General features: G+C 40.4%; 1 protein-coding gene and 1 non-coding gene across 2 annotated transcripts; one reads left to right on the forward strand and one right to left on the reverse strand.

Moving 5' to 3' along the window:
- Positions 1–21,004: 21,004 nt before the first annotated feature.
- On the reverse strand, positions 21,005–40,508 carry LOC122422349 (alcohol dehydrogenase E chain). Its single transcript, XM_043438820.1, has 9 exons — positions 40,357–40,508; positions 36,711–36,812; positions 35,788–35,926; positions 34,043–34,130; positions 33,727–33,946; positions 31,143–31,403; positions 24,245–24,380; positions 23,484–23,622; positions 21,005–21,271 (listed from the first exon to the last, which is right to left on the reverse strand). Exons 1-9 carry the CDS (start codon positions 40,372–40,374, stop codon positions 21,247–21,249), a joined length of 1,128 nt encoding a protein of 375 aa, XP_043294755.1. The 5' UTR covers positions 40,375–40,508; the 3' UTR covers positions 21,005–21,246.
- Positions 37,204–37,275, forward strand: TRNAC-ACA. Its single transcript has one exon. It is a non-coding gene; the product is annotated as a tRNA-Cys (tRNA).
- Positions 40,509–72,089: the final 31,581 nt, after the last annotated feature.

Below are 72,089 nucleotides of genomic sequence, written 5' to 3' on the forward strand. Positions count from 1 at the left end.
CCTCAAGTAGGATACATTGTTGTTATATAATCCTGAGGAATATAGGGAGGAAAAAAGTTTGTCCGTTCTTCCTCCTTGAGAATTCCAGACCCGTCTCTTCATAGGGACCCCAAGACTTCTTATCAACCTGACTAGGAATTGACTCTCTCATTCCCCCCTTTTCTTTTAGGAGAATTGTGTTGCCAAGGGAAAGGGGTGTAATTTTCGTTTCTATAACTACTTCCTGCTGTTTAGGGGCGTGGTCCCTAAATTGTTAAGACAACATATTCTCCTAACCCTCATATTGAGGGTCTCTGATCCAGGGGCCCCAAGTAATAGTTGGAGGAGGCTGTGGCACTCATAGGAGCTTGGACAACCATTTGTAACTTAAAAGCCTTCATTCGACTAGAAACAAATCCAATTACACAGTTACAGATGCAGGGAGCAAACAGCAAAAATAGAACAATCAGAGTTATTGTAATTAAGATAGTTTCCCACCATGGGGAACTAGTTAACATCTCCCAAAGTGAGGCAATTGAGGCTTCAGGAGTATCCATAGCCAATCATCTTGGTCATGTGTTTAGTAAAATGAGTAACATTAGTGCTCATAGCAGGTATATAAGTATAGCATTGGGTATGAATAATGGCACAAGTTCCTCCTTGTGCAGCTATCAGAATATCTAAAGCTAATCTGTTTTGTAAAACCACCTTTCTAACTTGTGCTTGTTCAGCATTAAGACCTGAAATAGCTTTTTGAGAATCCTGTAATGCCTGTTGAGTAAAATTAGTCAAAGCATCCACTCTTAGTGTAACATCTGTAGTTCCCAAAGAGGGAACAAACACTGCAGCCAAATAATCATATCAGTGAAATACAGACCTTGCCCACTGAGTTTTAAGGTGGGGTAAATTAGCAGGCTTTTCTGGGAGCTCTGAAAATAAAAAGCCATGAGTAAAGGCTAGACCTAGGGTGCATCTCCCTATCCAACCAGGGGGAAGCCATGCCCATAGGTAAGAGCCACGTATCCAATAAGTCCCATTTGGAGCAAGCCAGTGAGATATTCAGTCCCAATCAGTTCCTGGACAGACAAAGGGAGGACCTGAACTGGGGTTGGAAAACACGGGAATGATTGCATTGCATTTTTCCTGAGGCAAAAATCCCAAGTGTTTCCAATCGCTATAATTAAGTTGTTGGCTAACTTCTCGGGATGGCTCTATTTGTTCCCAGCATATAGAGGCAGTAGATATTAGACGTCCTTTTTCAGGAGTTAACCATATAACCTCATCCCATATTTGATAAACGTCAGGTAAAAACCCATTAGATCCAGACCTATTTGCCTTATGTGTAGCAAAATAGTCATTGAACCGAGACACTGTAAAATCACAATTAAAAGTCATGTTATGTCCTTGATTAAAGTACAATGTGTTGCACCAGTCCATTTTAGGGTTGTTAGATGTCATCAGTTTAAGAAGAGGTATCACATGCGATTGTTGAAGGTATTTGCAGACTTGGAGAAAGTCTGTTCCTCAAAATGGAGATGTCCACCACCGGAAACCTTCCACTGATGAAGAGGGGAGTGCGCCGCAGACCTAGCAGTTAGACCGATTATGAAATGCAGCATAGGAGTGAGCCCAGGACTGGAAGGCATTGTCTTGAGGATCAAATGGCAGACTCAGGATTTTTGGAGTCAGCATAAGTAGGCTTACATAGATTATCAGGCCCATCTGAAAAGTACAGTCAGAGCATAGAAAGTAAAGACATAAAATGACATCACTTAGTTCTGGTCAGGGTGCCACCTCTTACCTCGAGTGTGATGTACCCATGAATCAATTCCTGGCACGTTGACAGCTGTGGGAGAAAAAAGAATAACCTGGTAAGGGCCTTCCCAGAGGGGCTCGAGGGATGGGCCACCAGACCCCAATGTTTTTATGAAGACCTCGGTTCCTGGCTCAAATAGAGGCTTGCTTGACTCAGAGGCTGGGTCAGGAGTTGTCTCCCAGAGTTCTGTTAATGCCTGTTTTTTTTTTTTTCCCCCATTTATTTTTATTAGTTGGAGGCTAATTACTTCACAACATTGCAGTGGGTTTTGTCATACATTGACATGAATCAGCCATGGATTTACATGTATTCCCCATCCCGATCCCCGCTCCCACCTCCCTCTCCACCCGATTCCTCTGGGTCTTCCCAGTGCACCAGGTCTGAGCACTTGTCTCATGCATCCTACCTGGGCTGGTGATCTGTTTCACTTTAGATAATATACATGCTGTTCTCTCGAAACATCCCACCCTCACCTTCTCCCACAGAGTCCAAAAGTCTGTTCTGTACATCTGTGTCTCTTTTTCTGTTTTGCATATAGGGTTATCATTACCATCTTTCTAAATTCCATATATATGTGTTAGTATGCTGTAATGTTCTTTATCTTTCTGGCTTACTTCACTCTGTATAATGGGCTCCAGTTTCATCCATCTCATTAGATCTTATTCAAATGAATTCTTTTTAATGGCTGAGTAATATTCCATGGTGTATAGGTACCACAGCTTCCTTATCCATTTGTCTGCTGATGGGCATCTAGGTTGCTTCCATGTCCTGGCTATTATAAACAGTGCTGCGATGAACATTGGGGTGCATGTGTCTCTTTCAGATCTGGTTTCCTGGTGTGTATGCCCAGGAGTGGGATTGCTGGGTCATGTGGCAGTTCTATTTCCAGTTTTTAAAGAAATCTCCACACTGTTCTCCATAGCGGCTGTACTAGTTTGCACTCCCACCAACAGTGTAAGAGGGTTCCCTTTTCTCCACAGCCTCTCCAGCATTTATTGCTTGTAGACTTTTGGATAGCAGCCATCCTGACTGGCGTGTAATGGTACCTCATTGAGGTTTTGATGTGCATTTCTCTGATAATGAGTGATGTTGAGCATCTTTTCATGTGTTTGTTAGCCACCTGTATGTCTTCTTTGGAGAAATGTCTGTTTAGTTCTTTGGCCCATTTTTTGATTGGGTCATTTATTTTTCTGGAATTGAGCTTCAGGAGTTGCTTGTATATTTTTGAGATTAATCCTTTGTCTGTTTCTTCATTTGCTATTATTTTCTCCCAATCTGAGGGCTGTCTTTTCACCTTACTTATAGTTTCCTTTGTTGTGCAAAAGCTTTTAAGTTTCATTAGGTCCTGTTTGTTTATTTTTGCTTTTATTTCCAATATTCTGGGAGGTGAGTCAGAGAGGATCCTGCTGTGATTCATGTCGGAGAGTGTTTTGCCTATGTTCTCCTCTAGGAGTTTTATAGTTTCTGGTCCTACATTTAGATCTTTAATCCATTTTGAGTTTATTTTTGTGTATGGTGTTAGAGTGTTCTAGTTTCATTCTTTTACAAGTGGTTGACCAGTTTTCCCAGCACCACTTCTTAAAGAGGTTGTCTTTTTTCCATTGTATATTCTTGCCTCCTTTGTCGAAGATAAGGTGTCCATAGGTATGTGGATTTATCTCTGGGCTTTCTATTCTTTTCCATTCATCTATATTTCTGTCTTTGTGCCAGTACCATACTGTCTTGATGACTGTGGCTTTGTAGTAGAGCCTGAAGTCAGGCAGGTTGATTCCTCCAGTTCCATTCTTCTTTCTCAAGGTTGCTTTGGCTATTCGAGGTTTTTTGTATTTCCATACAAATTGTGAAATTATTTGTTCTAGTTCTGTGAAGAATACCGTTGGTAGCTTGATAGGGATTGCATTGAATCTATAGGTTGCTTTGGGTAGGATCGCCATTTTGACAATATTGATTCTTCCAATCCATGAACACGGTATGTTTCTCCATCTGTTTGTGTCCTCTTTGATTTCTTTCATCAGTGTTTTGTAGTTTTCTATGTATAGGTCTTTTGTTTCTTTAGGTAGATATACTCCTAAGTATTTTATTCTTTTTGTTGCAATGGTGAATGGTATTGTTTCCTTAATTTCTCTTTCTGTTTTCTCATTGTTAGTGTATAGGAATGCAAGGGATTTCTGTGTGTTAATTTTATATCCTGCAACTTTACTATATTTGTTGATTAGCTCTAGTAATTTTCTGGTAGAGTCTTTAGGGTTTTCTATGTAGAGGATCATGTCATCTGCAAACAGCGAGAGTTTCACTTCTTCTTTTCCTATCTGGATTCCTTTTACTTCTTTTTCTGCTCTGATTGCTGTGGCCAAAACTTCCAAAACTATGTTGAATAGTAGTGGTGAGAGTGGGCACCCTTGTCTTGTTCCTGATTTCAGGGGAAATGCTTTCAATTTTTCACCATTGAGGGTAATGCTTGCTGTGGGTTTGTCATATATAGCTTTTATTATGTTGAGGTATGTTCCTTCTATTCCTGCTTTCTGGAGAGTTTTAATCATAAATGAGTGTTGAATTTTGTCAAAGGCTTTCTCTGCATCTATTGAGATAATCATATGGTTTTTATCTTTCAATTTGTTAATGTGGTGTATTACATTGATTGATTTGTGGATATTAAAGAATCCTTGCATTCCTGGGATAAAGCCCACTTGGTCGTGGTGTATGATTTTTTTAATATGTTGTTGGATTCTGTTTGCTAGAATTTTGTTAAGGATTTTTGCATCTATGTTCATCAGTGATATTGGCCTGTAGTTTTCTTTTTTTGTGGCATCTTTGTCTGGTTTTGGAATTAGGGTGATGGTGGCCTCATAGAATGAGTTTGGAAGTTTACCTTCTTCTGCAATTTTCTGGAAGAGTTTGAGTAAGATAGGTGTTAGCTCTCTCTAAATTTTTGGTAGAATTCAGCTGTGAAGCCATCTGGTCCTGGGCTTTTGTTTGCTGGAAGATTTTCTGATTACAGTTTCGATTTCCTTGCTTGTGATGGGTCTGTTAAGATCTTCTATTTCTTCCTGGTTCAGTTTTGGAAAGTTATACTTTTCTAAGAATTTGTCCATTTCATCCAAGTTGTCCATTTTATTGGCATAGAGCTGCTGGTAGTAGTCTCTTATGATCCTTTGTATTTCAGTGTTGTCTGTTGTGATCTCTCCATTTTCATTTCTAATTTTGTTAATTTGGTTCTTCTCCCTTTGTTTCTTAATGAGTCTTGCTAACGGTTTGTCAATTTTGTTTATTTTTTCAAAAAACCAGCTTTTAGCTTTGTTGATTTTTGCTATGGTCTCTTTTGTTTCTTTTGCATTTATTTCTGCCCTAATTTTTAAGATTTCGTTCCTTCTACTAATGCTGGGGTTCTTCATTTCTTCCTTCTCTAATTGCTTTAGGTGTAGAGTTAGGTTATTTATTTGACTTTTTTCTTGTTTCTTGAGGTAAGCCTGTAATACTATGAACCTTCCCCTTATTACTGCTTTTACAGTGTCCCATAGGTTTTGGGTTGTTGTGTTTTCATTTTCATTCATTTCTATGCATATTTTGATTTCTTTTTTGATTTCTTCTATGATTTGTTCGTTATTCAGAAGCATGTTATTTAGCCTCCATATGTTTGAATTTTTTTTTTCTGTTAAGCTTTTTTTTTCCAATTCTTTTTTTTTTTTTTAATTAGTTGGAAGCTAATTACTTCACAACATTTCAGAATTTTTAACAATTTTTTCCTGTGATTGAGACCTAATCTTACTGCACTGCAGTCAGAAAAGATGACTGGCATGATTTCAATTTTTTTTGAATTTTCCAAGACTAGATTTATGGCCCAGGATGTGATCTATTCTGGAGAAGCTTCCGTGTGCACTTGAGAAAAAGGTGAAGTTGATTGTTTTGGGGTGAAATGTCCTATAGATATCAATTAGTTCTAGCTGGTCCATTGTGTCATTTAAGGTTTGTGTTTCCTTGTTAATTTTCTGTTTAGTTGATCTATCCATAGTTGTGAGTGGGGTATTAAAGTCTCCCACTATTATTGTGTTACTATTAATTTCCTCTTTCATACTCATTAGCATTTGCCATACAATATTGTGGAGCTCCTATGTTGGGTGCATATATATTTATAATTGTTATATCTTCTTCTTGGATTGATCCTTTGATCATTATGTAGTGTCCTTCTTTGTCTCTTTTCACATCCTTTATTCGAAAGTCTATTTTATCTGATATGAGTATTGCGACTCCTGCTTTCTTTTGGTCTCCGTTTGCATGAAATTTTTTTTTCCAGCCCTTCACTTTTAATCTGTATGTGTCTCTTGTTTTGAGGTGGGTCTCTTGTAGACAGCATATATAGGGGTCTTGTTTTTGTATCCATTCAGCCAGTCTTTGTCTTTTGGTTGGGGCATTCAACCCATTTACATTTAAGGTAATTATTGATAGGTGTGGTCCTGTTGCCATTTACTTTGTTGTTTCGGGTTCGCGTTTATACAACCTTTCTGTGTTTCCTGTCTAGAGAAGATCCTTTAGCATTTGTTGAAGAGCTGGCTTGGTGGTGCTGAATTCTCTCAGCTTTTGCTTGTCTGTAAAGCTTTTGAATTCTCCTTCATATCTGAATGAGATCCTTGCTGGGTACAGTAATCTAGGTTGTAGGTTATTCTCTTTCATTACTTTCAGTATGTCCTGCCATTCCCTTCTGGCCTGGAGGGTTTCTATTGATAGATCAGCTGTTATCCTTATGGGAATCCCTTTGTGTGTTATTTGTTGTTTCTCCCTTGCTGCTTTTAATATTCATTCTTTGTGTTTGATCTTTGTTAATTTGACTAATATGTGTCTTGGGGTGTTTTGCCTTGGGTTTATCCTGTTTGGGACTCTCTAGGTTTCTTGGACTTGGGTGGCTATTTCCTTCCCCATTTTAGGGAAGTTTTCAGCTATTATCTCCTCGAGTATTTTCTCATGGCCTTTTTTTTGGTCTTCTTCTTCTGGGGCTCCTATGATTCTAATGTTGGGGCGTTTCACATTGTCCCAGAGGTCCCTGAGGTTGTCCTCATTTCTTTTGATTCTTTTTTCTTTGTTCCTCTCCGCTTCATTTATTTCCACCATCTTATCTTCTACCTCACTTATTCTATCTTCTGTCTCCGTTATTCTACTCTTGGTTCCCTCCAGAGTGTTTTTGATCTCATTTACTGCATTATTCATTTTTAATTGACTCTTTTTAATTTCTTCTAGGTCTTTATTAAACATTTCTTGCATCTTCTCAATCTTTGTCTCCAGGCTATTTATCCGTAACTCTATTTTGTTTTCAAGATTTTGGATCATTTTTATTATCATTATTCTAAATTTTTTTTTAGGTAGATTCCCTATCTCCTCCTCTTTTGTTAGACTTGGTGGGCATTTTTCATGTTCCTTTACCTTCTGGGTATTTCTCTGCCTATTCATCTTGTTTAGATTGCTGTGTCTGGAGTGGGCTTTCTGTGTTCTGGAGGTCTGTGGTTCCTTTTTATTGTGGAGGTTTTACCCAGTGGGTGGGGTTGGACGATTGGCTTGTCAAGGTTTCCTGGTTAGGGAAGCTTGCATTGGTGTTCTGGTGCGTGGAACTAGATTTCTTCTCTCTGGAGTGCAATGGAGTGCCCAGTAATGAGTTTTGAGATGGGTCTATGTGTTAGGTGTGACCTTGGGCAGCCTGTATGTTGACGTTCATGGCTATGTTCCTGCGTTGCTGGAGAATTTGCGTGGTATGTCTTGGTCTAAAACTTATTGGCTGTTTGGTGGTGGTTTCAGTGTAGGTATGGAGGCTTGGACGGTCTCTTATTACTTAACGTTCCATGTAGTCAGGAGTTTTCTGGTGTTCTCAGGTTTTGGGCTTAAGTCTCCCCTCTGGATTTCAGTTTTATTCTTCCAGTAGTCTCAAGACTTCTCCAACTATTGTTAATGCCTGTTGAAAAGCTGAGAGCTGAGTTACATAATTAGTTGATTCCAAGGCTTCAGGGTCTATAACAAGTCCATGCGTAAGAAAGGCCTTCCATAAATACATTCAAAGGGGGACAGTCCCTCCTTTTGGGGGGCAGTTTGAGCCCTCATTGAAGCTAAGAGTAGGACTTTAATCCAATTGTCCTGCGTCTCTTGAGTTAATTTGCACAGATGTCTTTTGATAATGTCTTTGGCTTTTCCAATCTTTCCTGAGGATTGGGGTCTCCAGGAACAGTGTAAGTGATATTCTATTCCTAGAGCTTTAGACACCTGCTGAGTTACAGCAGCTTTAAGGCAGAGCCATTGTCACTCTGAAGGCTTCGTGGCAGCCCAAACCTGGGGATAATTTCATGGATTAAAATCTTTATAACCTATTTAGCCTAGCCCGTACGACAGGGAAAAGCCTCAATCCATCCAGTAAAAGTATCCACCCAAACTTGTAAGCAAGAATACCCATTCACTTTTGGCATATGAGTAAAACAAATTTCCCAGTCCTCTCCAGGATACTTTCCACTTCATTGTAATCCAGATTTTTGCTAGCTTTTCAGTCTTTGGGTTATTTTTCTGACAAACCTCACACCTTTTGATAATGTTGTTTAAAGTTTTCATTACATTGTTACCTTCAAAGAAATGAGAGGCCATCTGGTAATTACTCTCTACACCCAAATGAAAACTCTGTGCAAACCCTTAAGAATTTTCCATTGAGCATTTTCAGGATTTATTAATCATCCATCCTCAGACTATAACCATCCTTTATCAGTAATCTTTGCTCCTCTTTTCTCATATCTTTCTAATTCTTCCTCAGTATATTGTGGTTTTTCCTGTTCCACAGGACCTGTCCAGATCAAGGTGTCTGTAGTGAGGGAGTTTCGTCAAGTGCCGCTTTTCTGGCTTGACAGTCAGCCAGTTGATTACTTTCGGCTATTTTACTCCCATCCCTGTTGGGTCCTTTACAATGCATAACCGCTACTTCTTTAGGACAACATATAGCAGTTAAAAGTCTCTCAATCTCTCTGAAATGTTTAATAGGTTCTCCTGTTGCTGTTTTAAACTTTCTTTCTATATTGCATCATGAGCATGTAAAGTCAAATAAGCATACTTAGAATCAGCGTAGATATTTACTCGCTGCCCTTTGCTTAACTCTAGAGCTCAGGTCAGAGCCACAAGCTCCGCTAACTGAGCACTGGTTCCCTGGGGGAGAGATTTTACTTAAAACCTGTCCAGCAGTCACCACCGTGTAACCTGCTTTCCGCTTTCCATCCCGAACAAAAGAACTGCCATCAGTAAATATTTCCATGTCAGGATTGTCTAATGGGGTATCCATTAGATCTTCCCGAGCTTCCTAGTTTAAAGTTAGGAATTGGGAACAATTGTGATCAGGTGTTTCATTTTCCTTCTCAGGAAGGAAAGTGGCAGGATTTAAATTTCCACAAACTTTGAGCTTAGTTACTGGTCCTTCTAACAACATGACTGATATTGAAGAAGCCTACTGTCTGTCATCCAAATATTAACCTTAGAATTTAAGATTCCACTCACATCATGAGAAGTCAGTACAGTAAAGTTTCGTCCATTAATTATTTTTAAAGCTTCAGGTGCTAATAAAGCCGCTGCCCCAATTACTTTTAGGCAGTGGGACCACCCACTGAAACTATATCCAATTCTCTGCTTAGATAAGCAATAGATTGCTGGTGAGGCCCTTGGGATTGTGTCAAAACTCCCAAGGCCACACCTTTTCTTTCAGTGACAAACAAATTAAATTCTGACCCTGTGGGCAAGCTCAGAGCGAGAGCTTACAGGACAGCAGTCTGAAGAACCTTAAAAGCCATTTGAGTATCTGGAGACCAAACCAGTTTGTTGGTTCAGGCCTGCTGAGTTTCAGCTATAAGTTTATATAAAGGCCAGGCAAGTTCCCCATAACCTGGAATCCAAATGTGACAGTAGCCTGTGATTCCCCAAAATCCTCTCAATTGTCTTAAAATCATAGGTAGGGGATGATTTAGTATAGGTTTAATTCTCTCTAGGGCCTATGGCCCTAGTCCCTTCTGATATGATTAGGCCCAGATATCTAACAGATTGTTGACAAAGCTGAGCCTTTTCTCTTGATGTCTTGTAACTGCAGCCTGCCAGAAGGTTTAAGAAGTCTTCTGAGGCTCGTGAACAAGCTTCCTCTGTCTCAGCACAGAGCAAAAATATCATCTACATATTGTAACACCACTGCTTCGGAGCTATTAAAGTTTTGTAGATCCCGTGACAAAATTGTCCAAGTAAGTGAGGAGTGTCATGAAATCCCTGGGACAAAACCGTCCAGGTTAACTGAGAAGCTGGCTGCATAGGGTCCTCAAAGGCAAATAGAAATTGACTTTCCTCCGCCAAAGGCACTGAATAGAAGGCATCTTTCAAATCAATTACTGAGAAATATTTGGCTCCTTCAGGAATTTCAGACAATAGAGTATAAGGATTAGGAACCACGGGGTGTAAAGGAACTACGGCCTCATTTATTAATCATAAATCTTGAACTAGTCTCCATTTACCATTTGATTTCTTTATACCCAGAATAGGAGTGTTGCATGGATGGTTACAGGGAATTAATAGTCCCTGCTCCTTTAAATTCTCAATGATGGGTTTTAACCCTTCCTTAACCTCAGGTTTCAGTGGATACTGCTTCTTATGTGGGAATAAGTGCGTGTCTTTGAGCTTGACAACTACAGGAATAGCATTTTGTGCTCGACCCACAGATTTTCCATCAGTCCATACTCTAGGATTTACATTTTGTTCAACTAAAGGGAGAGAAAGGGAGGGCTCCATATTCATGAAAACAGAGGCATGGACCTTGCTCAGTATATCCCTCCCAAAAGGGGTGAGGGAGACTTGGGCACAATCAGAAACTCGTGTGAAAATAGCACAGAGTCCCAGTCACAACTGACAGATACACTGAAGTAATACGTTTTGGCTCATCCAGACAGTCCCGTTATGGAAGCGGATTGGGAAGAAAGTGGACCAGGGGCCTCAGTAAGCACGGAGTAAGTTGCTCTAGTATCTAAAAGGAAATCAATGGATTGGCCTCCACAGTTATTAATACCTCAGTTTCCTCAGGTGTAATTAGGACAGGAGCTTGTGTGGGGACCCCCGGACACCTTCAGTCCTGATTGTCTTGAGAGCCCGACCCCTGAAACCTACGCCTCTGGGGGCAGTCTCTCTTCCAGTGTGGTCCTTTGCAGACTGGACATGGAGCTGAGGGCGGCTTTGATGCCTGAGGGCAATCCCGCTTGAGGTGCCCCTCCTTTCCAGAGTAATAGCAAGCCCACCCCTTTTCACCTGGGTCCCTCTGGGCATTTCTCTCAGGCTGTTTAAGAACGGTTCTCATAGCCATTGCGAGGGCTTCCACCTATTCCTTTGTCCTTTTCTGCCTTTCTTTCTTTTCCTCATATTCCCTTCCATAATAGACTGTCTGAACCAGTTGTAACAGATTATCTAAAGACTGATTTGGTCCATACACCCATTTTAATAGCTTACGGCAGATATCTGGAGCCGACTGAGTGAGAGATCTATCCTTTAAGATCACTTTTCCCTCTTCACTTTCGGGATCAATCTCAGTGAATCTGCAAAGGGCTTCTCTCAGTTTGTCTAAGAATTTATCAGGGGCTTCCTTCTCCTCCTGTTCTATGTCTGCGAATTTGCCATAGTTTAAAGGCTTAGCACGTGCCTGCCTGAGTCCTTCAAGAATACATCTGACAAATGACTCTGATCCCATCTTTCTTTCACTGTGTTGTAGTCCCAGTCTGGTTCTGTAGCTGGGACTGCCTGATTCCCAGTGGGGAGGGAGGTTATCTCATCCTCCCTCTTCCCTACTGATTCCATACCAAACCTTCATCTCCATAAGCCACCACTTTCCCCAAAACTTGAGTCTTTGAGTCGGGAGTCAGCGTTTGTCCCAAGATATACATCACATCCTTCCAAGTAAGATCATAAAGCAGAGTAACACCTTTAAAAGCTCTAATATATTTTTCTGGGTCCTCTAAATAGTCTCCCAGATCCTCCTTGATTTTTTTTGTATTTCTTGATAAGAAAAAGGCTTATTAACTCTCAGAGACTGATTATTTCTCATGGTGGGTGTTTCATGAAGAGGCAACAGCTTGTGTGGGTGTTCCTCAGTCTCTCTTCCTGTTCTACGCATATGATGCCAGGGATAGATTGGAGAAACCTGCTTTTCTTTATCTCTTTGTCTTCTGTCCTCCATGTCATCTAGCAAAGTAGGAGGACAGGAGGGAGCTGAAGGTGTCAAACCCAAATCTCTACTCTTAGGACATAAATCTGGCATATTTTGCAGAGAGAAAAAGGGCAACACATATGCTACTTCCACCCATTTCCATTGTTTTCTACAGAACCAGTCTAATTGTGAAACAGTATTATCCCCTCCAACCAGCCACCGTTTGCCATCCTCTAATGGATACCATGGCCATGCAGTATCACATAGAAAGACCAGGTGTGTCTTCTATAAGCCCTGGGGATCAAATATATCCCAGTTTTTCAGGATACAGTTCAAAGGAGTGAGGCTGGAATTGTTAGCTCCCATCTGTAAGAGAGAAAAAAAGCGACCAGCGCCATCTTTCTACTGGAGGTGTCCCTCCCTGCTCTAGATGGGGTTGTAGACAGACTTTACACCAAAGCTTGTCCTTCCCTGGTCAGACTTAGTCTGTCCCTTACCGATGCAGGCGACCTACTCGTCCCTCCCTGTCCTACCACCGAGATGGGCGGAGATGCACCAGGGGTAGGCCTGATGGCATCCCTGACTGACGTCCAGCTCCTCACCGTTACAACCTTGCTTGCCTCTGATGCCACCCGGGGTGCAATCAGAGTAGCCTTCCGGAATGCCTCCCAGGCTAAACCACTGGGGGAAACATTCGTCACCTGAGTGCTTGTGCGCAACCCTGAGTATATTCCTGACCACAATAAGACCGATACGAACTTGAAACTGAGATGTTCCTTCCAAGCATCACCACACCAGTATGAGCCTCCTCTTATCCACTAAGAGCCAGCGTTACCAAGGGGGGAAAAAAAATCCCTTGTAGTTCCAATCTGAGTAACCTTACCTCAGAGATGCTCTTGGAGCTAGAGCTTCATCTAACTTCCAAGCTTTCCATGACTAGCGAGGCTAGGTGCTTCCTGACTACCAATGCAGTAACAGATCACAAGTCCCTTGAAAGTCTATGATCCGACAGATTAGGTTCAGTTCAGTTCAGTCGCCCAGTCGTGTCCGACTCTTTGCGACCCCATGAATCGCAGCACGCCAAGCCTCCCTGTCCATCACCAACTCCCGGAGTTGACTCAAACTCATGCCCATCGTGTCAGTGATGCCATCCTGCCAACTCATGCTCTGTCATCCCCTTCTCCTCCTGCCCCCAATCCCTCCAAGCATCAGGGTCTTTTCCAATGAGTCAACTCTTCGCATGAGGTGGCCAAAGTATTGGAGTTTCAGCTTCAGCATCAGTCTGGCCAATGAACACCCTGGACTGATCTCCTTTAGGATGGACTGGTTGGATCTCCTTGCAGTCCAAGGGACTCTCAAGAGTCTTCTCCAACACCACAGTTCAAAAGCATCAATTCTTCGGCACTCAGCTTTCTTCACAGTCCAACTCTCACATCCATACATGACCACTGGAAAAACCATAGCCTCGACCAGACGGACCTTTGTTGGCAAAGTAATGTCTCTGCTTTTTAATATGCTATCTAGGTTGGTCATAGCTTTCCTACCAAGGAGTAAGCGGCTTTTAATTTCATGGCGCAGTCTCCATCTGCAGTGATTTTGAAGCCCCCCCCCCCCCCAAATAAATTCTGACACTGTTTCCACTGTCTCCCCATCTATTTCCCATGAGGTGATGGGACCAGATGCCATGGTCTTAGTTTTCTGAATGTTGAGCTTTAAGCCAACTTTTTCACTCTCCTCTTTCACTTTCATCAAGAGGCTTTTTAGTTCCTCTTCACTTTCTGCCATAAGGGTGGTGTCATCTGCATATCTGAGGTTATTGATATTTCTCCGGCAATCTTGATTCCAATCAGACCATTTCTCATGATGTACTCTGAATATAAGTTAAATAAGCAGGGTGACAATATACAGCCTTGATGTACTCCTTTTCCTATTTGGAACCAGTCTGTTGTTCCATGTCCAGTTCTAACTGTTGCTTCCTGACCTGCATACAGGTTTCTCAAGAGGCAGGTCAGGTGGTCTGGTATTCCCATCTCTTTCAGAATTTTCCACAGTTTATTGTGATCCACACAGTCGAAGACTTTGGCGTAGTCAATAAAGCAGAAATAGATGTTTTTCTGGAACTCTCTTGCTTTGTCGATGATCCAGCGGATATTGGCAATTTGATCTGTGGTTCCTCTGCCTTTTCTAAAACCAGCTTGAACATCTGGAAGTTTGTGGTTCACGTATTGCTGAAGCCTGGTTTGGAGAATTTTGAGCATTACTTTACTAGTGTGTGAGATCAGTGCAATTGTGAGGTAGTTTGAGCATTCTTTGGGATTGCCTTTGGGACTGGAATGAAAACGGAGCTTTTCCAGTCCTGTGGCCACTGCTGAGTTTTCCAAATTTGCTGGCATATTGAGTGCAGCACTTTCACAGCATCATCTTTCAGGATTTGAGATAGTTCAACCGGAATTCCATCACATCCACTAGCTTTGTTCATAGTGATGCTTCCGAAGGCCTGCCTGACTTCACATTCCAGGATGTCTGGCTCTAGGTGAGTAATCTCACCATTGTCATTATCTGGGTCATGAAAATCTGTTTTGTACAATTCTTCTGTGTATTCTTGCCACCTCTTCTTAATATCTTCTGCTTCTGTTCGGTCCATACCATTTCTGCCCTTTATTGAGCCCATTTTTGCATGAAATGTTCTCTTGGTATCTCTGATTTTCTTGAAGAGATCTCTAGTCTTTCCCATTCTGTTGTTTTCCTCTATTTCTTTGCATTGATCACTAAGGAAGGCTTTCTTATCTCTCCTTGCTATTCTTTGGAACTCTGCATTCAAATGGGAATATTTTTCCTTTCCTCCTTTGCTTTTAGCTTCTCTTCTTTTTACAGCTATTTGTAAAGCCTCCTCAGACAACCTCTTTGCCATTTTACATTTCTTTTCCATGGGGATGGTCTTGATCCCTGTCTCCTGTACAATGTCATGAACCTCCGTCCATAGTTCATCAGGTTCTCTGTCTATCAGATCTAGTCCCTTAAATCTATTTCTCACTTCCACTGTATATTCATAAGGGATTTGATCTAGGTCATACCTGAATGGTCTAGTAGTTATCCCTACCTTCTTCAGTTTAGGTCTGAATTTGGCAATAAGGAGTTCATGATCTGAGCCACAGTCAGCTCCTGGCCTTGTCTTTGCTAACTGTATAGAGCTTCTCCATCTTTGGATGCAAAGAATATAATCAATCTGATTTCGGTGTTGACCATCTGGTGATGTCCATGTGTAGAGCCTTCTCTTGTGTTGTTGGAAGAGGGTGTTTGCTATGACCAGTGCGTTCTTTTGGCAAAACTCTATTAGCCTTTGCCCTGCTTCATTCCATACTCCAAGGCCAAATTTGCCTGTTACTCCAGGTGTTTCTTGACTTCCTACTTTTGCATTCCAGTCCCCTATAACAAAAAGGACCTCTTTTTTGGGTGTTAGTTCTAGAAGGTCTTGTAGGTCTTCATAGAACCATTCAACTTCAGCTTCTTCAGCGTTACTGGTTGGGGCATAGGCTTGGATTACTGTGATATTGAATGGTTTGCCTTGGAAACGAACAGAGATCATTCTGTCGTTTTTGAGATTGTATCCAAGTACTGCATTTTGGACTCTTTTGTTTACCATGATGGCTACTCCATTTCTTCTAAGGGATTCCTGACCACAGTAGTAGATTTAATGGTCATCTGAGTTAAATTCACCCATTCCAGTCCATTTTAGTTCGCTGACTCCTAGAATGTCAACATTCACTCTTGCCATCTCCTGTATGACCACTTCCAATTTGCCTTGATTCATGGACCTAACATTCCAGGTTCCTATGCAGTATTGCTCTTTACAGCATCGGACCTTGCTTCTATTACCAGTCACATCCACAACTGGGTATTGTTTTCACTTTGGCTCTATCTCTTCATTCTTTCTGGAGTTATTTCTCCCCTGATCTCCAGTGGAATATTGGGCCCCTACCGACCTGGGGAGTTCCTCTTTCAGTATCCTATCATTTTGCCTTCTCATACTGTTCATGGGGTTCTCAAGGCAAGAATACTGAAGTGGTTTGCCATTCCCTTCTCCAGTGGACCGCATTCTGTCAGACCTCTCCACCATGACCTAACCGTCTTGGGTGGCCCCACACGGCATGGCTTAGTTTCATTGAGTTAGACAAGACTGTGGTCCTGTGATCAGATTGGCTAGTTTTCTGTGATTATGGTTTTAGTGTGTCTGCCCTCTGATGCCCTCTCACAACACCTACCGTCTTACTTGGGTTTCTCTTACCTTAGACATGGGGTATCTCTTCCCGGCTGCTCCAGCAAAGCGAAGCTGCTGCTCCTTACGTTGGACGAGGGGTATCTTCTCACAGCTGCCCCCCTGACCTTGAACGTGCAGTAGCTCCTCTTGGCCCTCCTGCGCCTGCGCAGCAGCCCCTCCTTGGAGGTGCGGTAGCTCCTCTCAGGCGGGGCCCCTGATCTCTGGGGGGTGGGGAAGCTCCTCTGGGCCGCTGCTCCTGCGCTGTTGCAGCCTGGCGCTCTTGGTCACTACCCCAAGACCTTGGATAGCTCCTCATGGCCAGGCTTCTCTACTGTCCGTCACAGCCGGAGCGCTTCTGTGCACAGATTAGGTTAGTACTTGTAATTTTCAAGGAGTTATGAAATGGTCAAAGAGACCGAAAAGCTTGACTGAGAAAGGAGAGTTCGGTCCACACACTTTGCCCATTTCTGCTCGGTCCAAAGGAGACACTGGGTGCCTCTTGGCATTGGCAGGTCGGTATAAACCTCCGACAGGTTTCTGCCATAAGCCATATGAGGTTACCGCGGGACCGCAGAGCCGGGATCCTCACTTGCTTCGCGCAGGGCATGTCATTCATTAACACAAGCACACTGCAGAGTTAGTAAAATACAGCAGGAAACATGTTCGCTAGCAGAACAAAGAACTAGAGCTTCAAGCATCCTTACCTTGTCCTGAAAAATCCCGGACAAGCCCCTAAGATGAAAGGTTGTTGCTGAATCACGCAAAGATGCCGGAGTTCTTGGCCTCTGGAGGAGAAGAATTCAAATCTGGGGCCAGGGACGAGGCTGGATCGCTCAGAGCTTTTGTGTAATAAAGTTTTATTAAAGTATAAAGGAGATAAAGCGGGTAGGAAGAGTACCCGCTTGCTAGTGTAAGCAATGGAATTATATACTCTCAAATTAGTTATTACAGTGAATCAAAAGAATGTCTGGAGGTTGTAAAGACCTCAGGAGACCTAGTCCCATAATTTACAATTTGAGATAACAGAATTAGCCAGAAGGTTTTTTTTAAGAGACTGTCCTCAAGCAAGATACATTGTTGTTATATAATCCTGAGGAATGTAGGGGGCGGGGAAAGTTTGTCCTTTCTTCCTCCTTGAGAATTCCAGACCCGTCTCTTCATGGGGACCCCTAGACTTCTTATCAACCTGACTAGGAATTGACTCAGGATGAGATGATTGGATGGTATCTCCAACTTGATGGACATGAGTTTGAGCAAGCTCCAGGAGACAGTGAAGGACAGGGAAGCCTGGGTGTGCTGCAGTCCATGAGGTCATAGAGAGTTGGACACAACTGAGCAACTGAACTGACTGAAATAGTCTCACTTGTATATGGAAATTTGAAAAACTAAACACAAAGATATAAAGAAAAGAATGTTTACCATGGGTGCAGTTTGGGGGTGGCTGAAATAAGTGTAAGGGTAAAAAGTACAAGCTTTCAGTTTAAAAATATCCCAAGGATGTAATATACAGCATAGAGAATATAGCTGATAATATTGTAGTGGATTTTTGAAAGTTGCTGGAGAATAAACCATAAAGAGACTCATCACAAGTAAAAAATCAATAACAAAACAAATATTTAGTTCTCAAGTTATTTCCCACTCTCTCACCCATTCTGAAATTTGGAATTAGCTAGGAAACCCTCATTATTTAAATTTAGAATGTACTAAATTTCTCTTCACTTCAAAGTTGTAGTTATAACCTTTTAAGGCAATTAGGCATCTCCCAAACACTGTAAATTATTGGTTTATTGGTGAATGGTAGTCTTTATTTACTTATTTATTTTGTTAAATACATTTCTTTCTTTTTTTTTCCCATTTATTTTTATTAGTTGGAGGCCAATTACTCTACAATATTGTAGTGGTTTTTGCCGTACATTGACATGAATCAGCCATGGATTTACATGTATTTCCCATCCCGATCCCCCCTCCCGCCTCCCTCCCCAGAATGGTAGTCTTTAAATATCATTTTTAGGTAAGAGTTGTCTGAAGATTTCTGACTTGTTGTTCATAATAAATCTACTAAGTTATTTGCTGACATGGCAAATACTTCAAAGAGAAAGACTGGACAAGGAAACCTGTCTAATTTCTTTGCTGTGGGTTATTTATTACCTTATGAGTTATTCAGCAACCTCTGGGTTCTTTTGATGACTGAGATAAGATTATACAGATGATCTTCTGGACCTTGGATCCAAAGTGGATGAAGTAAGCAGAACAAGGACACATGTATGACCATTAATTTCATCAAAATGGTGTTTGGCCTTGAGTGAGTATAGAGCTCTCATTCTAGTTTTATTCTTGCCAGACTGAGTTTGGTTTCTCTTCCTATGCAGTGTCGCATTTCCTGAACATTGCTGGGTATTTAACAGATAAATATAACTTTATTTACTTAAATAAAATGGTCAATTTAACATTTTGGGGGGACTACTTAGTAGAGGTTATTTGTTCAATAATCATTTGCTAATGGAATTAAGTAGTCAGGTGTCTAAGAATATAATTATTAAATACATACTTGCTCTTACTCTAACTTCTGAGTAATTTTTGAATGCTTCTGTCAAAATGACTTTCTAATTCTAGAGTAGCTTGTGTGATTTGTAAAGTAGCAAAGGATTACTTTAATTATATTATTATATTATATAATTTAATTATATTACTTCTTTTTATTCACTATTTTTGGAGGCACTAAGTCACTGTATCAATGCTATTAAACCATCAACATGAAATTACTTCTCTACAAATTTTGAAAATTTTCTTCATTTTGACTAAGCTTTTTGTGGTTGGCTGAAAGTGAGTGCGAGCTATATATATTCATAGTTAACACTTTTTAAAGGAAACCAGCAAATATGGAAATTCTTGATTCTAGAGTTAAAATTATCACTGAAGGCCAGCAGGACACAATGACCATGTGCATCATTACAGCATACCAGCCACTCTGTGGTTCCATTTTTCTACTTTGATTTCAACGTCTCCTTCCCTGCCAATGTCCATGTGAATAAAGAGGAAGTTTTGGGTGCAGAAGGCACCCTGAACCTCCCTCTCATACAACTCATGGAGCATTGTGCCCCTCTGTGAGAAGACTGATAGGCTCACCAAATCCCACTCTCCACCTGCTCTCTCCACAGCCTGGGAGGAAGGAACCGGATGCAGACCTCTGTGCAGCCAGTAAGATTTTATGCCCACTATGTGACATGGGCATGTAGAACCATCTCTTTGTCCTCAGTATCTCACATTATCAGCACCAATATAAAAGCACTGGAGCACCCATCAAAATGTGAACATAGTGTTCCATGATGTTAGGACATTCTGAAAGCTCCCCTAACCCTAAATATCTCCTTCAGTGTCTTTGAGAAGACAATTAAACTGTTCCTACATTTACACGGCAGTTCATAGTTGACAAAGCCTTTTCACTAGCATCATTCCATCTAATTTTCATGAAGCTGTAATTGGTTCATAATTTCTTAAAACAAAGGATAAAATGGGCTTAGGGAAGTTGAGTAATTTACTGAAGGTCACAAACAAGGGGTAGATTACTTGCTCTAAGTCTAGAGTTCTTTCTACAATATCGAAGCAAGTCACATTTTTTCAAGATAGCTAAAATTCTTTACATGAACATGCTCTCATTACACATTTAGAGATGAAGCTCAAAATGTAAATCTTCCCTCGAGAAAGTATTAACAATTCGGTACCATAGGCTTTCACATGTTCAAAAAAATTAAATATTTCAGGTTGCAGACTTGAGTCATGGTAGTTAATAAAAAGTTCTTGTTTGAAAATACTTTTGCAAAAACGTACATCTATATGTGTATGTACATAGAAAATCTATTGCTTTGGATGTTTGTGCTATTTCTTAGTTACCCATTTTACATGCTGTGTCCGCAGCTGCTTTATTCCCATCCCTGGACTTCAAGCTGCCATATTACTTTTTGACTACCTTATGGCTCATTTTCAGTTAACTACAGTTACAATGATAATAATTAAGATCTTTTAACCAAAAAACTTGGAGAAGGCAATGGCACCCCACTCCAGTACTCTTGCCTGGAAAATCCCATGGACGGAGGAGCCTGGTAGGCTGCAGTCCATGGGGTCGCGAAGAGTGGGATGCGACTGAGCGACTTCACTTTCACTTTTCACTTTCATGCTTTGGAGAAGGAAATGGCAACCCACTCCAGTGTTCTTGCCTGGAGAATCCCAGGGACGGGGGGACCCTGGTGGGCTGCCGTCTATGGGGTTGCACAGAGTTGGCCATGACTGAAGTGACTTAGCAGCAACTTAGCAGCAACCAATAAACTACTTTCTTGAGTAAAAATTAGACTTTTTGAAAAATGATTCTAAGAATAGTTCAGTTTTCAGATTTAGTATTCAAAGCTCACATTTATCACATGTAGTATGAAACTGTAGTATAAAAACACTTCCCTTCACCTTAAACGTATGTGATATTTACCTAAGAAAATTCCTGCATTTAGAATTTCTGGACGTTCTCCACTTATAAATCAGAGTGTATTCTTTTGCAAACTATAGATTTTATTGTAGGGTTTTGCTACAGACAGTGGAAGTACAGGTAGAAGATTTTGAGTATAATACCCCATCACATGTATGTTGAGGGCAAGTATAATGAGTATAATGAGGTCCTTTTCAGTGACTAAAGCTAAATGACCAAGGGTGGCAAAGACACAAAAAATACAAGAAGTCAAAAGAAATACCATTCCTCAGTCTGAAAGATGACATGATTCAACATGAGTAGAATTATTAAGAAGGAGACTTTATTAGACTCAATTACACATGTGACGGTTTATCTGGCTCACTTACATTTAAAAAATTTGCTTGAAAAATGATTTCACATTAATTTTTATTTCTTTTGGAAAGCTCCCATGTGCAATTTATTGGTAGTACTTCTGAAGAACAGAATTATTGATGTTTGGCTGATGTTTCAGATGATAGAGGAGGCAGAAGACTGCTACAAGTGAAGGTGTGTGTATGGTCTCAAAATGTCAGGATGGTGCGGACACTGCAACATAAAATAAGAGATAGAAAGTGTTTTAGTGTTTAGATAATATACACTCTTCCATGTGAGAGTACAAAGAGCATTCAGTTTGTCTCTTTGAAAAGCTGTCTTTGTTTCCTGCTATTCCACTCCCATCCCTAATGCACTCAAGTCAAGTAAAAGGTCAGCTCATCTTTTGCTGTTGTCTTTCTCCAACCTGAACCTCAATTATAACGTTCTGGGTATGACTGTCATTTAGGCTTCATTATGTATTAGATTTTCAAAATATCTCTTTTGAGAGTCTACATTCCCTATATAATAACAAACACAAACAACAACTGATAATTACATGTAATAAGTTCATGCTATCTGTCACTCTGTAGATGCTCATCATGTATTTTATCATTTAAACCTCTACTTAAACAACACTATGTGGCAGGTTCTAATATTATTTCCATTTTAGAGATGATAGATACAGAGACATAGAGAAATTTGTACCTTACTTTAAAACATACATCTAGTGTGGGCTCCTGGGATTTAAATCCAAATACAAAGTTGCACAAATTACAAGATGATAGATAATGTGCCTAAAAGTGCTGATAATGTAATAAAGTTAAGGCCATGTTGAAATTTTAACAGAGCTTAGATAAAGAAATGCTTAAGAAGAATTAAAAGTAGAAAAAAAGTTGATTTGTGTTTGGAGAGACTTTATTCTTGGGAAGATCAGAAAGGTAACATTTTACTGGAACTAATGTCCTTTCTAAAAACCATCTTCTGATGGATAAATACTTTATAAAAAGGTGATCTTTGTATCTTAAAAAATTATTAATATATATGTATATACATACACACATATATATGAAAAATGTATATAGATAATTTAGAAACTAAAGGACAATATAAAGAAGAAAGTAAAAATAACCTGTAATCCCACAACTTAGAAATAATCAATGTCAATATTTTCTTGAATTTTGATTATCTTTTTTCTAAACATATGTAAGTTTTTATTGCCCTGACTGAAAACTTGGAACTGTATTGTATGTATAAGTTCTGTATTCTCTACTCTATAACCTAAAATTACATCAGGAGAATTTCCCAATTTAATGAAATCATTTCCTTTTAAATGGCTTAATTTATTTCTAGTAATGTTTGGAATTTATTTAATTGTTCCTTTAATGTTGAACTTTTAGGATGTTTCCAATTTTTGCTATTATAGATAATAAACATGCTTAAACATATGTACATTTGCATATCTCATAATTTCTGTAGAATAGATTCTCAGAAATGTAATTGTTGGGACATAGGATCTAAGTTTCTTTTTTTGAGGTTTCTTATACATATGACCAAACTGCTTTCTAGAAAGGCTGTGATCTGGTACTGTTTGGATGCTAGTTTCTTTCTGTCTTCAATAATTTTTATCAGACCAAGTGTCTAGTATATGTTATGTGTATGGCTGCTTAAGAAATAGTGTTTAAAACCAAAAAACCTCATGAGAAGAAGTGTGAAGTCACAGAGGAAGCAGAGACTATGGAACAAGAAGGTGGGAGTTAGGTAAAACTGCCTATTACTAGTTGTGTCTCATTTATAAATGCCAGTGATGAAATTCTTCTTTTTAGGTGTTTGTAAATGATTAATATTAGAGGTAGAAAATGGAACTGACTTGGTTTTGTAAGTTTTGAAGAAAATGTAGATTTAAACATTTAAAATAGCATTTTGTACCCTTCTTCTTTGCAATAATTTTTATTTGTGAAAAATCCTTTGTAAATGGAAAAAAAGAGTAAAAGTAATAGTCAGCATTTTTCGAAAAAAGTAATATGTATAGAAAATGATGCCTATATAGCTCCACTAGCTTCCATAATGAGTTTTTGGGATGTCTGGAATGTAATTTAAATTTGTAGTTATTAATAGTCATCCATTTTAAGTGGCCAGGCAGGGACTGGGATAACTCCATGTTATATGACTATGTGTCTCTGATTCTTTTTCCTTGCAAAGCAGAGAAATCTCTTGTGAAGATGGCAGAGGGTCTGATCATTCAGATTTGCTGTGACCAACATAATTTTGCTTCAGCAGAACAGGAGATGCAAAGCATTTTAGTTTCTTGCAGTATGATCTTATGTGTTCTACATGCAGAGACTGAACTGGGAATAGAAAACCAAGGCACTCCATCCTTGCCTTTCTGTCATCCTTCTACCTTTTTTCCTCTGTTAGTCAAACCCCACCAAAACTTAAAACCTACCTCTTTCCAGAGCGAAGCAGGTCAAATCCTTCATTTATTTTTTCAAATGGTAAAACATGGGTAATTAATTGATCCAGTGAAAACTTCTTAGCCATGAAATCAGTCACAAGTTTGGGGACAGATTCTTTACTTTTGAAGCCTGAAAAGAAAGTGACATCAACGTTGGATTCATCCAGATATAAGCAGAGGATTAGAGACAAGACTTTCTACATAAAATTTAAATGAAAGTTTATAAAATGCCCACAGACTACTGTTGCTGAGGTTAATAAGAGAGTGTGTTTCAATTTCCTTCAATTCAATTTCCTTTTGAAGTGATTTGACTTTTTAAAAAATCTCCCCACCCAACAAACCAGAACCTTTGGTTATTAGTTCTCTCATAGAGAAATTATAGTACAGATGGTTATTCTCAGAGTCAAGAAGAAAATTTAGCAGTTGTCTACATCTGGGCAGTGAGTGCAGACATAAATTGTTGCTATGTATTTCCTGGATCCTCCTAGGTATCTCAGTGTATTATGCAGTCACCAGTATCAAAAGATATGATGCTGCAAGATCCTAGTCAGTTTATGGGGACACCATGAAAGTCTATCTTGGGACTTTGGGGTACATTAGTTCCACATCTAGTTGATTTGGAGCCTATAGATACAAAGGAATCTTAGTGTATTTTTAAACTACATTGCATTTTAAAGCCTGGCTTTGTCACTTGCAAAAGGGAAGAATTCCTGCCGTTAGTAAGAATTTGGCCCTCAAGCCTAACCACGTACCTCCAAAAACAGCTCCTTTCCAGGTACGTCCAGTCAACAACAACATGGGGTTCATAGAGATATTTTGGGCATTAGGAGGTACTCCTACAATGACGCTTACGCCATATGCTTCTTGACAGCACAACAAGGCAGACATCTGGAATAAAATTAATATGTAGTATCATTAAAGTGGATTCTCTAGTAGTCCCCATTTGTGATACACAGTATCATGTGCTATTAATCTAGTTAAATTGTGAGTGTGTGGCTGGAAGCGATTGGCTTTTTCTTCACTTCCCATTATTTCCTAAAGTCACTACATGTGGCTTTAGAAAATGCCCAGAAAATATTTTTGAATGAAACAGTAGATGAAAATAATAAAGATGCAAATATCATAACATATATATAATCTGATTCTTCAAATAAAGGTAATGTTTATCATCATGTGACCCCAGAGCAATCTGAAATGGTTAACTCATTTTTCATTTAATTATCAAGTAGATATCTTGCACTCAGTACTTTGAACCAGGTATTTTAATGGTGAACCATATACATGATCAGTTACATCATCAATATTTCTCTCTTCTCTTTATGATCTCCCTTTTTAATGGATCTATATTTCCACTGCCCATTTCTAATTGGGAACTTTTTTCCTAATTTATGTACGTTTACCCTAAAGACCATCCCCAAGAAAAAGAAATGCAAAAAGTCAAAATGGCTGTCTGAGGAGGCCTTACAAATAGCTGTGAAAAGAAGAGAAGCAAAAAGCAAAGGAGAAAAGGAAAGATATAAGCATCTGATCAATGTAAAGAAATAGAGGAAAACAATAGAATGGGAAAGACTAGAGATCTCTTCAAGAAAATTAGATATACCAAAGGAATATTTCATGCAAAGATGGGCTCAATAAAGAACAGAAATGGTATGGGGCTAACAGAAGCAGAAGATTAAGAAGAGGTGGCAAGAATACACAGAAGAACTGTACAAGAAAAATCTTCATGACCCAGATAATCACAGTGGTGTGATCACTCACCTACAGCCAGACATCCTGGAATGTGAAGTCAAGTGGGCCTTCGGAAGCATCACTACAAACAAAACTAGTGGAGTTCCAGTTGAGCTATTTCAAATCTTAAAAGATGATGCTGTGAAAGTGCTGCATGCAATATGTCAGCAAATGTGAAAAACTCAGCAGTGGCCACAGGACTGGAAAAGGTCCGTTTTCATTCCAATCCCAAAGAAAGGCAATCCCAAAGAATGGGCTCAAACTACCGTACAATTACACTCATCTCACATGCTAGTAAAGTAATGCTCAAAATTCTCCAAGCCAGGCTTCAGCAATACGTGAACCATGAACTTCTAGATGTTTAAGCTGGTTTTAGAAAAGGCAGAGGAACCAGAGATCAAATTGCCAACATCCTCTGGATCATCAAAAAAGCAAGAGAGTTCCAGAAAAACATCTATTTCTGCTTTATTGACTAGGCCAAGGCCTTTGACTGTGTGGATCACAATAAACTGTGGAAAATTCTGAAAGAGATGCAAATACCAGACCACCTGACCTGTCTCTTGAGAAACCTATATGCAGGTCAGGAAGCAACAGTTAGAACTGGACATGGAACAACAGACTGGTTCCAGATAGGAAAAGAAGTATGTCAAGGCTGTATATTGTCACCCTGCTTATTTAACTTCTATGCAGAGTACATCATGAGAAATGCTGGTCTGGAAGAAGCACAAGCTGGAATCCAGATTGCCGGGAGAAATATCAATAACCTCAGATATACAGATGACACCACCCTTATGGCAGAGAGTGAAGAATTAAAGGGTCTCTATGAAAGTGAAAGAGGAGAGTGAAAAAGTTGGCTTAAACTCAACATTCAGAAAACTCAGATCATGGCATCTGGTCCCATCACTTCATGGCAAATAGATATGGAAACAGTGGCTGATTTTATTTTTCTGGGCTCTAAAATCACTGCAGATGGTGACTGTAGCCATGAAATTAAAAGACACTCCTTGGAATGAAAGCTGTGACCAACCTAGAGAGCATATTAAAAAGCAGAGACATTACTTTGCCAACAAAGGTCCGTCTAGTCAAGGCTATGGTTTTTCCAGTAGTCATGTATGGATGTGAGAGTTGGATTAAAGAAAGCTGAGTGCCGAAGAGTTGATGCTTTTGAACTGTGACATTGGAGAAGACTCCTGAGAGTCCCTTGGACTGCAAAGAGATCCAACCAGTCCATCCTAAAGGAGATTAGTCCTGGGTGTTCATTGGAAGGATGGATGTTGAAGCACAAACTCCAATACTTTGGCCACTGATGCGAAAATGTGGCTCATTTGAAAAGACCCTGGTCCTGGGAAAGATGGAGGACAGGAGGAGAAGGGCACAACAGAGGAAGAGATGGTTTGATGGCATCACCAACTCAATGGACATGAGTTTGGGTGAACTCCGGGAGTTGGTGATGGACAGGCAGGCCTGGTGTGCTGCAGTTCATGGGGTTGCAAAGAGTTGGACATGACTGAGCGATTGAACAGAACTGAACTGAACCCTCGTTTTGTTGAAGTATGATGGACAAAAATCATTTACTTTTAGGTTGTATGCCATGATTTTTTTAAGTGAACACATTTATCACCTCACACAGTTACTAGTGTTTTTTTGCAGTGAGACCATTTAAGATCTTCCATCTTAGCAAATTGGAGGTATATAGAACAGTATTATTAACTATAGTTAATAACACTATAGTAACCATGCTGTACATGGATGTCTCTAGAACTTCCTCATAACCGAGAGTTTGTACTCTCTGACATCTACCTATTATTCCTCCCCTACTTCCTCCAGCCCCTGGCAACCACTGTTCTACCCAGTGGTTCTAAGAATTTGATTTTTTTTAGACTCCACATATGGGAGAGATCATACAATAATTGTTTTTCTGTGTCTGGCATATCTCACTTTGCATAATGTCCTCCAGATTTTTCCAAGTTTTTGCAAATGTCAACACTTCTTTTCTATGGCTGAATAACATTCATTCATATATATTCATTCATATATATATAAATAACATTCATTCATATTCATATATATGAATAATATTCATTCATATATATGAACATTCATTCATATATATATTCATATTATATTCATTTAATATTCATTCATATATATATACATATATACAATCACATATGTATACTACATATATGCCAAAGAAAGGCAATGCCAAAGAATGCTCAAACTACCGTACAATTGCACTCATCTCACACGCTAGTAAAGTAATGCTCAAAATTCTCCAAGCCAGGCTTCAGCAATACATGAACCGCAAACTTCCAGATGTTCAAGCTGGTTTTAGAAAAGGCAGAGGAACCAGAGATCAAATTGCCAACGTTCTCTGGATCATTGAAAAAGCAAGAGAGTTCCAGAAAACATCTATTTCTGCTTTATTGACTATGCCATGGCCTTTGACTGTGTGGATCACAATAAACTGTGGAAAATTCTGAAGGAGATGGGAATACCAGACCACCTGACCTGCCTCTTGAGAAACCTGCATGCACGTTAGGAAGCAAGAGTTAGAACTGGACGTGGACAAACAGACTGGTTCCAAATAGGAAAAGGAGTGTGTCAAGGCTGTATATTGTCACCCTGCTTATTTAACTTCTATGCAGAGTACATCATGAGAAACGCTGGGCTGGAGGAAGCACAAGCTGGAATCAGGATTGCCGGGAGAAATATCAATAACCTCAGATATACAGATGACACCACCCTTATGGTGAAAGTGATGAGGAACTAAAAAGCCTCTTGATGAAAGTGAAAGAGGAGAGTGAAAAAGTTGGCTTAAAGCTCAACATTCAGAAAACTAAGATCATGGCATCTGGTCCCATCACCTCATGGGAAATAGATGGGGAGACAGTGGAAACAGTGTCAGACTTTATTTTGGAGGGGACTCCAAAATCACTGCAGATGGTGATTGCAGCCATGAAATTAAAAGCCGCTTACTCCTTGGTAGGAAAGCTATGACCAACCTAGATAGTATATTGAAAAGCAGAGACATTACTTTGCCAACAAAGGTCCGTCTGGTCAAGGCTATGGTTTTTCCAGTGGTCATGTATGGATGTGAGAGTTGGACTGTGAAGAAAGCTGAGCGCCGAAGAATTGATGCTTTTGAACTGTGGTGTTGGAGACGACTCTTGAGAGTCCCTTGGACTGCAAGGAGATCCACCCAATCCATCCTAAAGGAGATCAATCCTGGGTGTTCATTGGAAGGGCTGATGCTGAAGCTGAAACTCCAATACTTTGGCCACCTGATGCGAAGAGTTGACTCATTGGAAAAGACCCTGATGCTGGGAGGGATTAGGGCCAGGAGGAGAAGAGGATGACAGAGGATAAAGTGGTTGGATGGCATCACCGACTCGATGGACATGGGTTTGAGTAAACTCCAGGAGTTGGTGATGGACAGGGAGGCCTGGCATGCTGCGATTCATGGGGTCGCAAAGAGTTGGACACGACTGAGCGACTGAACTGAACTGAACTGATTTATATATATACATACCTCACAATTTCTTTATCTACTCATCCATAGGTACATTTAGGTTGTTTCTATATCTTGGCTATTATGAATAATGCTGCAATGAACATGGGGATGTACATGTCTAAGATAGTGATTTTAGTTTCTTTGGATATATTCCCAGAAGTGGGATTGCTGGATCATGTTATAAAAGATCTATCTTAAATCTTTTGAGGAGCATTTATACTGCTTTTCATAGTGGCTGTTTTACATTCCCACCAACAGTGCACAAAATTCCCTTTTTTCCACACTCTCTTCAACAGTTGCTATTGCTTTTTTTTGATAATATTCATTCAAACATGTACAAGGTAATAATCCCTTTGTGATTTTGATTTGCTTTCCCTTCTAGTTAATGATGTTCAGTTCAGTTCAGTTGCTCTGTCCTTTCTGACTCTTTGTGACCCCATGGACTGCAGCATGCCAGGCTTTCCTGTCCATCACCAACTCACAGAGCCTACTCAAACTCATGTCCATTGACTCAGTGATGCAATCCAACCATCTCATCCTCTGTCATCCCCTTCTCCTCCCGCCTTCAATATTTCCCATCATCAGGGTCTTCTCAAATGAGTCAGTTCTTCCCATCAGGTGGCAAAAGTATTGGGCGCAGCTTCAACATCAGTCCTTCCAATGAATACTCAAGACTGATTTCCTTTAGGATAGACTGGTTGGATCTCCTTGCAGTCCAAGAGACTCTCAAGAGTCTTCTCCAACATCACAGTTCAAGAGCACCAATTCTTCGGTGCTGACCTTTCTTTATAGTCCAACTCTCACATCCATACAGGACTACTGGAAAAAACATAGCTTTGATTAGATGGACCTTTGTTGGCAAAGTAATGTCTCTACTTTTTAATGTGCTGTCTAGGTTGGTCATAGCTTTTCTTCCAAGGAGCAAGCTGTTGGCTAAAACAGCCATATAGCTGTTGGTCAAAATGGGCATGTTTTAAATGTGCTTTGACCTTCTGTGAGCTTTTATTTATTTATTTATTTTTACTCTGAAACTAAAAAGAAAGCGTTTTCCCTCCAGTCAGGTTTTTAGACATGTGTGTAGTAAGAAAGTCGTTTAGGAAAACACCCTCCACCCCAGAAATATATAGTAATTGATCCTTTGATTTTGAAGTATGATACTTGGAAGATCAGAGAACCTCAGGACATGTGGCTATCAGATACTTAAAATAATCCAATTCCACAAGAGAAAATGGAGGAAAAACCATACTAAAAATGGCGTAAGGAGCAATTGACAGCCTTGGAAAGCGACAGCCTTGGAACATCAGTCATCTATGGAATAATTGTTCCTGGTCAAGGCTCTAAAGTGCTTTACTCCTAAGGTGCTGCTCCCCATTACGAACACTGCTGGGACTCACTGGAGAACCTAAAGAGGGAGGTTGTTTATGTTGGTCTCTGGGAGTTTTTTCATTAGGATTCTAGAGAATTCTGGTTAGGGGGAATGTAGCTAGAGATGTATTCTCTGTTGCAGTTGATGATACCTGTTATTATTTGAAAGTAGTATCATGTATGGGGTTTCCCTGATGGTCACACAGTAAAGAAAGCCTGAAATGCACAACACCTGGGTTTGATCCTTGGGTTGGGAAGATCTCCTGGAGAAGGGAAATATCATGTATATTTTAAAGATGATGTAAGTTTTGCACAATTGGAAATGGTACTTCCTTTTGACAACACCAGATAACATTTATTAAGAGCTTAGCACTGACAGGTGGCACTTGCCAAATATGTTACATGTGTCATCGCATGTAATCCACAAATAACACTAAAAGATACATGTCACTTAAAAATTTCTGGTGGGAAAACCTGTTGACCTTTTAAATTATTCAGTTCAGCACACAGATTTGGATGCTTTTTAGGCACCAGGCGCTGTGCTGTCTGTTGTGGTAAAACGGGGCATATTTTCTGTTAATAAAATGATAGGGAGCTTAAAGTTGCTCTTTTTTTTTTTTTTTTTGTCGAAGTATGGTCTTTGAAAAAAAAGAATTCATTAAAACACACAAATATTGTTAAATCAGTTTTTTGTTAAGAATGTGTTGAAAAATCAAACTTGCCAACTTGAGAACAGAATTTATATTCTTTATATTTACTTGAGTTTCAATTTTTAAAACTAAAAATTAGATTTATGATGGCTCAGTATAAACCCCCTTTCCTCTCTAAAAAGGACATGATACTTGTGACAGGTTTTTTTTTTTTTTGACTGATGGAATGAGATTCCTCATCATAATAAATTAAGCAACCCAGGTAACAAATAGGAGATGGAAAATTGCCATAGTTTTTTAAATATTCTTTATATATAATGTTTATATTCCGCCACATTAAAGAACACTCTAGAATGCAGAAGCTGATGTCTTGAGACATTTCAAAGTACATACCACGGTGTCAAGCTGACCGATGACTTCAAATGAAAAATCCACACCTCCACCACTCACTTCTTTCAGCACCTCCTCGATGGGTTTCTCGTAGTCCCGAGGGTTGATGCACTCAGTGGCACCTGCCTGTTTGGCCCTTGCAAATTTGTCTTTGTTGATGTCCACTGCAATGATCCTGGCTGCTCCGGCTGCTTTGCAGCCGATGATAACAGACAGGCCAACCCCTCCAAGGCCAAACACGGCACAGGTGGAGCCCTGGCTGACCTGTGTTTACAGAAAATGTGAAAGTGGATTAAGTAATGATTGTTAAGGGCTTCCCAGGTGCCCCAGAGGTAAAGAATCTGCCTGCCAATACAGGAGATGTGGGCGCGATCCCTGGGTCAGGAAGATCTCCTGGAGAAGGAAATGGCAGCCCACTCCAGTATTCTTGCCTGGGAAATCCCATGGACAGAGAAGCCTGGTGGGCTAGAGTCCATGGGCTAACAAAGAGTCGGACATGACTTAGCAACTGAACAACAACAAACAACAACAACAATTGTTAGAAAGAGCCTAAATTGTATAAAGTATCATGCTTTGTTTCTTGTCAGAAGTTACTCAAATTATGTCCAACCTTTTGTCAAAACCTCTTTTGACTTTAGCTGCCTCACACTTGAAATGAAGGGTTTGAAATAGATTAGTGTTTCTCTAATTTTCCTGGACATTAGACTCACCTAGGGAACTTTAAAAAAATCTCAATGCTCAGGTCACAGTCCATAAGCAATTAAATCAGACTCTGCTGGTAAGTGGAAAAAGATATGCAATCCACTCCAGTATTCTTGTCTGGGAATTCCCATGGACAGAGGAGCCTGGTAAGCTTCAATCCATAGGGTCACAGAGGGTAGGACACGACTTAGTGACTAAACAACGACAATAGCTCTGCAGCTAAGACCAAGTCTCCAAGTAACTCCAGTGGGAAACCCAAGCTGGGAGCCAGTGGACTGGATGACCATTGAGCTCTAGATGCTAGTGACTCCCCTCTTGAAGAAAATCTAGTGGGTCAAATCCATTGATAGCCAGCTTCAGTCCATCACACATACACAAACACAATTCTAGGGAAATTAAATAATGAATAGAAGAGAGGAGACTGAGAAAATAATACAATTGAACCCTCAATAATTAACACCTTGGTTCAATAACTTTCAGTAGTCATGATGTAAAAGGAGAGCAGAAATAAGCTGTGAAGCATAGAAGAGTTATCCCCAGCTTAAGCAAACTTAACAACAGGGCAAATTTAACAAGTAATTTCAAGATAATACAGCTTGAGATGAATGTGTTCTTAATGGGTCTTTATCCCTGCTTTAAAAAGTACAAAATGAAAAATAATGCAATGAAAAGCTGGTTTATATTTTAATAATGGATGAAATTTATTATCACAAGTACCCTTGGCTTCCGCTCTATGTGCAGGTTTAAATAGACGATCTGTTCAGATGATGCAGTTGCACAAGGGACTTAGTGCTAAGGTCACAGAAATTTGGAAAACACGTGCTCACAATAGTTTAACTTACCTAAGGGACTGTTAACTAAACCTAGTCTGTTATAGTCAGACTTCACTGTGGGTAAAATGTTCCTCCTGTCCCAAGTAAACATTCTGTGGGGGTACGACACCACTTTTTTACCTTAGAGGTAAAATATGAGAAAATTTGAAAAATTTGAGGCTTGTGATTGTGATTTAAATGTGTTGATAAATATCTACTATGGTTTATGATTCATCAGGAGTTTTGAGGAGGCTAGTCGCAGTTAATATGTCATATTAACTACCTGTAAGATTTGGGGCAAATGGCTTTATGTCTCTGGGTGTCAGTTCATAAAACAAAAGGATACTACTAGATTTCCAACCTTTTAGGAAGAGGAGACTTTAAAGAATTTCTCCTTAAAACCTACCACTTCTGAAGTTTGTGTGTGTGTATGTGTTCATGGCTGGGGAGGAGGTATAGCAGTGGAATAAATGCTTCATGCATCATCAAAACTTTATTGCTTTCATCATAGAGATACACAGAGTGGGTATGTTGGTGACCCTCAGTTTGGAGGTTTATCAGGATATCAGGTCAGGCTCTGGAATCTCCTATTGATCCTAATTCTGGGAGTAGAGGATCCACAAACTAAATGCTCCTCATAGTCAGCCCCTTCATTTCATTTACTTTTGCTTCCTTAAAACTTAGCAGAACATACTGTGCATGGCTCATGTAGGCACTAAATGAATGCTAAAATGAACTCCTAGGTCTAAAATTTAGTAATACCATAAAGAACACATACAGAAGAATAATTATGGAAAACACTTTTACTTTTTCTTAACTAGTTATCAACAGCTTTTCATTTGTGATAATGGATAAATTTTCTAGGACATGCCCTCAATTCCTTCTGAGGGTATTTTCTACTTTTAATCAACATCCTCAATTCTGTGGAGCATAGCAATGCTATTATGGTAGAAGAGGGGAAAGCTTCCAATATGTCTGTGAAGAATGATCTCAGATTCCTGTGAGAAGTTGCTTTGTTTTTAGCTCCTGACAGTCTGAGTGTGGCCGGTTTTGTCACTCATTGTTATTCCTACCTTGGCAACTTTGACCGCAGACCCATAACCAGTAGAAAATCCACAGCCAATGAGGCAGACTTTCTCCAGCGGTGAGTCTGCATGGATCTTGGCCACTGACATCTCATCCACCACTGTGTACTGGGTGAAGGTGCTGGTGCCGAGGAAGTGGTGGATGGGCTTCCCCCTGCAGGTGAACCTGCAGGTACCATCGTTAAGGGTCCCCTGAGGCCCGTTCAGGCTGGTCATTGCAACACACAAACACAAGAGGGTATAAGGCAGGAGCATAACTAACGTGCAGACTCCTTCACTGCTAAGGAGAGTAACAGATACTCACTCGTGTTTCAGGCAGAGATTGGCTTCCGGGTGTTTACAAACATCGCACTTTCCGCACTGGGGAACAAAGAGTGGGATGACTTTATCACCTGGGGATGAGGATAGAACAGATTCTTCTTAAATTTCTACACAGGAATTAAAGAACTTAAGTAAGAACTTAAAGCTTACCCATATGTATTAGAGGCACTTGACTTCGAGAAGTCTCCAAGAATGGGGTCCTGTCAGCATTATGTCTTGGTCATTGCTTGTCAGTATTGTTATCGGTTTGGGTTTATATATGCTGAAGATGCCCAAAGAAAATGTAAATGTGGAAAACATGATTTTTCAAAGTAGTTGCACTGTGTTGGTAGTTCTCTTTCATTGTGTGCCCTTTCTCGTAGGGATTATATATAGATGATCTCATTTAATACTTAGTAATTAAACCTTAAATATTCTTACTACTAATATAAGTATAAATATATATTCAAGTTGTGAGCAGTCTGCCATAGTTCCGCTTGATAATCTGGTAATAGTTTATAGTAATAGTACAGTAATAGTAATAATACAGTAAAAATAAGAACCTCAACACCCATTTCCTGGCTTTTCAAAGTGATTATGCTTATCTCTATTATGAAATGAATCCTTCTTTTAAAAAATTAATTCTTTTTTAAGGAAAACAAACAAAAATAGGACAAGTAAGAATTTAAGACATTCTTCTGAAAACCTCAACCCTCAATAATGAGTTAGACACTTTCTTTTAGGATAGGAACTGACTTTCAAATGTTTGTAGCTGATGATTTGTAGATAATTTATTTCTACTGGTGGAGGGAGCTGGGGTGAAAAGTAGGGGTGTCATTTGTTATTAATAGATTTCTAACTAAAGGAAATACTAAGAGCTGAAACTCAAACCAGACAACTTATTTTATTGTTTTTGGTTTACAGGTCAATTAAGTGTTTTGTAAGTAGGGAGGTCAAATCTACTAGCTAAAGTGATTTTTTAGAATTAAACATAATTTTTATTTTTAATCATCTATACTACTTATCTAAAAGATTCAGAAAAATAACATTTAAGAGATTATATGCAATGATGGCACAGAAATTTTCTGTTTATTCACTGTTTACCTCTAAAAATATTTGTCTGTATTAATATATAATAATAGGATACAGTAATTATTCAAGAAAAATGGTACTTGGTAACCAGTCACGTTTAATCATGGTTTAAGGAAAAATGGCCATATATTCAAAGGGGAAACCTGTGAATGAGCTCCACTTCCCACCTGAGAAGAGATTATGTTGATTCAGTCCAGAGCTCACTATCCCCACTGTGTGAAGTCAGCACTGAACAGGTTCAATACGCTGATTATGTTTATCTCCACTATGTCTAGACATGTTTTTTCTGTCTCATCAGTAGTTTTCTTTGGACCTGGTAGAAAACAGTGCTTGGCAACACTAACATGGGAATTAACTCATTATGAACTCTACCCTGGCAGACACTGGGTCTCTTTCAATTCCCATGTATTCCCAGGATCTAACATGGTGCCTGACATCTAGTAGGTCCTCAAGAAATACTTGCTAAAGGAGAGAATACAATAGTGCATGGATGCATACATGCCTGAGTCAGGCAGGAAGGGGGAAAAGAAAGAGACCTCTGTCCCTGCTCAGCCTTAAACATGTTCTTTCATCTCTCATCACTCCAGTGTCATTATCCAGGCTGCATCAACTTGGGGCCCTGAACCAAGGCACGTTTCCTAAGTGTGAATTCTGTACCTGGTTTTACTGAGGTCACCCCTTCTCCAACACTCTCCACAATGCCGGCTGCCTCATGGCCTAAGACCACAGGAAGACGTGTGACCAGAGATCCATTAACCACATGGTCATCTGAACGACAGATTCCTGTGGCCACCATCTATAGGGTAAAGGGGGAGTTGATTAGGTTCAGATAAGATTATGACCCTCAGATGGACTTAACATACTCATTTTCCTGAAATTGCACTGAAGAATTGTAAAGCGTTTTGCTAATAATTCCTAATCTTCCAAATATAGTTTCAATTTATACCCGAAGTTATGCAGCCTAATAATGCTCTACTTTCCTTTCATACATTAAACAACTTGGAGTAGTCTGTGAAATAATTGTTTCTGAGCTATTGAGGTCATATAATGCGCAGTCTTTTTGATAGAAATAGAAAATGCAGATAAGAAAATAAAGTTACTTAAGTGCCACCACATAATGCTAATTGATTTTAAATGATATATATTCCTTTGCACTTTTTTTGTTGTTGTTGTTGTTTAGTTGCTAAGTAATATCTGACTTTTGGAGATTCCATGGACTGTAGTCCACCAGGCTACTCTGTACATGGGATTACCCAGGCAAGAATACTGGAGTGGGTTGCCATTTTCTTCTCCAGGAGATATTCCCAATGCAAGGATCAAACCCACATTTCCTGTGTTGGCAGGCAGATTCTTTACTGCTGAGCCACCACATAAATTCTTCCTCATTTCATTAGGATTGTACTGCACATACACTTCGGTCTCTTTTTAAAAAATTTAACAATTTTGATTTACAGCTTCCCTTGACAACAAATGTAATTCCACTATCTGGATGACTATATTACAAGTGCTTTGGTTACTTTCATTGTTATATTCTGAAAAATCTAAATCTAAGATTAAATAGAAATGGAAAAAAATTTTACCTTAATACGAACTTCATGGGCCTTAGGGGGTGCAACCTCCACCTCCTCGATGGAAAATGGTTTATTGAGCTCCCACAGCACAGCTGCTTTGCATTTTATTACCTGAAAATTGAGCAGAAAGATGACACCATTTTTCCTCCAGCCTTGAACTCAGGGATTGTGACTTCGATCTTTTTACATGCACCATCTAGCCCCATGTCTGAAACAATATTGTTCCATGAACATGAACAACCTCTGATTTGCAGAAAGAATAATAGTGACTTTTTATAAAAATGTGTGAGGCAATAACACAAGGAAAGAGAAACAGAATTAACTATAGGGAGACATTGAGATAAAAATGGAATATATTCTTTTACGAAGAAAGATCATCATCGTTTTCTCCTCTAAAGGTTCTATTTCTTAATGTGGCTCTGAAATTGGTTGTTTATCCAAAGCTATTGTCTTGTCCATGAAGTTCTAAATCACTATCATATTACTACCAGATTCAGGGTCTTCCCTGGTAGCTCAGACGGTAAAGCATCTGCCTACAATGCAGGAGACCCGGGTTCAATCCCTGGGTTGGGAAGATCCTCTGGGGAAGGAAATGGCAACCCACTCTAGTATTCTTGCCTGGAAAATCCAATGGACTGAGGATCCTGGTAGGCTACAGTCCATGGGGTCGCAAAGAGTCAGACATGACTGAGTGAGTTCACTTCACTTCACTTCACCAGATTCAGTGTCTGTTTACGTGAAACTCATTTCCCTCTTGCTCAATTCTCCACTTAAGCCAAAATGATTTGACTTTAGAATTCCTAAGCCTCCCAGCCTAGAATTTCTTTCTCTATTTGCCTGCTCCTTTGATTTCTCTCTCTACTTCTTCTATGGACTACTTGTTTGCATCACTCATTTGAAAGTTAGATTTGGCAGCTCTGTTTTGTTATGTAATTTATGAATAGAGATTTTTTTCCAGATTGGATTTGAGCCTAAAATTGTAGAGGTTTAAACTACACACACACACACACACACATACACACACACACACACACACACACTTAAAAATGGGAGAACTGTGTTTGACTTTCTAGCTAGCAAAGCTTACTTACACATGTTCTTACAAATAAAAGTTGAGCATATATGTTTAGTGCTTGGTAATGTAGCATAAAGGTTGTCTTCACTTTTGCAGAACATGTGTAGTTTAGAGTTTTTTCTAAAGAGAATTAACAACATACTACAAACATGATAAAAATTCAATTGAAATTTATCTGATAATTTATTTTTACTATATATACACCAAATCCTCCCACTTTGCAAAGTGTTCATCGTGGCCAATGCCACAATAAATACAAGAGTACTTGGATATAATACACTAATGGTAGAGAGGTATTGAATAATGGGGTGCCAATGATGTAGCAGGCACAAGTGGCTGTGTTGGGTGAGATACAAGTTAAACTTTTAAACTTCACAGGGCAGTATTACTGAATCATTAGTCTTATTTTTCAGATGAAAAGCTTGAGGCTCAACTGACTCAATAATTGACGAGTACTTTTCCCAAAGTTACAAAGCTGAGTGTCCGAAGAATGAATACCATTTTATCTTTCACTACTTGATGATAGTAAAAGATTAACAAGAAATTAGAAGTTAGATAACAATAACAACAATAATAGCAGTGATTAATATTTAGTGAGTTATTTCTATGTACCAGGCATTATTTTAAATGCTTTCCAGTATTAGTTTATTAAATTCTCACAACCACCTTATGAAAGTAGGTATTATTACTATTGTCATTTAGCATTTGAAGAAAATATAATGCCAGAAGGTTAAACATAAGTGAAGTGTTATCATATAGCTAAAAGTTATGGATGTTGTACCTGAGGAGGGGGGATTGATTGCCTGTAATTTATAAGTTTAATTAATGCATTTGGCCTACCCTTTTGATCTCTGAACTCTGAGTTTTGAAAAATTAAAATTTTCTTTTTCTTAACTATTCTTCATTTGAAATGTAATATGCTACTGTAAATGCCAATCAGTAATGCATGAAAATAAAGTTAAAATAAGAAGACTGCCAATTGATCATCTGTATGATTTCCAACCAGTCTTATTGATATAGGCCTGTTATATATATATGACTGATATAGGCCACACTATATAGGCCTGCCATTATAGCAAGATATTATATTGCACAATTAACTCCTAACACAGCAAACCTACTAGAAACAATTGCACAGGCCTTTGCCTTTAAGCAGTTAAACAACATGAATTGATTGTATTGAACAACCACGTGTATTTCTCTGTGGCTGTAAGCACATTGAACAAATAAACATGAGTCTGTGGAAGGCTTAGAACCAAATATATCTGTTCTCAGTGTAAATAGTGGTTCAAACTGTATCAGTATTATTATTATCTTTTTTTTGGAAAATCACATTGGCGTTTGCATGAAGTTAACATTTCTACGGGAATTCCCTAAATTGTGCCATAATAGGGCCCTTTAAAATCAGAATTTGCATGTTGATTCTGGTTTGCTTTATCTTTAAAAGTGTTTTGCTTTTTGATTGGAGTATGATTGTTTTACCATGTTGTACTAGTTTCTGTTGTACAACAGTGTGAATCAGCTACACGTATACATATATCCTGTTGCTCTTGAATCTCCCTCTTACTACCCACAGCCCATCCCACCCCTTTAGGTCATCACAGAGCACTGAGCTAAGCTCCCTGTACTATACAGCAGCTTCCCACTAGCTGTGTGTTTTACACGTGTCAGTGCAACCCTCTCAATTCACCCCAGCCTCTCCTTCCCCTGCTGTGTCCAGAAATCCCTTCTCCACGTCTGCATCTCAGTTGGTTTGCTTAGTTTTGATGATTCTAATGCTTTGAAATCAATAAAATTTTGTCACATTTAACTTTTCTGTATTCATAAAAAGAATGATTATGATTAAAGAGAATAACATTTATATTATGAAGAATTATATTACTTAAGTTATAAAGAATAACACATTTATATTATGATATCTTAACATAGACATAACTTCTTGATAAAAGCATTTCATTTCTAACTTTAGACTTGAAAATTACTCATGATTGGATATAACTATTTCACATTTACTTAATATAGGAGATATAGACTTTGATAGGTATAGATGCTCTGCATTCTTGTTAAAGATATTTAGATATTGCCCTTCTCAATTGTAGTTTAATATACTTTTTATATTGAAGCACATATCCTAAGTTGTACTTCAGTATTTCTAACTTATATATTTATTTCTAACTTATATACGAATTTTGTTATTCATTAAATAGTGTATCTCTGTGTATTACATGGTTGCTTCCCAGGTGGTTCAGTGGCAAAGAATCTGCCCACCAAATGCAGGAGATGCAAGGGACATGGGTTCAATTTCTGGGTCGGGAAGATACCCTGGAGAAAGAAATGGCACACCACTCCGCTTGCCTGGGAATTTCCATGGACAGAGGAGCCTGGCAAGTTATAGTCCATGGGGTTGAAAGAGTCAGACACAACTGAGTCACTAACATACAGGTTGCTGGCGTCCTGAATAAAGGAAACTTTCCTTTCCAGCCAAAGCAAGTATTGGCTTTCAAGCATCAAGCAGTCAAACATGAGTATTACATTAATTAGAATAATTCTAAAAGTAAAAAATAATAATAAGTGCCTTACTTTTCCTGCTGTGCTCATGTTTCTTCTTTTTTCTGCTGGCAGGAGATGTGAATTACAGACTTACAGACTTTTCCCGGTTAGCTATGTCCAAGAGATAGATGGCACAGATTTTTATGTGCCTGGAAAGCACCCTGTTCCCCACATGTGATCTGAGATCTTTAAGCCCTGCCCATCAGCTTATTCTCAGACCTAGTCAAACCAGCAATAACAGGGCACTGAGCCAGCACTCATACATTAACTTTGTTTGCAATATACTCATTTCAAATAACATCTTGACTTCATTAGTTAAATATTTTCTTGTATGTATCTTTTCCCCCCCGGATTACATATTTCTCCTCTCTCAATCCCACGTAGGAAGTTCAGAGTTCTTTTTTCCCTTTTGTAAACTGAGCTCCGACTTCAAATCTACATAATGCAGTTAGCAAGGAGGAAGAGTAAGAAAGCAGCACAAAGGGCATAGGACAGAGAGAGCTACAAGCCCGGGGGATGTGTTTGCTCCAGCACGCTCCCACTCTTCACAACAGAGAAATCAGACACCGGTCAGTGACAGCAAAAGTGGCTTTTCTGCTCCATGCAGTATCAATCAGAACTGACTGAGACCCTCCCTGTTCCAGATATTCAAGTGGGTACTGTGGGGTGACAGTGATGGATAAGAAATGACCTCTACCCGTGCCAAGAGGCAATATGAGGCCATGGTTATAGCATGACCTTGGAGTTGAGCTGACCCTGTCCTTACTAGCTGTATGTTTTGGACTTGTTATTTAACTGTCCTTGGCCTTAGTTTTCTTATCTATAAAATGAAGATGAACAGTAGTGTCACCTGGAAAGGTTGTTTGATGAACAAATGAGTTAATCTTCTTAAAGCACTTAGTGATTGGTGGTGGTGGTTTAGTTGCTAAGTCATGTCCGACTCTTGCAGCCCCATGGACTGTAGCCTGCCAGGCTCCTCTGTCCATGGGATTTTCCAGGCAAGGATACTGGAGTGGATTGCCATTTTCCTTCTCCAGGGAATCTTCCCGACCCAGGAATCAAACCCAGGTCTCCTGCATTGCAGGCAGATTCTTTACTGACTTAGCTACAAGGGAAGCTCAAGGGACCCTGCCAAATAGGATGGCCTTTAATAAATATTAGCTACAGTGATCATCCATGAAAGTAAACTCATAATCTATGGGGGGAAAAGACACAGCAAACCAAGTCAGACGATCTGTGATATTCTATATCAGAGAGAGAGCATCCTGACTGAAGAACTCAGAGGAGGCTTTGTAGACCTTTCAGTTAGAAACTAAATAATGATCATTTTGGCAATTATTCAAGAAAACTGACTGTGAATTTCCGTTGGTATTCATTCAGTGCAGTGAGTATGAGAAAGAGAATATGAGTTTGATTTTTAATAAATCTCAAGTCATTTACCAACAGAGGATATAGTGCATTCAACTACTTAATTAGACTTAGTCTGTCAACATATGTTAACAAAATGGGTATATTTCTCTAGAATTGTCAAGGGAACAACACTATCGTCTGTTGCCAAATTTACATATGCAGTTATGGAAAGCCATACTACAGCTACACTGTCCACCCAGCAGAGAGGGTGGAAAGGTCTTCTGACTCACTGTGGTGTAATAATCATTGACTGGACACCACTTCTACAGAATGGCTACCACACTGCTCTCACTCACCTTGACTCGTAAAGGACAGCAGCGCAGAAAAAGGGAGTCTGACCACTTCTCAGAGATTCTGGGTGGTATCAAAGGGCTGATTCCAAAGCAATTCCAAGCAATTCCAAAGACTCATTGGATTGACTTGTTTATAGGATAACGGAAGGATAGGGTATTGGGACTAATGTAAATTCTTAATAAATTGTTGGTTTATTTATGAGATATAAATTTGCAGGAAGCTAAAGGCCACAATTAACAGAGCATCTACTATGTTTCTAGAACTCCACTGGGAGTGTTTCATGCATTCTCACCTACAATCCTCAGAGCAGTCCTACAAGGAAGATACTCTTTATTATTCCATTTTATAGATTACGTAAGAGAAGCTCAGAAATTATAGGTCCCTAAGTATCCTTTCTAGATCAGAAATATTGGCTTCAAGAACATCAAGATACTCAGGCTGATGTTAATAAGAATGAATGCATGCTAAGTGCCTTTAGTTGTGCCTGACTCTTTGTGACTCTATCTATGGACCATAGCCCACCAGGCTCCTCTGTCCATGGGATTCTCCAGGCAAGAATCCTGGAGTGGGTTGCCATGCCCTCCTCCAGGGGATCTTCCAAAACCAGGGATTAAACCCACATCTCTTACATCTCCTGCATTGGCAGGCAGGTTCTTTTCCACTAGCACTGCTTGGGAAGCCCATTAATAAGAGTGTTAGGGTATAAATATAATAGACAATCACATAAGCATCAAAGGACAAGAAGTGAATTGTATATGGAATATCAGGGCTAACTGATTATTTCACATCTTTGATTCTCCCTCTCTCTTTGAACACAGCCTGGCCCTGGCTTCTATCTTTTAATTAAAGTCTCTCTGTCAAGCAGTTGGGTCAGGTATTATTTTAGTCTGTCTCAGCTGCTATTAATGTAACAAAAATATCATAGACAGGGTAGTTGAAACAGCAAATGTTAATTTTTTATGGTTCTGGAGGCTGGAGAGTCCAAAGTCAAGGTGTTGGCAGATTTGGTGTCAGGTGAGAGACTACTTCCTGTTCATAGATGACCATCTTTTCACTGTGTCCTCACATGGTTTAAGGAGCAAGGGAAATCTCTAGGGCCTCTTTTATAAGAGCACTAATCTCACTCATGAGAGCTCTACCCTCCTGACCTTATCACCTCCCAAAGGCCCCGCCTCTAAATACCAGCTACTAGGGATTAGGTTCAAACTTACAGATTTTGGGGAATGCAAACATCAGTCTATATCAGGTGCCCAGTCATGAAATAATCAGTAAAAACAGAGGGTTGAGGTTTAGCAGGTGTAGAGTTACACCATCTCTAATGGTATCATAAAGTTGGAAAGTGGCAGTGGCAGAATCCTAGCCAGGTCTGTTCAATTCAGAAGCCTATATTTCCCCCACTACTTTATAAAAATAAAGCAGGGCAGAACAGGGTTTGAGTAAGATATTTGTCTGTCCACAAAGGTAGCCCGTACATTATATAAGGCCCGAGAAAGAATACTTTACCTAGAAGGAGATTAGAAATCCAATTCAAATTTCTTATTTTATAGGCCAAATGACTTGGCAAAGCAATGTGGTTAGTATTTACTTAAAAGATATTTGGAAAGGAAAAAGATAACAATACTTCTCATGGTTGCATAAATAATCTAACAGCTTCAACCACTGTGGGGTTTGGGCAGATAAAGAGAGAGATTAGTAAGAGCCAAACATTTATGTTGCCATGGCAATATGTTTAATCTGCTCAAATCCAATACCATAAATCAAGTATTTACTTAATATTTTACTTTGACACTAAAGCCAAAGTTAGTGAAGGAGTTAAAGTTATCTCTTTTTCCCCAAAATTAGAAAATATTTTGGTAACTTTGACACCTGACCATGACCTAAAAAAGATGTAAAGAATGTTGACATATTTGTTTGCCGATCTTGTGAAAGGTATTGGGAAATAATCTCAGAGAAGTGTTAAGGAAAAGTCATGCTGATTTCTTGACAGTTTTTCCTGAGTTTCAAAGTTGAATGATCTTAATATGTAGGTGTTTTAGTGAAATATTGTGGACCAGTGTGCTGAGGTGCTATGTAAATATAATTTTTGAGATGATACAGAAACAAATATATTAAGTAATGATTTTTGATCAGACTTAAATTGAAGAAAGTGGGGAAAACCACTAGATCATTCAGGTATGACCTAAATCAAATCCTTTATGACTATACAGTGGAAGTGAGAAATAGATTTAAGGGACTAGATTATGATAGACAGAGTGCCTGATGAACTATGGATGGAGGTTCGTGACATTGTACAGGAGACAGGGATCAAGACCATCCCCAAGAAAAAGAAACGAAAAAAAGCAAAATAGCTGTCTGAGGAGGTCTTACAAATAGCTGTGAAAAGAAGAGAAGCATAAAGCAAAGGAGAAAAGGAAAGATATTCCCATTTGAATGCAGAATAGCAAGGAGAGATAAGAAAGACTTCCTCAGAGATCAGTGCAAAGAAATAGAGGAAAACAATAGAATGGGAAAGACGAGAGATCTCTTTAAGAAAATTAGAGATACCAAGGGAACATTTCATGCAAAATGGGCTCAATAAAGGACAGAAATGGCATGGACCTAACAGAAGCAGAAGATGTTAAGAAGAGGTGGCAAGAATACACAGAAGAACTGTACTAAAAAGATCTTCATGACCCAGATAATTATGAAGGTGTGATCACTCCCACTCACCTAGAGCTGGACATCCTGGAATGTGAAGTCAGGTGGGCCTTAGGAAGCATCACTACGAACAAAGCTAGTGGATGTGATGGAATTCCACTTGAGCTATTTCAAATTCTAAAACATGATGCTGTGAAAGTGCGGCATGCAATATGTCAGCAAATTTGGGAAACTCAGCAGTGGCCACAGGACTGGAAAAGGTCAGTTTTCATTCCAATCCCAAAGAAAGGCAATGCCAAATAATGCTCAAACTACTGCACAATTGCACTCATCTCACACGCTAGTAAAATAATGCTCAAAATTCTCCAAGTCAGGCTTCAGCAATATGTGAACCGTGAACTTCCAGATGTTCAAGCTGGTTTTAGAAAAGGCAGAGGAACCAGAGGTCAAATTGCCAACATCCGCTGGATCATTGAAAAAGCAAGAGAGTTCCAGAAAACATCTATTTCTGCTTTATTGACTATGCCAAAGCCTTTGACTGTGTGGATCACAATAAACTGTGGAAAATTCTGAAAGAGATGGGTGTACCAGACCACCTGACCTGCCTCTTGAGAAACCTGTATACAGGTCAGGAAGCAACAATTAGAACTGGATATGGAACACCAGACTGGTTCCAAATAGGAAAAGGAGTGTGTCAAGGCTGTATATTGTCACCCTGCTTATTTAACTTCTTTGCAGAGTACATCATGAGAAATGCTGGGCTGGACAAAGCTCAAGCTGGAATCAAGATTGCTGGGGAGAAATATCAATAACCTCAGATATGCAGATGACACCACCCTTATGGCAGAAAGTGAAGAAGAACTAAAGAGCCTCTTGATGAAAGTAAAAGAGAAGAGTGAAAAAGTTGGCTTAAAACTCAAAATTCAGAAAACTAAGATCATGGCATCTGGTGCCATCACTTCATGGCAAATAGATGGGGAGACAGTGGAAACAGTGGCTGATTTTATTTTTGGGGACTCCAAAATCACTGCAGATGGTGGTTGCAGCCATGAAATTAAAAGACGCTTGCTCCTTGGAAGAAAAGTTGTGACCAACCTAGAGAGCATATTAAAAAGCAGAGGCATTACTTTGTCAACAAAGGTCCGTCTAGTCAAGGCTATGGTTTTTCCAGTGGTCATGTATGGATGTGAGAGTTGGACTATAAAGAAAGCCGAGTGCCGAAGAATTAATGCTTTTGAACTGTGGTGTTGGAGAAGACTCTTGAGAGTCCCTTGAACTGTGAGAATATCCAACCAGTCCATCCTAAAGGAGATCACTCCTGACTATTCATTGGAAGGACTGATGCAGAAGCTGAAACTCCAAAACTTTGTCCACCTGATGCGAAGAGCTGACTCATTGGAAAAGACCCTGATGCTGGGAATGATTGAGGGCAGGAGGAGAAGAGGATGACAGAGAATGAGATGGTTTGATGGCATTACTGACACAATGGACATGGGTTTAGGTGGACTTAGTTGGTCATGGGCAAGGAGGCCTGGCGTACTACGGTTCATGGGGTCGCAAAGAGTCGGACTCGACTGAGCGACTGAACTGAACTGAATGATTTTTGAAAAATTAAGTATAGCTGATTTACAATGTTGTGTTAATTTCAGGTATACAGCAAAATGGCTCAGTTAAGCATACGTATCTACCTATCTTTTCTTTTTCAGATTTTTTCCCTTGTAAGTTATGACAAAATATTGAGTAGAGCTCCCTGTGCTATATAGTAGGTCCTTGTTGGTTACCTACTTTATATATAGTAGTGTGTATCTATTAATCCCAAACTCCTAATTGATCCCTTTCCCTTTTGGTAACCATGTTTATTTTCCATGTCTGTGGGTCTATTTCTGTTTTGTAAGTTCATTTGTATCATGTTTTTAGATTCTGCATATAAGCGATATCATATAAAAATTTTAAAGTAATGCAAAATGGCATGAAATCCACACTTTCAATAATATGTAAGTATATACCAGGGAAAGATGCAATCTACATATTGTGAAAACACAATGAAAAACATCATTAAATAGTTGTTTAATAATAAAAAAGACTCTATGGTTATTTTCCACAGGATAGTATTATTTTCATTGATCATCACATCACATAACTAATAATAGCCAACTTTTATTGAGTGAATACTTTATTAGTGCTTTATTTACATTGTTTGGTTTAATTTTTATTAAGGCAGTATTATCATACATCACTCTTTGTAGATAGGTAACTGAAGATACTAGATTAAAAAACAGATTGAGCTAAGTTTCTAAGAAGTTTTCTCCAAAATTCTTTTTTTTTTTAAGTGCTTACTGAGTTTGTTATAGTATTTTTTCTGTTTTCTCTTTTGGTTTTTTGGCCAAGAGGCATGTGGGATCTTAGCTTCCCAACCAGGGATCAAACCCTCACCCCCAGCATTGGAAAGGGAACTCTTAACCCTCACCCCCAGCATTGGAATGACCTCCAGCAAGTCCCCAAATTTTTAATAAAGAATAATAATGATAATACTAGTAGTTAACAATTATGTATGTTTTATATATGCCAGGCACTGTTCTAAGTGCCTTATATTTACTAAAAATTCTCAAATCAATAGTATGCAGTACTGTATTCCTTTTTTACAGATGAGGAAATGGAGGCCCCAAACCAAGTTCTTCAGCCAGCATGGGGCAGAATCAGGATTTGAACAGTTCATCTCCAAAGTCCACACTCATCTGTTTACTGCTCTAGTCCCAGGACTTAGTGAAAGTAGCAAAGGATGAAAAGAGAAATTATAAAGGAAAAATTAAAGTACATGCGATAAAATCTGAAAAACTCCAGTGTTCCAGTGTGAATGAGTGGGAGAAAGTGACTTTATTGACTAACAGGGGAAGTTGATTTGAACATATTGAATTCTAGATAACCTTGAAATATTCTGAGAGGAATGTCCAGTTGGGAATGAAACAGGCAATATAAAATGACTCAATGTATAGTTTTAAAGAGTATGTAAAGAGAGGTAAGAGAACTTCTGGTTTTCAGTCTGTCATGCAAGAAGCTTGGAAGTCACCACACCATCCTCACAGCAAGTAAAATGTTGAACAAACTGAGAAATCAACTCTTCATAGATCCATAAGAGAAATGAGGTCTCAGAGCAGAATGGTTCCCCCCAAATTGGAGAAATCAACAGGTGAATACAAAGCATCACGACTTACTGGTGCAGCAACCTCTGCAGGAACCAGCATTGAGTAAGAAGACCTGAATTGTAACTGATGAATTGCTGAGGCTCAGTTAAAAACTGAGGGAGTTAAACAACTTCAGTGGGGATCCAGTCAGAAGGAGACCCCCACACTTTTGTGAGTTTTGTCTCCTGGATCTTGACCAGATTCTTCGTTATTGGAGATTTAAAAATCCCCTCCTGTTTCCTGCAAGGGGAGAAGAAGAGCCTTTTTGAAATAGGCCAGTATATTTTGTTCTTCTTAACAAGGCCTTTGATCTTTCCACTACACATGTATCAACATGAGACCTGGACCATACAGAAGGCAGAGTGCCGAAGAATTGATGCTTTTGAACTGGTGCTGAAAAAGACTGTTGAGAGTCTCTTGGACAGTAAGGAGATCAAACCCATCAGTCCTAAAGGAAATAAACCCTAAATACTCATTAGAAGGACTGATGCTGAAGCTGACTTTGGTCACCTGGTGCAAAGAGCCAACTCATTGGAAATGAGTTCAATACTTTGGCCACCTGATGTGAAGAACTGACTCATTGGAAAAGACCCTGATGCTGGAAAAGATTGAAGGCATGAGAAGGGCAACAGAGGATAAGATGATTGGATGGCATCACCGACTCAATGGACGTGAACTTGGGCAAACTCTGGGAAACAGTGAGGCACAGGGAAGCCTGTCATGCTGCAGTCCATGGGGTCACAAAGAGTCAACTTGGCAACTGAACAACAAGAGCAATGCCTTCCCTCAGGAGAAGCTAGTTCACCAAAGCCTAACCTTCTAGGGTTTTCTTGAGAGCCTAAATTACCTGGGCAAAGGGAAACACCCAACCCTAGCCAGCTCTAGCCATCTTGTCCCACCTAAGGGGGGTTGAGAGGCGGGCTGAGAAGCCCTGATGAAGTTCACGGTGCAGGGGCACAGGCTTACTGAAAGACTGTAGAACCATAGAATCCTCCCCTCTCACACCTCACCACTGCATTCCTATATTCAGCAGTTCCTTTTTACGCAATGTAACATGTCCAGATATCAAGAAAAAATTACAAAGTGTATAAAAGCAACAGAGTAAGCCTCAAAAGTAGACTCAGATATGGCAAAGACACTGGAATTACTGGACTGGGAATTTAAAACAGCTATGATTAAGATGCTAAGCTCTCTTATGGATAAAGCAGACAGCATGCAAGAGTGGATGGGCAGTGTATGCAGAGAGATGCCCTGTCCTTTCCTAGAGGGAAGATGAGATGAGGGGAGCTTGGCATTAAATAGGTATAAATGTTTTGTGCTGGGACCAGCCCAACAATGAACTGACCTGAAGGAGTGCTGCTGCAGAAGAATAAAGAAAAATAAGACTCAGAAATAAAGTGGGGATCAGGGGGGCTGATGCCATTCACAGGCAAAAGCCAGATCCTAATCCTAGCATGCCTTTTATTGTTAACATCTACTTCCTGTACATGCTCTAGAGATATCTGTTCTTTACCATCTCAGATCGGGGATAAAGATACCCAATGCACAGTCCTCAATGTCAAACCTTCAGGCCTTTCATAACTTTGTTTAGCCCTTCTGCTAGTGATGCCCTTTCTCAGCAACTGCCTCAAGGCTCTGGTTATGGGAACAGTCATTAATGTTTTCCATCAGTCACACCAGTATTTCAACAACTTGTTTTCAAGATGTCTTTCCAAGACATACTTTTTACTGCTCCCAGCCCTTCACCTGGGGGATGCTCTTGCTGCTGCTGCTAAGTCTCTTCAGTCGTGTCCGACTCTGTGCGACCCCTAGACGGCAGCCCACCAGGCTCCGCCGTCCCTGGGATTCTCCAGGTAAGATCACTGGAGTGGGTTGCCATTTCCTTCTCCAATGCATGAAAGGGAAAAGTGAAAGTGAAGTCGCTCAGTCCTGTCCAACTCTTCGCGACCCCATGGACTGTAGCCCACCAGGCTCCTCCGTCCATGGGATTTTCCAGGCAAGAGGACTGGAGTGGGTTGCCACTGCCTTCTCCGGGGATGATGAGAAAGTCATTCTTATTTTTCAAGGAAGCCATGTGAATTATAGTACAGGCCTGTGCATAGCATATTCCCTACAGTTTTGCTCTTAATATTGATCTGTTGTCATGGTTTACTCTTTCATAGTCTGCTCTGTGATGTTGGGACTGTGCCTTTGCAAATTCAGTTTCCCCAAGTCCCTTGATATGTAGCTTCCCTAAAGTTTCTGTCACAGAGATCTGAACACAGGAAAGGGGGGAGGAGACTTTCTTTCCAGTTCTTGTTACTGTCATGCGTGTCACACAGTTGGCTGCATTGGCCAGGTGCTTTTAGGCGGTCGGGTCTCCAGGCTTGCTTCATGCTTCAGAGGCAGCAACGGCAGTAGCCGTTGAGCAGCTCTCTTGGCAGAGTGAGTGTGAGCTTTGGCTTCTGAGCAACCACTATGCTGTACCCTATCCTCAGAGGCCTAAGTCACAACCCTGGGGGGCCCTTTTGCTCAGGTTTCTGTTCTGGCTACCCTACCACATTTTTTTCACTCTCCCAGCCCTTCTGTGGCTTAATGGTCTTGGTGACCTCCATATGCCCCTGCAGGCTTCCGACAACCCTATAACCCATTTTCTGTATTAAATCAATTTTATTTGAAATGTAGAGTTTTCTGCTTTCCTAACTGGACACATTGATACAGCTCTTGGCACCAGGAGTGGTTCCAGAAGCAGACCCTCAAATAAATGTTAATGCCAATTGAGTGGATATCTTTTTTATGGTCTTAATTTGTTGAAACAGAAAGCACTGGGGTGAGTGTGTTTATGGGATGTGAAAAGAAAGGCAAAGATCTAGAATCATCAACAGAGAAGCCCCTAGAGATGACTAACAAGGCCCAGTTGCTCTTTCCCATGACAGATTTATATGGGCCTGACCTGCAGTGTTCTGTGCACCCTCCATGTGCCTACAAGTAGAAGTTTTCCAGAACACTTCTGTCAGGGAAGTTTGTAATTTCTTTGGTTCTATCTCACCACAGCAAAAATTTGAAGCAATGGATGGACCAGTGTTACAGCTCAGTTTTATTTGGCAAGCAAAGGAAAACACATCCTTGAGGTGTAAGGGCGGGCCTCCACCCTCCACCCAAAGGACACAAAGAGAAGAGGGGCCTGGGGCTTAATTTTGGCTCCTCTTTTTATACGCTTTTTTTTCCTTCCCCGAGCCTGCCCTATGTAAATTGGGCTAGCCAGGAGGGCTGTTTGCTTCACCCGAGGTTCTCACTCTAGTCCTCGGACCTTCCTTTGTCCTATTATTGTGGGTTTTTCCCTTCTTTGTCTTTTAGCCACTACCATTCTGGACTTCCCTTTCCTATTCTAACTACCTAACATTCCCCACCTCAAGAGATGGGAGGCCCAATTCTTTGGGAATAGGGGCGTCGAGGTCTCTCTGGCTACTTCCTGCTGAACTGGGATGGCGAGGGGCATTGGGCCTCCCCCTCTTGCTAGTCGCAAGCCTCAGAGTCCTTATAGTAGTGTCCATCTAAGGGTGAGTGATATTTTCTGTGGTTGGTTGTCGTTTTGTATATCCTTGTTGAACTGGCACTGCATGTTGTAGCTTGTTGACAGGTGTATTGAGTGTCCTCTTCTGTTTTCTTCCACGCTTTACTCATGAGTAGTGAATCCAGGAGTTGTGTCCTGGTACTTTGACTGCTGTTGGGGTAGAAAGTATTACAGGGTAGGGGCCCTTCCATGTGGGCTGGAGTTGAGCCTTTGGGGACCCCATCTTTCCAGACTTTAGAGTCCCTGGAGAATATAGTGGTGACTCTTTAGAATCTTTTGGGTCCTGGTTGACATCCCATAAGCATCTATCTTGTTCAAATTGCCCAATGGCTATGGTGTAAGACCAGAGGGTCTGAGCCTCTGGATCTAGGAAGAGGTCATTGACATAAACAAAAGGTCTCCCATATAGCATCTCATAAGGACTAAGATGAACCTGTTCCTTGGGGGCAATATGGGTGCAGAGGAGAGCTATTGGTAAAGCCTCTTTCCATCCCAGGGAGGTCTCCTGGGTTATTTTTTTATCAGTGGTTTTAAGAATTGGTTGGCTCTCTCTACTTTTCCTGAAGACTGAGGTCTCCAGGCACAATGGAGGCAATAAGTAATGCCCAAGTCTTTAGAGACCCCTTGGGTGAACTTACAAGTAAATGATGTCCCATTGTCGCTTTGTAATGACCTGAGCAGACCAAATCTCAGAATGATTTCATGGAGCAGCTTTTTTTTTTTTTTTTTTTTTAAACTGCCTCCTCAGCCTTCTCAGTCCAGGTTGGAAAGCTTTCAATCCATCCTGTGAATGTATCTATCATGACTAATAGGTATTTATACCATTGAGAAACTGGCATCTGGGTGAAGTTCATCTACCAGCCTTCTCCTAGGTATGTCCCATGTCGTTGGATGGCCTGGGCCAGCTAGGGTCTTTGAGCTCCTTAGGGGTTGTTTAACTGGCAAGTGGGACAGGAGAAGACCACTTGCCTTATAGTCATTTGGAGGTCTGTTCCTCTGAGGAACCTTTTAAGTAATCTTTGGAGGACCTTCTTCCCTAAATGGTGGCATGTAAGGAGTTAACCAGCTTCCTTTGGATGTTCCCAGACAGAAAAAGGAGTCCCTCCTTTTGGAACCACCCATTTGATCTTCTTGAAAGCCCTCATTTTTAGCTTTAAGAGTCTCACCTTCAGTATATGAATGAGTTTCTGGCAAATTAGTCTGTGGAACTAAGATGGCAACCCCTATTAGGTCATGGTTCTGTGACGCTGCTCTCTTAACTGATCGGCTGCTTGGTTCCCTTGTGCCACTTCCGTGCTCCCTTTTTGGTGTCCTTCACAGTGGGAGATTGAAACCTCAGTGGGCAGATGGACTGCCTCCAAGAGCCTAAGAATTTGATTGATTTGGGACCCTTGAGTGGTCAAGTGGCCTCTTTCTTTCCAAATAGCAGCATGTGCGTGTAGCACCAGAAAGGCATACTTGGAGTCAGTGTGAATGGCTACTTTTTTCCTTTTCCCAGCTCTAAAGCTCGAGTCAGGGCTAATGAGCTCAGCTAACTGGGCTGAAGTACCTGGTGGCAAAGGTCTAGCCTCTAGGGTCTCAAAATTGGAGACTACTGCAACTCTTCTTTTTCCATCCAAGACAAAGCTGCTTCCATCAGTGTACCAGATTTCTTCAGGATTGGTCAGAGGATCTTTGGGCAAAGATCCTCAGGGTTTTGTCCCATGGCCCAAAGTTTCTAGGCAAGATTGAAAGGGGAGAGAACCCTTGGGGGTAGGCAGAGGGTGGCTGGTTTAAGAACCTCACAAGGGGATATAGTAAGGCCTGGATTTTCCATCAGTCCTACTTGATATCTGAGGATTCTTTGATCTGACATCCATAAATGGCCTTTCCCATTCAGGAGTTGTTTCACTTGATGACTGGTAAAAATACTTAGCTTGCCCCTGAGAGAGTTTTAAAGCATCTTCTATCAGGACTGCAATAGCTGTAAGATTTCAAAGGCAGGCTGAGATCTCTTTCCAATAAGGGAGTAGGACACTCAGAGACCATCAGAAACTGGTGGGAAAATACTTGTCCATCCCAGCAACATAGAAGTACTCAGGTGAACCTTCTTGTAATTGTTTTTCCTGTAGCACAATGGTACAGGTTTGGGAGAAGTTTCCAGAGTAGAAGGTCAGGACAGAGCAGGTAGCCCCCGTGTCAACCAAGAAATTCTCAGATCTACCTGCCACATCCACTTGCACCCTTGGCTCCAGCCCTGTGATGATTATCTGTGACAGGCAGGCTGGCTGAAGTCGGCTGCTTCAGTTCTCTTGAACCCATTGTGAGGGAAGGCTTGGTGCTTGACCTCAAGGCTCTTGGGTCCCCAGGGCAGAGTGCCACCAAATTTCCCAATTGATGGCATTTGTAGCAAGCCATTTTAGGAAACTTGTCACAGTTTGGACATTCTTTGGCCCAGTGTCCTACCTGTCTACATATTAGGCATTTGCCTTGTGCCTTGTCCTTCAAGGAGTTGGGGTTTGTGATAGGGCTTCCCTGGAGGGCAGATAGCATCTGGGCATACCTTGTCTCTTTTCTTTTCTCCCTTTCCTGGGCCTTGGCTTCCCTCTCCTGTTCTCTGTTATAAAAGGTATGGGAGGCTGTCTGGACCATCTCATCTAAAGAGGCAGCAGGGTCCCGCTGCTGTAGCTGTTGTAACTTTATCCTGATGTCTGATGTACATTGGGACAGAAATTTGTCCTTTAAAATCACCTGTCCCTCATAAGAGTTTAAGTCCAGATTGGTAAACCTTTGGAGGGCCTCTTTTAGCTTTTCCAGAAAGGCAATGGGGCTCTCACTGGACTCCAAAGCTATTGCTGAGACCAGGCACAGCCCCACAACTAACAGGCTTCCTTCTATTTCCATGGGTAGACTTCCTTAGGAGTGAGTCTTTCTGAAGCTTATCCTACCCAATACTGTTGCAACCTGAGAGCCAGGAGTCCCTGGGTCAGGATGCAGATCCCCAGGCAGGCTGAAGAATGACAGCCTCCTAGAGATCGAATCCCCGGGTAGGTCAAGGCAGGTAGGCCTCCCAAGAATTGGATCCCTGGGCAGTTTGAGGCCTGTTGACCTCCTGGGTCCCCCAGACTTGTGGATCCCTGAGCACACTGAGGCGTGATAACCTCCTAGGGACCAGATCCCTAGGCAGGTCAAGGCAGGTTGACCTCCTGGGACCCCTGGACTGGAGTTGGGCATCCCCAAGGTCTCCAGCATGACTAGTACTGGGTAGGATTAAGGGGTTGTAATCTTAACTCATTGCTGATTTGTCAACTGCAGATGGGAATAGATATCCTGATGTAAAGCAATCCAAGTCTGTGTCCTGAGACTGGGAACCTGGTGAAACAGCGATAAGCCTTATCCTGTTATTGCTCTGAGGGAAAGCAAGTCACTGATTTTCTTCCAGGTCCTCGATAAGAACAGCTTAGGGTGTTTCCAATGGTAAACATTTCACTGTCATCAGTTCAGTTCAGTCACTAAGTTGTGTCTGACTCTTTGCAACCCCATGGACTGCTGCACACCAGGCCTCCCTGTCCATCATCAACTCCTGGAGCTTAATCAAACTCATGTCCATTGAGTTGGTGATGCCATCCAACCATCTCATCCTCTGTCATCCCCTTCTCCTCCCACCTTAAATCCTTCCCAGCATCAGGGTCTTTTCAAATGAGTCAGTTCTTCGCATCAGGTGGCAAAAGTATTGGAGTTTCAGCTTCAACCTCAGTCCTTCCAATGAATATTCACAACTGATTTCCTTTAGGATGGACAGGTTAAATCTCCTTGCAGTCCAAGGGACTCTCAAGAGTCTTCTCCAAAACCGCAGTTCAAAAGAATCAATTCTTCAGCTCACTTAGCTTTCTTTATAGTCCAACTCTCACATCCATACATGATTACTGGAAAAACCATAGCTTTGACTAGATGGATTTTGTTGGCAAAGTGGTGTCTCTGCTTTTTAATAACCTGTCTAGTTTGGCCATAACTTTTCTTCCAAGGAGCAAGCATCTTTTAATTTCATGGCTGCAGTCACCATCTGCAGTGATTTTGGAGCCCAAGAAAATAAAGTCTGACACTGTTTTCCACTGTTTCCCCATCTATTTGCCATGAAGTGATGGGACCAGATTCCATGATCTTAGTTTTAAATGCTGAGTTTTAAGCCAACTTTTTCACTCTCTTCTTCACTTTCATCAAGAAGCTCTTTAGTTCTTCACTTTCTGCCATAAGGTTGGTGTCATCTGCGTATCTGAGGTTATTGATATTTCTCCTGGCAATCTTGATTCCAGCTTGTGCTTCATCCAGTCCAGCGTCTCTCATGATGTACTCTGCATATAAGTTAAATAAGCAGGGTGACAATATACAGCCTTGATGTACTCCTTTTCTTATTTGGAACCAGTCTGTTGTTCCATTTCCAGTTCTAACTGTTGCTTCCTGACCTGCATACAGGTTTCTCAAGAGGTAGGTCAGGTGGTCTGGTATTCCCATCTCCTTCAGAATTTTCCACAGTTTGTTGTGATCCACATAGTCAAAGTTTTTGGCATAGTCAATAAAGCAGAAGTAGATGTTTTTCTGGAACTCTCTTGCTTTTTTGATGATCCAACAGATGTTGACAATTTCACCTCTGGTTCCTCTGCCTTTTCTAAATCCAGCTTGAGCATCTAGAAGGTCATGGTTCATGTACTGTTGAAGCATCATAGACCCACTCTATGTAGTAACGGAAGTAATGACAAAGGAGTGGGTTATCTGGTCCTGTCAGGGGCATTAAGAGTATTTTAATAATAAGCAGGGTGGAGTGATATTGCCTACGAGGGGCAGGGTCCTGGTTGTAGGATTTAGTAAATGGCTTAAGAGCAAATTGATAAGAAGGAACAGACCATATGTTCCATAAAAGTGGAGTGTAGGTTTGATCTGGGGGCATGTTTGTAACTTTAGGAGAAGCATTGCAAGAGTTTGTGCCCAAACAGCCTGCAGGGCTAACTTCTGCAGTGGCAAACATTATCCCTGGAAGCCCAGTTGCCCTTGAAGGAGGCCACCAATAGATGGACTTCTAGCAGGCATTGTGTGCCTGTCATCTGCCCTAGTGGGTTCACTGAGAAATGCTATTGTTGCACATGTTGTAGAAAACATGGAAGATGAAGGCCTGAATATCTAGAGAGATTGGAGTTTGCTTCTCTCTGAATCTGAACAAATCTACCTCTTACCTATCACTGTGTTTCTCACTGAATTTTTTTCAATAAGACATCGAAAGCCTGAGCTTTGTTACTTCCTGAAACTAGGCACCATGGATTTTGGCCAGGTTCAAGTCCCAGTTGGATACAACCAAGTGACTAAGCATAGCACAGAGTCCCTGCCACATGGATTTGAGTCCCAAACTTAGGTAAATGGTTTCAAGCACAACTTTCAGAAATGGAAAGATGATGACTTGCCCAATACTTTGTAAGCAATAGCATAGATAGAGAGAGGAGCTGAAGGATGGGAGGAAAAAGCAGTGGGAAAAATGTGCCAAGGAATCCCCTTCATAACCTGCCAGAAAATCTGCTAAATACCTGACCTGTGCTCACAGTTTTCATCAGCCTGATCCTTGGCACAAAGAAGATTAAGGACAGAAGAATCCCCACCCACTTGGGCAACAGCTACTAAGGCACAGCAAATAGTAGAGCCTTTGGGACACCATAGGGCACCCACTGCCACTCGCCTGTTTGCAGGGGGTTTGAGGAAAGAAGAAATGAGAGATTGTGAGGAATTAAGATTTTGTTAGACATATGACCTTCCAGCCATGGCAGCGAGGACTTCCTACCCTAAACAGAGGTCTTCTGGAATCTGAGACTGAGCCATGTGAGCTTCCTACCAGTTTTGTTTTTGCTGTTCCAGTTTCCAGCACTCTGGGCTTCTTGTCACTTCCACTGCACTGCGTTTTCTTTGCATTCAGATTCCACCGTGGGAGCTTTTGCTGAGTTGGTTTTCTGCTGTGCTTGGCCTCTGCCTTGCAGGAATGACATGTGGTTGTTTCAGCCAAGCTAAATCTGAGAAATGGCACCATATATGTCAGGGGAGTTTACAATTTCTTCAGTTCTGTCTTGCCGCAGAAAAAATTTGAAGCAATGGACAGACCAGTGTTACAGTTCAGTTTTATTTGGCAAGCAAAGGAAAATACATCCTCGAGGTGTGAGGGTGGGCCCCGACCCAAAAGATGCAAAGAGAAGAGGGGCCCGAGGCTCAATTTTGGCTCCTCTTTTTAAATGTTTTTTCTCCTCCCCTTGAGCCAGCCCTATGTAAACTGGGCTAGCCAGGAGGGCTGTTTGTTTCACCCGAGATTCTCACTCTGGTCCTTGGACCTTTCTTTGTCCTATTTTTGTGGGCTTTTCCCTTTTTTGTCTTTTAGCCACCACCATTCTGGACTCCTTTTTCCTATTGTAACTACCTAACACTTCCAAGGTGTTGCAACATAGTACCTTTTGAATTCTTATATGATGCAGTCATTAAAAACGTAACGTTCAACCACATATACCTATTTTTGTACATGCTATGAAATTGGTTTTAAAACATTCATTTTATGCTTTATGAATTTTGGAATGTAACCAATTATTACTGTCTTCATCATTTTTCCAGTTTTTAATTTTTATTTTACCAAAGTGATACAGGTATATACAAATGGAAAAATGTCACCTGCAAAGCCTAACTGCAGCATTCACTTTACCACTTCTTCCTACTTTTTCTCCTCTCTAGAAGCCACTGCTTTTAACTTTTGAAACTTAATATTTTGTGTTTTCTCTCTGCATCTCTAAGTAGCATGCATATATTCCTAACTTGATTTTTCTTTGGGCTTTTGTTAATCCCATTTTGATGGATGAGAACTTGGGGCCAACATTACCACAGAAAGACTATACTTCCTCCATATTTCCTGACCAAGTAATAGATGTTAGGGTAATTTATATTATAATGGCTATGTAAAGGCTACTTACACATGAGTTGTGTAGTTTGCACTGCCTTTTTTCTTTTAACTTGAACAGCTTTGCTTTTCCCTAGGATTCAGTTCAGTTCAGTTCAATCACCCAGTCGTGTCCAACTCTTTGCAACCCCATGAATCGCAGCACGCCAGGCCTCCCTGTCCATCACCAACTCCCAGAGTTTACTCAAACTCATGCCCATCGAGTCGGTGATGCCATCCAGCCAACTCATCCTCTGTCGTCCCCTTGTCCTCCTGCCCCCAATTCCTCCCAGCATCAGGGTCTTTTCCAGTGAGTCAACTCTTTGCGTGAGGTGGCTAAAGTATTGGAGTTTCAGCTTCAGCATCAGCCCTTCCAATGAACACCCAGGACTTTTCTCCTTCAGGATGGGCTGGTTGGATCTCCTTGCAGTCCAAGGGACTCTCAAGAGTCTTCTCCAACACCACAGTTCAAAAGCATCAATTCTTCGGTGCTCAGCTTTCTTCACAGTCCAATTCTCACATCCATACATGACCACTGGAAAAATCATAGCCTTGACTAGACAGACCTTTGTTGGCAAAGTAATGTCTCTGCTTTTTAATATGCTATCTAGGTTGGTTATAACTTTCCTTCCAAGGAGTAAGCGTCTTTTAATTTCATGGCTGCGGTCACCATCTGCAGTGATTTTGGAGCCCCTCAAAATAAAGTCTGACACTGTTTCCTCTATCTCCCCATCTATTTGCCATGAAGTGATGGGACCGGATGCCATGATTTAAGTTTTCTGAATGTTGAGCTTTAAACCAACTTTTTAACTCTCCTTTCTCACTTTCATCAAGAGGCTTTTTGGTTCATCTTTCCTTTCTGTCATAAGGGTGGTGTCATCTGTATATCTGAGGTTATTGATATTTCTCCTGGCAATCTTGATTCCAGCTTGTGCTTCTTCCAGCCCAGCGTTTAAATACTGCCTTTAAAAAATTATCTTGTTTTTGTCTTTATACTTAACTAATTCAAAGCCCAAAGCATCACCAGTTGCCTAATTCTCCACTCAAGACATACAGATGCATCAGGTATCCCAGGAATTTTGTCTTGATGGGAAGTCTCTCCTGTAGTGGTTGACTTGCTCCAGGATGGCCTGGGTGTGCTCTGCATTTGGGGTCTGTCTGTTGGGTTGCTTTCTTGTGGCTGCTGTAACAAATTATAGTGCATGCATGTGTGCTCAGTTGCTTTAGTCTTATCCGACTCTTTGTGACCCTAGGGACCATAGCCCACCAGGGTCCTCTGTCCGTGGGATTATCCAGGCAAGAATACTGGAGTGGGTTGCCATGCCCTCATTTCCCTCTATTTCAGGTGCATTCAGTGACCTCTAAAATTATGAAGATTCACTTCCTCAGTTCTATAACATTTACTTACGTTGCTTTGTTAATGTTCTTCCCTCTTTGCCCCTTTCACTCTGCTTTGTCTGTTCTTTCATTCTGAAACTCCTACTATTCAGACATTAAATGTCTTGATTCAGTACTCTAATTTTCTCTCTCCTTGCTGCTCTCTCCTTTTTTCTGTTTGTGTTTTCACTCCCTCTAGCTTCAAATCCCCTCTTAAAATGAAGGTGCAGATGGCAGTGTCAGGGTTTGCAGAGCATGGCACTATCTTCTTGGGGTTGGGGGCATTTACAAGCCTAGTGCTGGCACTTGGTTTTTAGTTCTAGTGGTGAGGACACAGATGGGTTGGAACAGAGCCTTAGTAATGTCATGCAGTAGGGTACCAGCTTAGAGCACCCTCCTGGCTTCCAGCAATGACTAATTTGATTTCAAAGATCAAGAAATTTTATTGATTTCCTCCAAATTGTCACACCTTATATTCAAGGAAATAGGGACCTTAATTTTTTGCTTACCATCCTAGCTAGTCCCCTGATAAATTGTGAATGATATTTATATGATGATTGATAAGTTTATGGTTCACAAAAGACTTGTGCTACTGCTTGAACATTTATAGCTGGATAATAAAAAATCTCAGTTTCCCAGAGACATTTACTGTTGTCCCAGTGTTATTACTGATAGCTTACTTTTTAATTTCAGGAGTGTTCTAGTGTGATCATTGTACTTACGCCTAGATATAATTTAGGTTTAGTCAGTTACAAAAGGCTTCCTTGGGATAAAGAAAACTTCCCAAGTTTCAAAAGTTAGAGTTTCATGTTAATTATTTGACCAATAGTTCCTGCAGTAGTGCCTATTTCAGTAATATTGTAAAAATTTTAAAAAAAGAGTAATGCAGAAGAACATTTAACTAATTTTTACTACTTTATGAGTCATAAAACTAAGTAGGATTAGAAAGAGCAAAGGTTAATGTAACTTGAAAAATTAGATAGACTCATAAGAAAACTACTCTCAGAAGCTATGTTAGAATGAGTCAAAGTCTATATTAATTAACTACAAAATATTTAATTTTGATAAGAATGGATTATTACAAAACCTTTGTTAAATATTCACTGAAAGATTTGAAAGTCATGATTGTGTTGAAATATGTCAATTTTATTTGTGTAAGACTTGCAATAACCTGGAAATGGGCCATTGCATGAGAATAGATGAAATTACTGAAATGAGAATGTGTGAAAGTACAAGTTATAGCTTTATCAAATTGGTGTGTGAATTTGAGATTAAGTCAATGAGATTAATGGTCTTATGTGTGGAACTGACTTTCTTTTTTTTAACTTACAGTCCAGAAGATGTTCTGTGTGCTGCTGGCACACACACCCCACAAAACCAGAACTTATTTATTAGTCTGAGCTGCATGCTAAGGGGAAATTAAAAAAAAAATCCTAGTGTACATATATGTGTGAAATATTATCTAGGTAAGGCTTTTTAACACATTAATAATTGTCAACAAATATGAAATATCCTTTTCAATGAAAGCAAACCAGAAAAAGAACAAGATCTTTCTTATGTAAGCATTCCGGTTTTGTTCTACCACTTATCAGGAATTGCAGGTAAACTTGGTGGTATCCGGTTACCTTAAGGTAGATCGCTGGAGTCTCAAAAGAGAATTCAGTTCAATTCAGTCGCTCAGTCATGTCTGACTCTTTGCGACCCCATGAACTGCAGCACGCCAGGCCTCCGTGTCCATCACCAACTCCTGGAATCCACCCAAACCCATGTCCATTGAGTCCGTGATGCCATCCAACCATCTCATCCTCTGTCGTGCCCTTCTCTTTCTGCTCTTAATCTTTCCCAGCATCAGGGTCTCTTCAAATGAGTCAGCTCTTCACATCAGGTGGCCAAAGTATTGGAGTTTCAGCTTCAGCATCAGTCCTTCCAATGAATAGTCAGGAGTGATCTCCTTTAGGATGGACTGGTTGGATCTCCTTGCAGTCCAAGGGACTCTCAAGAGTCGTCTCCAACACCACAGTTCAAAAGCATCAATTCTTCGGCACTCGGCTTTCTTTATAGTCCAACTCTCACATCCGTACATGACTACTGGAAAAACCATAGCCTTGACTAGTTGGACCTTTGTTGACAAAGTAATGTCTCTGCTTTTTAATATGCTCTCTAGGTTGGTCATAACCTTCCTTCCAAGGAGTAAGCATCTTTTAATTTCATGGCTGCAGTCACCATCTGCAGTGATTTTGGAGTCCAGAAAAATAAACTCAGCCACTGTTTCCACAGTTTCCCCATCTATTTGCCATGACATGATGGGACCAGATGCTATGATCTTGGTTTTCTGAATGTTGAACTTTAAGCCAACTTTTTCACTCTTCTCTTTCACTTTCGTCAAGAGGCTCTTTAGTTCTTCACTTTCTGCCATAAGGGTGGTGTCATCTGCATATCTGAGGTTATTGATATTTCTCCTGGCAATCCTGATTCCAGCTTGTGCTTCTTCCAGACCAGCATTTCTCATGATGTACTCTGCATATAAGTTAAATAAACAGGGTGACAAATATAGCCTTGACATACTCCTTTTCCTATTTGGAACCAGTCTGTTGTTCCATGTCCAGTTCTAACTGTTGCTTCCTGACCTGCATACAGGTTTCTCAAGAGGCAGGTCAGGTGGTCTGGTATTCCCATGTCTTTCAGAATTTTCCGCAGTTTATTGTGATCCACACAGTCAAAGGCTTTGGCATAGTCAATAAAGCAGAAATAGATATTTTTCTGGAATTCTCTTGCTTTTTCCATGATCCAGCGGATGTTGGCAATTTGATCTCTGGTTCCTCTGCCTTTTCTAAAACCAGCTTGAACATCTGGAAGTTCTCAGTTCACGTACTGCTGAAGCCTGGCATGGAGAATTTTAAGCATTACTTTACTAGCGTGTGAGATAAGTGCAATTGTGCAGTAGTTTGAGCATTCTTTGGCATTGCCTTTCTTTGGGATTGGAATGAAAACTGACCTTTTCCAGTCCTGTGGCCACTGCTTAGTCTTGATATATTATCTGTCCTATATAATGCTAAATTTATTTTGCTTAAAATATTTGCATCTATTTTTGTGAGCAAGATCGGTTTGTAATTTTCCTCCCTCCCCCCCCTGTGATGTGCTTATCAGATTCTGATATTATAGTTTTGCTGGCTTCATAACACCAGTTGGAGAATGTTCCCTCCTTTTCTGCTCTCTGGTGGAGACATCACTCATCATCAGAAAACTATAAATCAAAACCATGAAGAGATATCAACTCAAGTCCATTAGGATGACATCACTTAAACAGAACGGTTGTTTGTAGGAACATGGAGAAGTTGGTGACCTTGTGCACTATTAGTAATATAGTAATATGTAATATGTAATATGGTGTAATGGGAATTCCTAATAATGTACTTTCACAGCCTTGAGAAATTTCACAGAAATAACACCTGGAAAAACAGCATATATTAAGAAACTATGTTAATGATTTTCTTTCTTGTTTTTCTTAAGAATAATCATCTTGTTACAAACTCCAAGGCCGGAACCAGTAGGGAGTATGACTGGGATCATGAAAGCATGGGCCTTGGAACACTGGGTCAGCGTCAGGCATGAATCCTGCCTACGCACTTGCTGATTGTTCCCTGGACTAGCCCAGAAGGGAACAGCTGGGGTAAAAACAAGGAGGTCTAGGCTATGTCAGTTTAGTCCCTGACATTTAGTAGTATGTGATTAACACAACAGGTGTGTTGAGAAAGATAAGGCCAAAGAAACTCTTGTAGTCTGCAATTAGGAATAAAAGCTGGACTCAGAGTGGACTTTGCACTGAAGGAAAGTTACATAGCTCAAAATAGCCTGGAGTTAAAACTCCCCTCGGGTCCTCCCCACCATTCTATGCAAAACAAAGAACTCTCATCCAAAGGGAGAAAATGACATTTAGGTTGATTTCGCCCAGCTCCCAGCAGGTCCCAGCCTCTGGCCGATCTCCAGAACTCCTTGCCCCAGCCATTTTGAGATAACTACTCCGAACAACCTTGGAGAACAGGCGCCCTTAAGACAGTAGATCTCCACATATATGCGTATGTATACTTAATCTTTTCTTGGGTTAGTGCCACAGCTCACTAATCTAACTGCTGCCCATTCTTGCCTCATTAAAGGTGCCTCCTGTAAAGTGCCAGTCTCGTTCTTTTCCTGAACCTCGCCTTCTCTAACTCCTTTACCCTACATGCACCTCAGTCCAATAGAGGCTACAGGTTCCCTGACCCATTGCACCACATTTCGCATTTTGTCTTCATTCTCATCACTCACTCCCAGACCATTAGAGCAACAATTGGCGCCCAACCTGGGGCTAGAGCTAAAGACCACTGTGAGCAAAAGTGAAACTACAGCGAGGCAGAACCTGGGACAGTTGAGGGGCCTCTGAAAATTCCCGCTTGTAAGTCCTTCAGGCATTTAATCAGGGTTAAAGTGGGAAATGTTGAGAGTACAGAACACTATCGCCTGTATATTTTTCTTTCAGTTTTTATTTTTAAATATAAATTTATTTATTTTAATTGGAGGCTAATTACTTTACAATATTGTAGTGGTTTTGCCATACATTGACATGAATCCACCATGGGTGTACTTGTGTTCCCCATCCTGATCCTCCCTCCCAGCTCCCTCCCCATCCCATCCCTCTGAATCATCCCAGTGCACCAGCCCCGAGCACCCTGTCCCAGGCATCAGACCTGGACTGGCGATCCGTTTCACATATGATAATATACGTTTCAATGCCATTCTCCCAAATCATCCCACCCTTGCTCTCTCCCACAGAGTCCAAAAGACTGTTCTATACATCTGTGTCTCTTTTGCTGTCTCACATATAGGGTTATCGTTACCATCTTTCTAAATTCCATATATATGTGTTAGTATACTGTATTGGTGTTTTTCTTTCTGGCTTACTTCACTCTGTATAATAGGCTCCAGTTTCATCCACCTCATTAGAACTGATTCAAATGTATTCTTTTTAATGGCTGAGTAATATTCCATTGTGTATATGTACCACAGCTTTCTTATCCATTCATCTGCTGATGGATATCTAGGTTGCTTCCAGGTCCTGGCTATTATAAACAGTGCTGTGATGAACATTGGAGAACACATGTCTCTTTCAATTCTGGTTTCCTCAGTGTGTATGCCCAGCAGTGGGATTGCTGGGTCATATGGCAGTTCTATTTCCAGTTTTTAAAGGAATCTCCACACTGTTATCCATAGTGGCTCATATATTTGTCTATTAAGACAGCTCTTGAAAGTGGGAGGAGCTTCTATTAGTGAAGGGTGATTATTAGAATTGTTGCAAGCAGTGGATAAATATTGCTGCTGGTTCCCGTCAACAGGGACCTTAGGTCTGAAAGTCTGGGAAAAGGTTGGAGCTGGGTTAAAGAAAGAACATGCAAAAAGAACTCTGCTCCATTTTTCTATTTTGAAATACATGAGCATTAATTAAATCAGTACTGGAAATTTTGCAGACTTCTGGTTCTTTTGATGAAAGTGATGATGACTCTTTGGAAAGAATTTCAAAGTCCAGAATACGTGGAGTCTGAGGGAAAGGGAAAGCCATCTGCAAAACCCACTCCCTCGGCTCCCCAGGAGGATGATGAAGGATTTTTTTCTCTTCCTCCTTCCCCCTTGTCCTCCACCCCCACAACCTGCTTTTGGAGAAAACATCCTCAGTCGAGAATCTATGCCCACTCCTCGTCTTTCATCCATACAGAAAGGAATTTTACAAGCACAATGGGAAGGAAACTAAGAGGCTTTTCGTACTGCCTTTCCTGTGACTATTCATGAGGGGTTAACTCCTGGTGTCTATCCTAACAACCCTAATGGAGTCTATGAGGTTGTTGATGAACCCTTTCCTTTTAAAATCCTAGAAATTAAAACAGAGGGAGGAGCTTAGATGGCGGAGGAATAGGACAGGGAGACCACTTTCTCTCCTACAAATTCATTGAAAGAACATTTGAATGCTGAGCAAACTCCACAAAACAACTTCTGATCACTAGCAGAGGACATCAGGTGCCCAGAAAAGCAGCCCATCCTCTTTGAAAGGAGGTAGGACAAAATATAAAAGATAAAAAGAGAGACGAAAGAGCTAGGGATGGAGACCCATCCCAGGAAGGGAGTCGTAACAGAGGAAGTTTCCAAACACCAGGAAACCCTCTCACTGGTGGGTCTGGGGTAAGTTTTTGAATCTCGGAGGGCAACCTAACTGGGAGGAAAAATAAATAAAAGCCACAGATTACATTTCTAAAAGCAACTCCCAGAAGAAAAGTACCCCAGACACACGCATCCGCCACCAGAAGTGGGGGCGGAATGGAGAGGAGCGGGCCGCATTGCTTAGGGTAAGGACCAGGCCTGAATGCCCTGAGGGCAATCAGAGGGAGCTAACGTGAGATAGCAACTTAAACTGTGGGATAGCAAGAGAGAGAAAGAGAGAATTAACCTGCCCGAACACACTGCGGGCCCGTTTGCAGAACAAAGGAAGGACTGAGCAATTCCAGAGAAGAGCTAGCCGGCGACAGACTGGCCCAACCCCTGCCAGAGGCAGGAGGCAGGGGGGAGGGGAAAGGGGCAAACTCGGCCCCAGAGACGGCACCCCTACCAAACTGCAGACAGGCTCCCAGTTTCTAACCAAAGACTTCCTGAGATTCTGGATGGTTGACATCCGCCCGGAGGGTCACAGCTAGAGACCAGCTCCCCAGAACAGACACAAGGAGCATCCGGCTGGCGCGGGGGAAACTGAGGCTGGGACCACAGAGGGAATGAGGTGCACCACACCCAGGGAGAGTGTGCCCATCAAGCTCCTGGCTGCCTGAGCTGCTCCGGTGGGGAAGGCCCAAAACGCAGGCCCAACCAAGTCCGCGCTTTTGTGGAATACCTGAAAACTGTAACCGCACACAACTCAGGGCCCGCTCCCTATAGAGCAGCCTGGAGCCTGAGCAGTGTAGACGGGGAGAGCACACACTGTGAGCGGGGCAAACCCAGTGTGGCCGGAACACTGTGAGTGCTCCCCACACAGGCCAGTGACATTTGTCTGCAGCGCCCCTCCCTCCCCGCAGCAGGACTGAACCAGCGAACCTGAGCAAGAGACCACCTCCGCCCGCCTGTGTCAGGGCGGAAATTAGACACTGAAGAGACCGGCAAACAGAAGCCAAATAAACAAAGGGAACTGCTTCAGAAGGGACTGGTGCAACAGATTAAAATACCTGTAGGTAACACCGACTACACCGGAAGGGGCCTATAGATACAGAGAAGTGTAGCTGGAACAAGGAGCTATCTGAAACTGAACTGAACCCACACTCCCTTAAACAGCTCCAGAGAAATTCCTAGATATATTTTGACTTTTTTTCTTTTCTTTTTTTTAAAAAATTTTTTCTCTTTTATTTTCTTTTAAAATTCCGTATTGCTCCTATATTACTCCTTAACTCTCATTTTCATTTTCACATATTTTTACTATTTTTTTAATTAAAAATTTTTTTCTTTTCTTATTTTTTTTCTTATTTTCTTCTAAAGTCCTCTATTACTCCTTAATTTTCATTTTCATTTCACTATAACCTTGCAAAAAAAAAAAGACCCTATTTTTAAAGCGAACTTCATATATATTTCTTAAATTTTTTGTGTTTTTGTTTTTGTTCTTAATATTGTATTTTTAAGAGTCTAACCTCTACTCTAGATTTTTAATCTTTGTTTTTCAGTATTTGATATCAATTTTGGACATTTAAGAATCCAATGTTCAGTACCCATTTTTACTCAGGAGTGTGTTGATTACTCTCTCCCACTTTTGACTCTCCGTTTTCTCCATCAGATCACCTCTATTTCCTCCCTCCCCCTTCTCTTCCCAATCCAATTCTGTGAATCTCTGTGGGTGTCTGGGCTACGGAGAACACTTAGGGAACAGAGAACTGCATAGAGCTGTCTCTCTCCTCTTGAGTCCCCCTTTTTCTCCTCCTGCTCATCTCTATCTCCCTCCTCCTCTCCTCTTCTTCATGTAACTCTGTGAACCTCTCTGGGTGTCCCTAACCGGGGAGAATCTTTTCACCATTAACCTAGAAGTTTTATCAGTGCTGTATAGCTGGAGAAGTCCTGAGACTACAGGAAGAATAAAACTGAAATCCAGAGGCAGGAGACTTAAGCCCAAAACCTGAGAACACCAGAAAACTCCTGACTACACAGAACATTAAGTAATAAGAGACCATCCAAAAGCCTCCATACCTACACTGAAACCAACCACCACCCAAGAGCCAGTAAGTTTCAGAGCAAGACATACCATGCAAATTCTCCAGCAACGCAGGAACATAGCCCTGAGTGTCAACATACAGGCTGCCCAAAGTCACACCTAACACATAGACCCATCTCAAAACTCATTACTGGACACTCCATTGCACTCCAGAGAGAAGAAATCCAGTTCCACGCACCAGAACACTGACACAAGCTTCCCTAACCAGGAAACCTTGACAAGCCAATCATCCAACCCCACCCACTGGGAGAAACCTCCACAATAAAAAGGAACCACAGACCACCAGAATACAGAAAGGCCACTCCAGACACAGCAATCTAAACAAGATGAAAAGGCAGAGAAATACCCAGAAGGTAAAGGAACATGAAAAATGCCCACCAAGTCTAACAAAAGAGGAGGAGATAGGGAATCTACCTGAAAAAGAATTTAGAATAATGATAATAAAAATGATCCAAAATCTTGAAAACAAAATGGAGTTACAGATAAATAGCCTGGAGACAAAGATTGAGAAGATGCAAGAAATGTTTAATAAAGACCTAGAAGAAATAAAAAAGAGTCAATTAAAAATGAATAATGCAATAAATGAGATCAAAAACACTCTGGAGGGAACCAAGAGTAGAATAACGGAGACAGAAGATAGGATAAGTGAGGTAGAAGATAAAATGGTGGAAATAAATGAAGCAGAGAGGAAAAAAGAAAAAAGAATCAAAAGAAATGAGGACAACCTCAGGGACCTCTGGGACAATGTGAAATGCCCCAACATTCAAATCATAGGAGTCCCAGAAAAAGAAGACAAAAAGAAAGGCCATGAGGAAATACTCGAGGAAATAATAGCTGAAAACATCCCCAAAATGGGGAAGGAAATAGTAACACAAGTCCAAGAAACCCAGAGAGTCCCAAACAGGATAAACCCAAGGTGAAACACCCCAAGACACATATTAGTCAAATTAACAAAGATCAAACACAAAGAACAAATATTAAAAGCAGCAAGGGAGAAACAACAAATAACACACAAAGGGATTTCCATAAGGATAACAGCTGATCTATCAATAGAAACCCTTCAGGCCAGGAGGGAATGGCAGGACATACTGAAAGTGATGAAAGAGAAAAACCTACAACCCAGAATACTGTACCCATCAAGGATCTCATTCAGATATGAAGGAGAATTCAAAAGCTTTACAGACAAGCAAAAGCTGAGAGAATTCAGCACCACCAAACCAGCTCTTCAACAAATGCTAAAGGATCTCCTCTAGACAGGAAACACAGAAAGGTTGTATAAACGTGAACCCAAAACAACAAAGTAAATGGCAATGGGACCATAACTATCAATAATTACCTTAAATATAAATGGGTTGAATGCCCCAACCAAAAGACAAAGACTGGCTGAATGGATACAAAAACAAGACCCCTATATATGCTGTCTACAAGAGACCCACCTCAAAACAAGGGACACATACAGACTGAAAGTGAAAGGCTGGAAAAAAAATATTTCACACAAACGGAGACCAAAAGAAAGCAATACTCATATCAGATAAAATAGACTTTAAAATAAAGGCTGTGAAAAGAGACAAAGAAGGACACTACATAATGATCAAAGGATCAATCCAAGAAGATGATATAACAGTTATAAATATATATGCACCCAACATAGGAGCACCGCAATGTGTAAGGTAAATGCTAACCGGTATGAAAGGGGAAATTAACAGTAACACAATAATAGTGGGAGACTTTAATACCCAACTCACAACTATGCATAGATCAACTAAACAGAAAATTAACAAGGAAACACAAACTTTAAATGACACAATGGACCAGCTAGACCAAATTGATATCTATAGGACATTTCACCCCAAAACAATCAACTTCATCTTTTTCTCAAGTGCACACGGAACCTTCTCCAGAATAGATCACATCCTGGGCCATAAACCTAGCCTTGGGAAATTCAAAAAAATTGATATCATCCCAGTCATCTTTTCTGACCACAGTGCAGTAAGATTAGATCTCAATTACAGGAAAAAAAATTATTAAAAATGCAAACATATTGAGGCTAAATAACATGCTTCTGAATAACCAACAAATCATAGAAGAAATCAAAAAAGAAATCAAAATATGCATAGAAATGAATGAAAATGAAAACACAACAACCCAAAACCTATGGGAGACTGTAAAAGCAGTGCTAAGGGGAAGGTTCATAGCATTACAGGCTTATCTCAAGAAACAAGAAAAAAGTCAAATAAATAAACTAACTCTACACCTAAAGCAACTAGAGAAGGAAGAAATGAAGAACCCCAGGGTTAGTAGAAGGAAAGAAATCCTAAAAATTAGGGCAGAAATAAATGCAAAAGAAACAAAAGAGACCATAGCAAAAATCAACAAAGCTAAAAGCTGGTTTTTTGAAAAAATAAACAAAATTGACAAACCATTAGCAAGACTCATTAAGAAACAAAGAGAGAAGAACCAAATTAACAAAATTAGAAATGAAAATGGAGAGATCACAACAGACAACACTGAAATACAAAGGATCATAAGAGACTACTACCAGCAGCTCTATGCCAATAAAATGGACAACTTGGAAGAAATGGACAAATTCTTAGAAAAGTATAACTTTCCAAAACTGAACCAGGAAGAAATAGAAGATCTTAACAGAGGCATCACAAGCAAGGAAATCGAAACTGTAATCAGAAATCTTCCAGCAAACAAAAGCCCAGGACCAGATGGCTTCACAGCTGAATTCTACCAAAAATTTAGAGAAGAGCTAACACCTATCTTACTCAAACTCTTCCAGAAAATTGCAGAAGAAGGTAAACTTCCAAACTCATTCTATGAGGCCACCATCACCCTAATTCCAAAACCAGACAAAGATGCCACAAAAAAAGAAAACTACAGGCCAATATCACTGATGAACATAGATGCAAAAATCCTTAACAAAATTCTAGCAAACAGAATCCAACAACATATTAAAAAAATCATACACCATGACCAAGTGGGCTTTATCCCAGGAATGCAAGGATTCTTTAATATCCACAAATCAATCAATGTAATACACCACATTAACAAATTGAAAGATAAAAACCATATGATTATCTCAATAGATGCAGAGAAAGCCTTTGACAAAATTCAACATCCATTATGATTAAAACTCTCCAGAAAGCAGGAATAGAAGGAACATACCTCAACATAATAAAAGCTATATATGATAAACCCACAGCAAGCATTACCCTCAATGGTGAAGAATTGAAAGCATTTCCCCTGAAATCAGGAACAAGACAAGGGTGCCCACTCTCACCACTACTATTCAACATAGTGTTGGAAGTTTTGGCCACAGCAATCAGAGCAGAAAAAGAAGTAAAAGGAATCCAGATAGGAAAAGAAGAAGTGAAACTCTCGCTGTTTGCAGATGACATGATCCTCTACATAGAAAACCCTAAAGACTCTACCAGAAAATTACTAGAGCTAATCAATGAATATAGTAAAGTTGCAGGATATAAAATTAACACACAGAAATCCCTTGCATTCCTATACACTAACAATGAGAAAACAGAAAGAGAAATTAAGGAAACAATACTATTCACCATTGCAACAAAAAGAATAAAATACTTAGGAGTATATCTACCTAAAGAAACAAAAGACCTATACATAGAAAACTACAAAACACTGATGAAAGAAATCAAAGAGGACACAAACAGATGGAGAAATATACCGTGTTCATGGGTTGGAAGAATCAATATTGTCAAAATGGCAATCCTACCCAAAGCAACCTATAGATTCAATGCAATCCCTATCAAGCTACCAACGGTATTCTTCACAAAACTAGAACAAATAATTTCACAATTTGTGTGGAAATACAAAAAACCTCGAATAGCCAAAGCAATCTTGAGAAAGAAGAATGGAACTGGAGGAATCAACCTGCTTGACTTCAGGCTCTACTACAAAGCCACAGTCATCAAGACAGTATGGTACTGGCACAAAGACAGAAATATAGGTCAATGGAACAAAATAGAAAGCCCAGAGATAAATCCACATATCTATGGACACCTTATCTTAGACAAAGGAGGCAAGGATATACAATGGAAAAAAGACAACCTCTTTAACAAGTGGTGCTGGGAAACC

This window comes from Cervus canadensis, chromosome 19, assembly GCF_019320065.1.
Source record: "Cervus canadensis isolate Bull #8, Minnesota chromosome 19, ASM1932006v1, whole genome shotgun sequence".
NCBI classification, from domain to species: Eukaryota; Metazoa; Chordata; class Mammalia; order Artiodactyla; family Cervidae; genus Cervus; species Cervus canadensis.

What these genes read in the sequence shown, in the direction of transcription:
- LOC122422349 (XM_043438820.1), bottom strand. An exon ending in AATCTCTGCCTGAAACACGA is followed by an intron (nt 33,947 to 34,042) that starts GTGAGTATCTGT and finishes TGCAATGACCAG; the next exon opens with CCTGAACGGGCCTCAGGGGA. An exon ending in CTGCTTCGCTCTGGAAAGAG is followed by an intron (nt 21,272 to 23,483) that starts GTAGGTTTTAAG and finishes TTTATGTTGCAG; the next exon opens with TGTCCGCACCATCCTGACAT.